General features: G+C 48.8%; 1 protein-coding gene across 1 annotated transcript; it reads left to right on the top strand.

Annotated features, from left to right (window-relative positions):
• The first annotated feature begins 15,132 nt into the window (after window positions 1-15,132).
• On the top strand, window positions 15,133-58,314 carry LOC139361426 (SH3 domain and tetratricopeptide repeat-containing protein 1-like). Its single transcript, XM_071090021.1, is given in 14 exon segments — window positions 15,133-15,137; window positions 15,437-15,462; window positions 42,041-42,082; window positions 43,815-45,127; window positions 45,129-45,471; window positions 48,990-49,117; window positions 49,119-49,171; window positions 50,371-50,429; window positions 50,432-50,517; window positions 52,630-52,752; window positions 53,459-53,471; window positions 53,474-53,614; window positions 54,578-54,774; window positions 57,901-58,314. Coding segments are annotated over 14 exon segments (2,787 nt in total). The 3' UTR covers window positions 58,159-58,314.
• Window positions 58,315-72,089: the final 13,775 nt, after the last annotated feature.

Consider the following 72,089-nt stretch of genomic DNA (forward strand, 5'->3'; position numbering starts at 1 on the left):
ATGCATGGAAAACTGCAGCACCTGGAGCTGGCACTGGTCAACATGAAGGGCCCAGTTCTCCACAACGCATGACCACATGTCATACAACCAGGACTTCAAAAGTTCAATAAACTGAGCTATGAAGTTTTGTCTCATCTGCCATATTCACCTGAATTCTCGCCAACCAACTACCACTTCTTTAAGCATCTTGACAACTTTTTGCAGGGAAAACACTTACACAACCATCAGGATGCAGAAAATGCTTTCCAAGAGTTCATCGAACCCTGAAAGCATGGAATAAACAAGTTTATTTCTCATTGGCAAAAATGTGTTCAAAGTAATGGTTTCTTTTTTTTTTTTTTTTTTTAAGACCTAGTCTCACTCTGTCGCCCAGGCCAGAGTGCAAAGGTGCAATCTTGGCTCACTGCAACCTCTGCCTCCTGGGTTCAAGAGATTCTTCTGCCTCAGCCTCTTGAGTAGCTGGGATTACAGGCACTTGCCACCACACTGGCTACTTTTTGTATTTTTAGTAGAGACGGGATTTCACCACATTGGTCAGGCTGGTCTCAAACTCCTGACCTCCTGATTCACCCGACTTAGTCTCCCAAAGTGCTGGGATTACAGGTGTAAGCCACTGTGCCCAGTCCATTGTAATGGGTTCTATTTTGATTAATAAACATGTGTTGCAGCCTAGTTATAAAAATTTAAAATTCACGGTCCAAAACCACAATTACTTTGGCACCAACCTAATAATAGAAGAATTAAAAGAGGCCTTTATATTAGAGAGCCCATGGATGATAAAATAATAAAGAATATTACAATCTCCATAACCCACAAACTTGGTAAATTAGACCAACTGGATGAATTAAAAGACACAATCTATTAATACTAAAACATAGGAGAAATAGGTAATCTAAAAATATTGATATCTACTTTAAAAATGGAATCAATACCTAATAACCTTACAGAAAACCTATGTATTCCAAAAACCTGACATTCTGTCATGTTATTCTAACTGGTGGGATTCGGGGATTTCCATTTTGATAAGAACATAGGTGAGTCGCACACACTTACTTTTACTGCTCATTGGTCAGGAAACCTATGTCCTCTATAGGATACTGCAGAGCGATGCGTTTTGGAGAATTTAGGCAAGATAATATGATTTTCAGAGTTAAAGGAAGACAACCTGTTTTATGTACAGTAATTCCTCATAATATCACAGGGGATACCATATTTAAACTTTGGGGTATCCCCAGGTATAATTCTTATTTGAGCCACATGTAAATTTCAGACACGGAGGCTTCCCAAATTTGGTGGCTTTCAACAGATGTGGAAGTTAATTCACAACCTACTTTGTGGAGGCATAAAATTCAATGAGCACTCATTTAGCATTTTATTTTAAATATTATTTTTGTAAACTTTGCATTTCCAATTAGGTGAAATTTTAAACCTGTTTCAGTTCTTATCCACTTTTTTTTTTTTTTCCCCCTGGGACAGAGTCTTGCCCTCTCACCCAGACTGGAGTGCAGTGGCATGGTCTTGATTCACTTCAACCTCCACCTCCCAGGTTCAAGCAATTCTCCTGCCTCAGCCTCCCAAGTAGCTGGGATTACAGGTGCCCACCACCACACCCGCCTAATTTTTGTATTTTTAGTAGAGACGTGGCTTCCCCATGTTGGTCAGGCTGGTCTTGAACCCCTCATCTTGTGATCTGCCCACCTCGGCCTCCCAAAGTGCTCGGATTACAGGCCTGAGCCACCGTGCCTGCCCTCTCTACTCCTTTTACGCAGAGGGGAGTAAGGTTTGCTTTAAGTTAGGAGGGATACCCGTGTACCCAACCCATTTGTGTAAATTTCTTCCTTCAGAGTTCTTCAAATCAGCATCACCATTGTTAAAGGCCTCCCACATGGTAATAATTGTGCTACAGGGTTTTAGGAACATGAAGTTTATGTTTGGCTGAATTAATCTCCTTGCTGAGGCACAAGGGGGGCATAGGTGTTTTCACTAATTATGAAGCGGGTTCACTGTGCAATGGCTACCAACTTTTCTGAGTACAATGAGACCAAACACATCCATACATAAATTCCATAAAGTGAATTTATTACTTACAAATAGCAAACAAAAGACAACAGAAGCCTAGGATTAAATATGAACCGCTACCACAAGATCAGGAAGGCTACCCAGAGCAGATGGATGGAGTTTTGACTGTAAACGCTTCACTTGCACTACAACTGAGGGACCCCAGAAAGCAGCCCACCTTGGGTTTTCTCCCACGATGTGGTTTGCTGGACACAAACGTTAAAGGCCACTCTGTTTCGAGCAGGGACTCTAACAGAGCCTGGGCTGTTCTGACCAATGTCACCTGATTATTAGGATATTGCATTCCCAGCATATCATACAGTTATCTTGAGAACTACCAGTAAGAAAGGGAGGAAAATGGCCCTGCACCCTTAAAACTGAAGGATCAGGATATTTGTTGTGACAGAGGCAGAGACAGTAGCGACAGAGTGTTCTTGTGAGCCATCTACTAGTTCTCTTGAACCATGAGGCACCATGGATGTACACCTCATCAGGAGGGTGTAGGGGACAGCGGCAAGGGGAGCAGCAGCACAAGAAACAAACAAGGCCACTACTTCTGCCTACATAATTACTATTGTCTTGGAGTGTACAGTAATTAATAATGTTCACATGGCTGCCCTAAACATACAGAGATGGTGACCAGAGTAGATGCAGGGACTACAGAGATACAGCCTGATTCTTGCTAATTAGGACTTAAGTGTCGGCTTATGTGCTGTGCTTCTGTGCATTAATAATCCAGGGCCTCAAAACTGCCTGTTAAGCACAGGTCAAATGTCATGCTGGGGTGCAATTAAACATTCATGTCTAGGAGATGAGAGCATTTTAGTGTGGGAGAAGATGACAACACCTGAAGACCACAAAACACTGTGCAGAACAAAGGGAAGGCCCATCGTCAGCTCAGGGTTCTGACTCAGGTGACTGCTGATGTGTTAAGGAACCATCAGCCGACAGCAGGTAGGTCAAGTTGAGCAGGTGTCCTGCATGAGGGCTGGTCCATTCCATTCGTGTTGCGTTGCCAATTGTTTCAATAGCGTCTCATGCACCCCACTGGTGAGGAAGAAATGAGCTAAGTTTACTGGCACCGTTAAACACATAATATCTATTACTAAACAGATAAGCCAGACATCAGTTATTAATTACATACAGGAAGATGGCGTAAGCTCCCACAGGCCCAAACAGGGATTAACTTGGGAGCAGGGAGTGGTATCACATTAAAAAAGTGAGGATGTTCCTTTTTTTTTTTCCTTTTTTTTGAGACAGAATCTCGCTCTATCACCCTTGCTGGAGTGCAGTGGTGTGATCTCGGCTCACTGCAAGCTCCGTCTCCCATGTTCATGCCATTCTCCCGCCTCAGCCTCCCTAGAAGCTGGGACTACAGGTGCCCACCACCATGCGTGGCTGATTTTTTGTAGTTTTAGTAGAGACGGGGTTTCACCGTGTTAGCCAGGATGGTCTCAATCTCCTGACCTCGTGATCCGCCCGCCTCGACCTCCCTAAGTGCTGGGATTACAGGCGTGAGTCACTGTGCCCGGCTGAGGATGTTCCTTTGTTCCTACAGGAGAACATGATTGGTTTGTCTGTTGGCTGGTAGGGAACTGAATCATATGACACTGACTGGTAAGACTGTAATACTCTAAAATACAATATATAAACTATCATACCTTAATGGTGTAATACGATCTACTACAATACCAAAGGGATCGATGAAAAGCCCAACGCTATCATATGTGACTGAGAGACTGAATGCTTCTTCCCTCAGATTGGTTACAACGTATCGTCCTATCACAGTCCTCTCTCCTTCATTCAAAGTGAACGATCCAAATAACAGACAGAAATAATAAAGAATAAAGGGCAACAGATGCAAAGAACTCACGAGATGATACTCTATGATAAACTTTATGTACTTAGGAATTAATACCAACTCAGTATTAGCAAAACAGAAACATCTTTACATCAAGAGTAATTTTACCTTTAATAAAGAAAGGTGGAATGTGTATAATGAACAAGGTATAATCAAAGTTTACCAAATGAGGCTAGTAAGACTATCTCAACAATTCACAATCATTATTCACTGGTCCATTAATCACAAGGCAATACATACAAATGAAACTTACCTGGCCGGGCACGGTGGCTCATGTCTGTAATCCCAGCACGTTGGGAGGCCGAGGCAGGCAAATCATGAGGTCAGGAGTTCAAGACCAGCCTAGCCAACATGGCGAAATCCTGTCTCTACTAAAAATACAAAGAATTAGCTGGATGTAGTGGCAGGCGCTTGTAGTCTCAAGTACTCAGGAGGCTGAGGCAGGAGAATCGCTTAAACCTAGGAGGTGGAGGTTGCAGTGAGCCGAGATCGCACCACTGCACTCCAGCCTGGGCAACAGAGTGAGACTCTATCTCAAAAAAAGATAATAATGAAATAAAAAAATTGAACTTACCTACATATTAGAAAAACATCAAAATTCAACCATGAATCCAGCAAATTATCAAATGAATAGACAAAAATTCTACCAACAAACTTAATATCATTATCTATGAAACTCAAGTACTACTGCTTAAAGAGCATTTACAGAACTCTCACCTCAAGGTTTCCCTGCAAAACAACGTGAAATGCATACTCAAGACTCTTTAAGAATGAGTCACTGATAAAAACAATATACTTGTAACTTGTGTAACATTTCATACACTTTTTTCAAACACTGCACGATAATTAATTTGCATCAGGCTTTCCAAATTAGAAAAGCTTCACTTATAGAGCTTCTTTCCCATGGGAGTTTTCACATGACTTTTCAAGTAAATGTGAAAACTGAAAATATTCTTGCAGTTTCTAAACTATTAGAGTCTTAATCCTGTGTACGTTCTTGTATTTACAAGGTCCAGCCAGCGACAGTGTGCATTTTCATATGTCCTTGAGTGAGTATGAGAGAAATGAAACATTCCCACATTCTGGACATTCATAGGGTTTTTCTCAGGACTGAGCTGATGTCTTCAAATGAAACTAACACAACTGAAGGCCTTAAATTCAAAAGGCTTTTCTCCAGTCTGAGGCCTCCCAAATCTTCAAAAACAGGAAAATCTGAAGGTTTGACCACATTTCCTACATTCTTAAGGTTTCTCTGCAGTGTGAGCCTTTTCATGTTTATGAGAGAATGGGAAAGAGTAAATGTTTTACCACATTTCTTACATTCAAGGGGCTTTATTTATTTATTTGTTTATTGATTTATTTATTTAGAAATGGAGTCTCACTCTGTCACCAAGCTGGAGTGCAGTGGCACAATCTCGGGTCACTGAAACCTCCGCCTCCTGGGTTCAAGTGATTCTACTGCCTCAGCCTCCTGAGTAGCTGGGATTACAACCATATGCTACCACACCAGCTAATTTTTGCATTTTTAGTAGAGACGAGGTTTCACCATGTTGGCCAGGATGGTCTCGATCTCCTGACCTCGTGATCTGCATGCACAGGGCTTTCCCCCAACCCCCCATTGCTTTTTATGTCCTTGAAAAAGAACTAAGACAACTGAAATGTGCCACCATACCCAGCTAATTATTTTTATTTATTTATTTGTTTTGAGACGGAGTCTCGCTGTGTCGCCCAGGCTGGCGTGCAGTGGTGCGATCTCGGCTCACTGCAAGCTCCGCCTCCTGGGTTCACGCCCTTCTCCTGCCTCAGCCTCCCGAGTAGCTGGCGTGAGCCACCGTGCCTGGCATTATTTTATTTTTTGTAGAGACAGGGTTTCACCATGATGCCCAGGTTGTTTCACATTGTTTTAATCCATGCTGGTTATAAACTCCTGGGCTCAAGCAATACACACTACTTGGCCTCCCAAAGTGCTGGGATTATAGGCTGAGTCACTACACCCAGCCTCTATATCATGTCTTCTTTCATGGCGAGTAAGGTGACTAGAACGAATGTAGGCTTTACCGCATCTCTGACATTCATAGAGTTTTTCTTCAGTATGAGTTCTTTCATGGAGGTGAAGGGAACTGAGGCGACTGAAGGCTTGGTCACATTGTTTACATTCATAGGCTTTCTCTCCAGTATGAGTACTTCTATGGTTACAAAGGGAACTCAAATGACTAAAGGCTTTCCACATTGTTTACATTCATAGGGTCTCTCTCCAGTATGAATGCCTCCATAGTAACCAAGGGAAGTGGAACAGCTGAAGGCTTTATCACATTTGGTACATTTATAGGGTCTTTCTCCCGTGTGAGTCCTTTCATGCGTCTTAAAGGAACAAGAAAATCTGAATGTTTTTCTACATTCCTTACATTCGTAGGGTTTCTCTCTAGTGTGAGTTTGTTCATATATTAGACAAGAACCGGAAACAGTGAACGCTTTACCACATTGTTTACATTTATAGGGTTTTTCTCCTGTGTGAGTTCTCTGATGTCTTTCAATTGAATTGAGAACATAAAAAGCTTTCCCACATATCGTACATTTATAACTGGAGTTCCGCTGTGCATTATCATGTGTCTTCTAACACCTGGAACAGAAACGAAGAGTTTCCCACACTGTTCACATTTATATTGCTTCTCTCCATATGGTTTGTATCCTGAGTGAGCTAGGATGTGACTATTAAGGAGGGAATGATGTACAAAGACTTTTCCACAAATACTTCATTCACATTGTTTTAATCCAGGAGAAATGTTCTCATTCAGATCAAGCTTTGGAATTTGGCTGACAACTGTCCATACTGACTACTGTCTTTGCTTTCACACAGTCTCTGTGTCATATGAATTCTGTAAAAAAAAAAAAAAAAAAAAAAAAAAAAAAAATGACAAGCACATTATTATTGGTTGGTTTAATAACTTTCTACTTATTAATAGGTCTTTGACTTACACTGCTACCAAGGAAAATGCTTTTTTTTTTTTTGCCATGACTGAATTATTTGAAAGTAAATGGGTTACTACTGAAAACACAGCTACCACCTGCATGGCTATGACCAAATTAGTAACATTCATGTACACAATTTTGTAGTACTATTTTCAAGTAAACTGTTTTCCAAACACTGACTGCTACACTGAAGCACATTACATTTTGGGTGAAATTTTTCTAAAAAGAAATAAATTTCAAGTGACTCTTATTTGTTTTGATCGCTTGTTTTTAAGTTCATGACGAGCTAAGATTCCTTCAGAGGACTTTATTTTCTCTTCTCAGTGCAAATTATCTTATCTCTTTCCCAGATTTTTCAAAGTGATCTTCAATATTCTGGCCTTTCCATTTGTTTCCTAAAATACAGACCCACAAAATTATCATAAATTATTACAAACTATAGAAATATTACTAGATTTCATGTTCATTGTACAGAGTGCCCATGCCTGATTTCTTCACCAAATCATTCCCTTGCCACATTCCAAATCACAAATAGCACTGATGATAGGGAAATACTTCTGTAATTAAGTGAAATGTGTTGTCATTCTCACCTACAGAAGCCAGGTTCCTGCAGGTTTCCTGCATCACTTCTCTGCAGAGAATCTTCTGAGAAGAATCTAGCAAAGCCCATTCCTCCTGGGTAAAGTTCACAGCCACATCCTCAAAAGCCACGGGGTCCTAGAACATCCCACACATGTGGATAGAAGGATGGGTGGGACTGACAGCACTGGGAATCTATACTCAATCCATACGCTGTTTACATGATTCTAAAATTTCAAGCATTTATTCTGTGACTTGATTGTCACAACTCTTACTCTGTTCACACATACTCCCTCCCACACAGCAGTACGAATGCTAGAATTGAACTATTCAAAAAGGCAACAGCAAAGTAGAAACTCCCATCTTATTAGAGAATCCAGGGAGTAAGATGTGCTGCTAGGAGTTACCATTTAACTTCACTTTGTACATTTCTAGTATCTGTCATAATAAAGTCCTACCTGATGTGCATAAGAGAGTTAATATTATCAGTCCTGAGACTACTTATTCTTAAAAACGCCTGCTCACAAAGTTCCATCTTTGTTTGTATTAGTAACTTACATTTTGAAAAGGATTCCACCAACCCAAGTAATAAGAATGACTCACTGCATCTAAGTGGCTTATATTTGCCAAAACTTTTTCTGCTGAAGGTCTATTATTTTGTGTCACTGCAGTGGTGCTTAGGGAACCAGACACCAAAACACAGTCTGAACACTAAGTGTTCAATGAGTTTCCCTGGTAGACAATATTTTACAAATGCTGTCACTTGTTAACTGAGGAGTTGAGCCCATGCCATGTGATTACACCAAGACAGAGTAGGCTCATTAGATTTAACTGAGTAGTAAATAAAACCAATAATTGATATTTGGTAATACTAATGCCACAATTTTAAAAATTTCTATTGCACAATATCAAGGTAGAAAGGAATAAGAGGAAATGCGACACATGTTTTTTAAAATGACATATATATCACCACTTCCAGATGTTATTCCTATGAAATCACAAAAATTCCCAACTCAGGTTGTTTTTGGGCAAGAAAAACTACTTTTTCTTACGTAGTAAAAATGACAAATGTCTAATGATTTTTAGTCATCTAAAAAAAGAGTAATGCCTTGTCTAACATACTTCTAAGATTTTCTTTTTTTTTTTTTTTTTTTTTTTTGAGACGGAGTCTCGCTCTGCCGCCCAGGCTGGAGTGCAGTGGCCGGATCTCAGCTCACTGCAAGCTCCGCCTCCCGGGTTCACGCCATTCTCCTGCCTCAGCCTCCCAAGTAGCTGGGACCACAGGCGCCCGCCACCGCACCCGGCTAGTTTTTTGCATCCTTTAGTAGAGACGGGGTTTCACCGTGTTAGCCAGGATGGTCTCGATCTCCCGACCTCGTGATCCGCCCGTCTCGGCCTCCCAAAGTGCTGGGATTACAGGCTTGAGCCACCGCGCCCGGCCTACTTCTAAGATTTTCAAACGAAAATATTCAGGACAGCACAGTATTAGCAGAGAGATGAGCAAGCAGATCAAAGGGAAAAAAAAGTGTTAATGACCCAGCATTTATATGGAAAGTTGATGAATGATAGAGTAGGCACTGTAGAATAGAAAAAGAAATCACATGCATTTTAAAATATGAGACAAACCAGGCTGGCATCTACTTGGGAAAATGCATTGTATTCTTCTCTATTCCATGAACCATAATCAACTTATTATATATTCAAATGTGAAAGATGAAACGAGAACACTTTCAGAAGTCACAGGAAGATTTTTTTTTTTAACGAAGGATTAGGCAGAATTTCTTTTATGTAAGAAAACAGTAACAAAGGAACAGACACACTCAAACATATTAAAATTTAGGGAACAAAAAGAAAATAGAGTGGGCAGGGCATGGTGGCTCACGCCTGTCATCCCAGCAGCTTGGGAGGTTGAGGAGGGCGATCACCTGTGGTCAGGAGTTTGAGACCAGCCTGACCAACATATCAAAACCCTGTCGTTTTGTTGTTTGTTTGTTTGTTTGTTTTTTGAGACGGAGTCTCACATTGTCGCTTGGGCTGGGGTGCAGTGGCAATATCTTGGCTCACTGCAACCTCCACCTCCCAGGTTCAAGCAATTCTCTTGCCTTAGCCTCCCGAGTAGCTGGGATTACAGGTGCCTGCCACGAGGCTCAGCTAATTTTTTTGTATTTTTAATAGAGACAGGTTTTCATCATGTTGGTCAGGCTGCTCTGGAACTCCTGACCTCATGATCTGCCCACCTTGGCCTCCCAAAGTGCTGGGATTACAGGCCTGAGCCACTGTGCCAGGCCTAATACCCCATGTTTACTAAAAACACAAAAATTAGCTGGGTGTGGTAGTGGGTGCCTATAATCCCAGTTACTCAGGAGGCTGACACAGGAGAATCACTTGAACCCGGGAGGCGGAGGTTGCAGTAAGCAGAGATGGCGCCACTGCACTCCAGTCGGGCTACAGAGCAAGACAGTGTCTCCAAAAAAAAAAAAAAAAAAAAAAAACCCTCAGGTATCCAGATAAGAGAATACAGATGTGTCCACTGTCATAAATTCTTCACCATGCTGCAAGAGGGAAACTGACATTTTGGTGAATCTTTGTAAATCATCAATTTATCTATCACACTTTTATTTCAGCGGTAGCATTGACAAAGCTAAGTCCTACAATTCCATTTGAAATTACCTTTGAAAAGAACAGACCTTTAAAACTTACTACACTCACTCTGGGGAAGAAATAAATACGAATTTTTAGCAAATAAAATACATCATTTTACCTTGCCTCTTTGGAAATAGTATGTTTATCTTTCAAGCTGTACAGATAAAATGTATCTTACAGTCAATGAAAAACTGAAACTCAAATAAGTGGAGAAGCCTTTTCAAGGTAACAAATTCAGGGAGAGACAGTGCAGACTCCAACACCTTTCTAAGTGTCACGGCAGGCCATTCTATCCCTCGGGACACCCATCCTGTTCAGTAAAGTGCTCAGTGACCACCTAGGAGGCACTGGCACTGCTCTTTGTCCTTCTGTGCGCCTTCAGTGCATTTTCATGTTCAGGTTGTTGCACATCCTCTCTGGGGTGGGTTTTCCTTGTCCTTTGGGACAGTTTTTCTCTCTTCACAAGTCTGTGACAATCTAGAGAGCAGAAACCATTTTTGCCTTTTCCTCTCAATATCAGCATCCCATTTGCAGACCATCAATGTGTCTCCGAGGAATCAAAACTCTGGCTGGAAGAACAGTTTTAATGACCTAGCTTTAATCACATTACGTTGTATTGTCCATTCATTTTAATGTCCTAAAATTTTAATAACCCTAAGGGGTCACCATTTTAGATGAAACTATACCAGGAGATTCCTCTAAGGCCAAGAGCATCCAGCTACTCCCCTGAGAGACTCTACCCCCTACCTCAGGCTGTCCTTGGCGATGAGGTGACCCCGGGGCTGATACTCACTAGACCCTCCAACAGACATGGCCACTGTGGGTATCCTGGGTCGTCCCCAGACAGTTCTAAAATACCAGGACTAGGAAAAGACAGGAGGGTGGTTGAGAACTCAACACCCTGTAAAGTTTTCACGTGGGGACCTCAACCTAAAGACATTTTGGCAATATGTACACTTAGGAAAGATGAAAAGAAGAGAGGCACAAAGATTTTTTTTTTACAGTAGAGTGTCAGATGATTTATTCTCCGCTTTCCTCTCATGTAAAGTGCTTGGAAACAGAAAAATATTTTGACCAGCACTGTATTCCCAGCACCTTACGAGGCCGAGGCGGGAGATAAATTAAAGTCAGGAGTTCGAAACCCACCTAGCCAACATGGCAAAACCCTGTCTCTACTAAAAATACAAAAATTAGTTGGACGTGGTGCTGGGAGCCTATAAGCCCAGCTACTTGGGAAGCTGAGGCAGGAGAATCGCTTGAACCCAGGAGTCAGAGGTTGCAGTGATCTGAGACTGCATCATTGCACTCCAGCCTGGCTACAGGGCGAGACTCTGTCTCAAAAAAAAAATATATATATATATATAAAAAAAAATACATTTAAAATTATTACATGTAGATAGTATTTGAAGTCATGGGACTGACTGTAGGTAGAAACAAGAGAAGGCAAGGAAAGTTTTTATATTTATATATAATTATATAAAATTAATATACATAATTATAATATATAAATATAACATATAGGCTGGGCACAGTGGCTTACACCTGTAATCCCAGCAATTTGGGAGTCCGAGGTGGGCAGATCACTTGAGGTCAGGAGTTCGAGACTAGCCTGACCAACATGGAGAAACTCTATCTCTACTAAGGATACAAAAATTAGCCAGGCATGGTGGTGCGTGCCTGTAATCGCAGCTACTCAGGAGACTGAGGCAGGAAAATCACTTGAACCCGGAAGGTGGAGGGTGTGGTGAGCCCAGATTGCGTCATTGCACTCCAGCCTGGGTGACAAGGGTTAAACTCCGTCTCAAAATAAATAAATAAATAAAACAAGAAATATATATTTACGTCTAAATATATAATTGTAATACATAAATGTATATATAAATATACATTTATTATAAATTTATTGATGTATGAAATGTGCTTATTTCTGAGATAGGGTCTGGCTCTGTCACCCAGGCTGGAGTGCAGTGGCACTATCATAGCTCATTGGAGCCTTGAACAGATGGCTCAAGCGATCCTCCCACCTCAGCCTCCTGAGTGGCTAGGATTGGATGCACACACCACCATGCCTAGCTAATTTTAAAATTTTTTGTGGAGACAGGGTCTTCCTTTATTGCCTAAGCTGGTCTTGAACTCCTGGGCTCAAATGATCTTCCTGCCTCAGGCTTCCAATGTGTTAGACGTGGGACACTGCATCTGGTCTAATGCATTTTTTAATTTGCGAGTTTATATTATTTAATATTTTGAAGTACTGAATGTGTTGAACAACCAACTTGCAGAATTCCCGAACAATGGATAGTCAGCTCTCATGTCCTGGTTGCAATCGCCCCAGCACACCAAGGCTAGAAATCTTTCAGCCAACTTCCACTTATATGTCCCGGGGCAGGACAATGTCACTTGGCCAATCCCCACTAAGAGGGACTCTGGAAAGGCAAGAAACTATTCTGTTCTCTATAATGGAACCTCACCAGGGAGAAGGCAGCTGAGAAGGCCAGCTGGGCCCTTCAACCAGAAGCTTCCACCATCGACCCACTGCCCTAGAACTACACCGTGCTGGGCATTTGGGGCACTGTTATGAGCAAGAGTTTCCATTTTTCTTCTCATGGGACCTTCAAGCTAGTGGCAAGAGACAATTTTTTTTTCTTTTTTTGACACGGAGTTTTGTTCTTGTCACTCAGGCTGGAGTGCAATGGTGTCATCTCGGCTCGCTGCAACCTCTGCCTTCTAGATTCAAGCAATTCTCCTGCCTCAGCCTTCCGAGTAGCTGGGATTACAGGATTGCACCACCACGTCTAGCTAATTTTTGTATTTTTAGTAGAAATGGGGTTTCACCATGTTGGCCAGGCTGGTCTGGAACTCCTGAGCCACTGCACCCAGTCAAGAGGGAGATTTTCAATCAATAACTATAATTGTGATGAATGCCAGAAAGAAGAATGTGTGTGATGGGGAAGGGACCTAAGTTATTGTCTCATATTTTAACACTTTCACAGGCGATAACTATAAACTTAGAAGCTTAAAACAACACACACTTTTAAGCCAATTTTGGCAAGCTAGGAGTTGAGCACATTTTAGCGGGTCCTGTGCTTGGAATCTCACGCTAAGCAGCTGGGCTGCATCCTCATCTGAGGCTCCACCAGGGCAGAATGCATTTCCACATCCGCTGAGGTTACTGGCAGAATTCATTTCCTCGGACCCGCTTGGCAAGGGCCCAGCTTTTTGCTTCCTTGCCTACGGGGCCCCTCCAAAGGTCTTTTCTCAGCACATCATCTCCCTCCGGCAGCCCCTGCAGGCGGAACCTTTCTCTCAAGTCTGCGAAGGTGATGCACTGTGACAGTGACATCCCATTGCTTTTGCCAGGCTCTATGGGTTAGAAGCCAGTCACCGGTTTTGCTCGTACCCAAGGTCAGGAAGACTATACAAGGACATAGGTTATTGGGGGGTCAGCCACTTTAGGGTGTGGCTGCCACCACTGAACTTGGTGAGAATTTAAGGGTTGGTAGGAGCTGGCCAGGTACGGGGTGAGGGTGTGTCAGGCAGGGGTGAGGGCATGCAGGGGGATGCAGAGGCCTGCACCCTGGAATGTCCTTTCACTCCCTGAGGGTTTGTTCTCCTGATCCCTGAGTACATCCCAGAACACGGTGGGGCCCTAGCAGGGGAGAGGTAGGGAAGCCTGTGTTGTTCATCTGGAGACCTTGTTAGGCAAATCAGATTAGGGGCCAGGCTTTCAGTGGTGGGTGTGAGCGTGGGAGTGATGAGTGTTCAGGTGTGTGTGGGAAGAGCGATGGGGATGAGGTCAGCCTCAGCCACCATGAAGACCTTAACTGTGCATCCACCCATCCCAGCAGTATCCCTGAGTGAGTGCCTTCAGGGTGCAGGTCCTGTTTTACACAGGTCCCAGTAGCTGGGACCACAAGTACGCGCCACCACGATCGGCTAAGTTTTTGTATTTTTAGCAGAGATGGGGTTTCATCTTGTTGGCCAGGCTGGTTTCGAACTCCTGGCCTCAAGTGACCCACCTGCCTCGGCCCCACAAAGTACTGGGATTACAGGCGCGAGCCACCGCGCCCGGCCCTACTTCACTCCTAAAGCCCACCATACGTGCTTTCAAATGTTTGGTGAATCACAAAGTGAACGAGTGAATGGGACTACGTGACTTCGGGCAGCAGGCAATCCTATTCCTTGGACCTCAGTTTCACTTTTTGTAAAGCAAGCCTGTCTCTCGCTCTCTGCCCTAAAAGCCTGAGTTCTGGGCTTGAGATGAGCGCGTCCTGTAGACCAGACTGCAGGTGGACGTAGAGCTGGGTCTTCTAGGAGGCCAGGATCCGGCCAGCTCTTGGGTACCGTCCTCCCGCGGAAACCTGTACGCCCAATCCCAGCACCGCCCCGCCCAGCCTCCATTTGTTCCCCTAGGCCCCGCCCTCTCCGCGCGGCTCGCTCCCCATTGGCCGGGGGGCGGGCCCTGGGCGCCCGGCTCCGCTGGGGGCGGGGCAGCGGGCGGCAGGCGGGGCCCTGTGCACCTGCATGGTGTGTTTTCCGGCCGCAGCCCCGCGCCAGCTGCAGCTCCTTGATCCGAGCCGGATCCTGAGCGTGGAACACGGGCTGAAGCGGCGGCAGCGGCTCCGCCCCGGGGCTCCGTGGTTGAGGCTGCCTCGGCTCTGTCGGCTGCTCAGCTGCGCTCCAGTCGGCCCAGGCGCCGCGGCGAGGAGCGAGCGCTCCGAGGCGGCGGCCTGAGGTGAGAACGGGCAACGAGGTCTCCGGACCGGGCGGGGGTCTCTGCCCCGGGCGAGGCGGCTCCGAGCTGGGTTCCGCAGGGTCCGAGGTCGGGATCCGGGGTCCTTGCGCCTGGGCTTTGTCTCGGCCTCGGGTGGTACCGGGGGCTTCGCGCCTGCTACGATACCGCGTGGGCCCGCGCGGGGGTCCCGGTCGTCCTGCCGGTAGGGGCCGGTCCCCACTGCTCCCCGGCTCCCCGCGTCTGCCACGGAGGGGGCTGCATGGACCCGGGCGCTGGCTTCTGAGCCGAGATGGCGTCACTGCACTCCAGCGTGGGCGACTGAGTGAAACTCCGTCTCGAAGAAAAAAACCTGGTCAAGTGTTTTACGCAGCCTAGGTACGTGTGGCAGAGCCGAATGAAAGCTTAGAAAAAGACGACTTGAGAACTAACCTAGCAAAGGAATCAGGCGGGATGTGTTGTTACTAGGTGAAATTTGCACTGTTTTCTCCCAGGCCTCGCTGAGTTGTGTACAACAGAGAGCTCAGGTGTTGGGGGCAGTTGACCGGTTGAAGAATGCATTACTATTATGTGAGAAATACTGGCCTTTGAAAAAGCAGAACTGGATCCACGTTCTTGCCTGGTAACTCTATCATCTAGTTTGTAAGTTCTCTGAAAAATTCTTATGACAGTGGGGAAAGGATTGGGGCGTCTGCATTGGTTTGTGTAATATAGGTCATATGAAAGAGCATTTAGGCTGGAGGGAGACTTTTCACCTCTCTAACTTTACTTTCACGGGACAATTCCATCATGATTTGAAGATTTTTGAGTGAAAACTACATTGTTCTGCTATGTGTTTCGGGGCAAATTTATACATACAATTTGCTTAAATATTTCAGATGATACAACAATATATGTGTGGGGTAAAAAGCTGAAATTTGCATTCCCCCTTCTCTAGAAGTAACCATTGTGAATAGTTAAGTCTGTATTCCAGCTATTTTGTATACTATAAATACACTGTGAACATTTGAGTGTATATAGACATGTATGTTACACACAGTTTTAGAGGTGGAATATTGCTCTGTTGCCCATGCTAGTCTCAAACTCCTGGGCTCAAGTGACCCTCTCGCCTCAACCTCCCAAAGTTTTGGAATTACAGGCGTAAGCCACCGCGCCTGGCCTGCATGAGTATATTTAGTAATTGCTAAGTTACTCTGTCCAGTACGTGTCTATTGAAGTCCCCCATGTGCCAAGCATTATTCTGAATACCTTATATGCACCAATTGACTTAATTTTTAGAGCAGCTCTCTTATTGTGGCCCTTTTACAGTGAGGAAACTGAACCACAGAGAGGCTGGGGACGTCGTCTAACATCACACAGCCAGTGCTGTTGGAATTGAGGTTTGAACCCAGACAGCTGGCTTCAGATCTCTTAGCTGTTATCGTAGATGGCACACCCAAACCTTAGGGCCGCCTCCCAAGCCTTGCCTGAGCTGTGCCTGAGCTCTGCGAGAGCCGTGTATGTGAGGTTTCTTTCCTCTTTAAGAACACAAGTCTTGGAATTGTCCCAGACCCTGGTAGGACCTCTTGAGGACCAAAAACAGGGATTCTTCAAGCCTGTCCCAAGGGCCAGATCTCTGATTTAGCTACTTGGAAGGTAGATGTAGAAGAGAGTAATTTTACCAGAACAAAAAGTCAGGATGGCTGGGCTGACTCGGCCAGACGCAGTGGCTCATGCCTGTAATCCCAGCACTTTGGGAGGCCGAGACAGGTGGATCACCTGAGGTCGGGAGTTCGAGAGCAGCCTGACCAACAAGTTGAAAGTATGTCTCTACTAAAAATATGAAAATTAGCTGGGCGTTTTGGCGGGTGCCTGTAATCCCAGGTACTTGGGAGGCTGAGGCAAGAGAATTGCTTGAACCCGGGATGCAGAGGTGGCAGTGAGCTAAGATTATGCCACTGCACTCCAGCTTGGGTGACAGAGCGAGACTTCATCTCAAAAAAACAGAAGGAAGGGGAAAGGGAATGCCTGGGCTGACTCACAGGGAAGAGGCCCTACAGCAGCCGTAGGACCTTGGCCACTTGGGTGGAAAAGAAGGAAGGAAGAGCTTCACCCATGGCGGTGACCTGGACTGCAGAAACCACACTAAACAGTCCACATCCTGGAGCCTGGCCACCCCATTTGCTTCTCTTCTCCTTGGGTAGAGGGTATGGGGAGCTTTCTACCCCGGAGGCTGAGCAGCGCAGCTTCTAACCAGGGTAGGCGTTTGTCTGTCCCTGGGAATACAGACAGCATTCTCATAAGCAGCCCAAATACTCCTGAACAGCTTTTTGTAGGGTGGGGCAGGGCGGGGCAGAGGATCATTTTGACTCCTAGGTACCTTTTCCACTTTCACTGCTGATAACTGTGTTACAGATTAAAGTTTTGTTTTTGATACTGAAGAGGGCTTAAGAGAGTGAGCTATTATGGCACATCTAAGTCTACTAAAATAGAACCACAGGGTAGTGTAGGAAAATCTCTTCTAAATTATGGATCATATATGGTGAACGTTAGAAGCCATGTGTACCTAAGTTGAAAAATCAAACCATGTCTTGTATTTGGGTGACCCCGGTAAGTCTGGATGTCACTGCGCCTTGTGTGAACACAGGATGCTGAGGTGCAGGGATCAACAGGCTTTTTCTGGACATCTTGCGCTTCTCCCTTGGGGTAAAGTGGGGCGGCAGTAGCAGCGCACAGCTGTAGGGCCCCTTATGTTATTGAAGATGAAGATAGAGGCTTAGAGAAGTTAAGAAAATTGTTCAAGGTCACATCATTTGTTTTGTTTCGTTTTGTTTTTGAGACAGTTTTGCTGTTCTTGCCCAGGCTGGAGTGCAATGGTGCGATCTCGGCTCACCACAACCTCTGCTTCCCAGGTTCAAGTGATTCTCCTGCCTCAGCCTCCCGAGTAGCTGGGATGACAGGCATGCGCCACCACGCCACGCTGATTTTGTATTTTTAGTAGGGATGGGGTTTTTCCGTGTTGGTTACGCTGGCCTTGAACTCCCAACTTTGGGTGATCCACCCAACTCAGCCTGCCCAAGTGCTGGGATTACAGATGCGAGCCACCACGCCTGGCCGAGGCCATGTAATTTCTTAAGTTGAAAGATGAAGTACTGGATGAACTCAGAAGTTTGACTTCAAGCCCCTTGATCTTTCCATAACACGTGGTTCCTTCCCTGGTTGGTGGGAGTGACTGAAGAACTCAAGGAAGCTGTGTTTTGTGGAAAGAGGACCTGAGGGGTGTATGGTCTTTCCAGGCTTGGAATCTGCCATGCTGGGCTTCTGAATTGTATAACTTGACCATATAGAAAGAAGCCCCTCATTTAAGACTTATTCTTTGGGGAAAATGAAGGAAGGCCGCCCACATGAGACAGGCAGAGGCGACTTTCTCAGAGTTGCTGTGGCAAGAGAGTCGGCACCGTCACTTGCGTGTGGCAGAGACTGACATGCAAGTGAGTGGCGGATGAGGAGTGAGGAAGCTTCAGGATGGAAAGAACGGCCCCCAGTGGAGGCTGTTGTGGGGGCTGGAGGCGGCTGTACAGAAGTGGGGTGTCCTATGTGATTGTGTAGGGGCATATTTGGCTTTCTTTGAAGTATCCTAACTGGAAACAGGGGCCAAAATTAGGGTGGCTGTCAGTTTTGAGTCAAGCCCTGGCCACGTGGGACAGAGTTGTGGTTTAGTTTCTGGGTTGTGGAGAGAGAGCAGTCTGGCTTCCTGTCTGATGTGCTAGCCTGGCTGGCCTCCTGGCTGTTGACTGTAGATAGGGGATTGGTTTCCTGGGTGGTCAGCTACAGGTTGTGGTCTGAGTTCTGTCTTTCTACATATGATCAGGCATGGTCTGTTTGTATATTCAGTCCCACATTTTTCTTGTCAGTAAAGATATCAAATGACAAATTGGATACATTGGGAATTCTTTACGTGTCTGTGTCCCCTGGAGGAAATTTTCACGTTCACATTTAATCAGAATGAATATAAACAATTGGGCCGTTTATCTTGAAAGTTGAAAATAGGAAATCGTCAACAATACTACCTCGGCGCCATTGCCTCTCTGTCCATCGTTAGGGAATGTGTTTTTATCCACGGCCGGCTCATCGTCCACCAGTCTGTGGTTGATCCACTTCTCTCTACGTCTTGTCTTGTGTGCATCTCATTGTTTGCTAGTGTTAGTTTTCCCCTTCGTCAGTGTAGTTTATTTGTGTAGCATCTGTTGGTAGGAAGTTATTTGTGGAATTTGTGAATGAAAGGGACTTTGGAGGTCTGCTGGGTCAGCCCAGTGATTTTAGAGATAAACGGAAATACAGGGAAATGTTCCAGCTTTTTTGGTGGCAAAACCAGGAATAGAAAGCAGTGTTCTTTGTGTCACAATGTCATTGGAAGACAGCTCAATGTGGGCCTAAAATGCAGAGTAACTAACTTTCATTTATCTCTGCTTCTGACTCTTGTTATCAGACATTTTAAATTGACCTTAATGTGTTAGCAGAAATATGAAAAGTCCTGACTTGTTTACATATAAGGTACTTTGTCGCCTACTCATTTGGTTGTTTTTTTCAACAGGATTGAAAAGACATTGTTATAAACTGATTGTTTATGTCTCCCCCAGATTCTTGTACTGGAGCCCTAACTGCCAGTGTGATGGTATTAGGGCGTAGGACCTTTGGGAGGTGATTAGGGTTAGATGAGGTCATGAGCGTGGGCCCTGGTCTGACAGGATTAGTGCCCTTAGAAGAAGAGAAACCAGGCCGGGTGTGGTGGCTCACACCTATAATCCTGTTTCCTGGTGACCTGGGCCGAGTGTCTCATCCGGCAGCCCTGTTTCCTGGTGATCTGGGCCGAGTGTCTCATCTGGCAGCCCTGTTTCCTGGTCATCTGGGCTGAGTGGCTCCATGAGAACTTGCACCCATCTTCTCCAGTAGTGCATCTTTTCACAGCAAGCAAAACATTTTCGCCGCGTTTCTAGTGGGACAGGCACTAGCTCTTTTCTGTGCATCAGGAGACCTGGCTTTGTTCTGGTTCAAGCAACAGCTGGTGAGTTACCAAAGATAGGTCGCATCTGGCCTCTGGTCCTTCACTTTATAAGTAGAATCACAGTCCGAGTGGACATCACTGCCCTGGTCTCTATGCGGGGCTGAGTGTTGTGGGGATGATGGCTAAGTGTCAGGGTGCATTTCCACCACTAGGGGATTACAGGCCAGCCAAAGACACAGGAGGAAAGCTAACAGCCCCGGGCAGGTACACAGAACCAGAGGAGTTTGGAAGGGTGGTTCCAAGCTCCTTGGTGTGATTGATGTGATCACAATAAACATTTTATCTCTAAGTCTTGGGCCACTGGACCAAGAGCAGAGAGAGCTGGTGTTGAGTTGTAGTGATAGTTGCATGGTTCATGTGCCTGCTGAGCCTGGCTTGGACTCAATTCCATTGAGTCCCATTCCATTTTACCTTCTGTTTCCACCTTTTTCATGCTCCTGCTTGTTTCTCCAGAAAAACATGCAATAAATTCCTTTCAAAAACTTTACAAAAGCCATAGATGCTTATTGAAAATAGTTCAAATGATATGGAAGACAGAAAGATAGGGAGTGTTTTTCTGTTGTGTGTTTGGATGAATGTGTCTTTGGGGTAGTCACTATTAACACTGGGTGTATTTCCTTCCAGATCTTTTCCAGTGTACCTACAAATATATATGTACACTTTGTAAAACACAAAATAGTACCTGATAAACACTGAGTCCCCCTACTCCCACTGCGCAGTCTACATGGACATCCTTTCATGGTGATACGATGAGACCTGATCGACTCCTTTTGTTTGCTGGAGTGCTAGGTACTAATAGCTACAGATAACTCACCTTCAGTGGGGATTTACCATGTGACAGGGTCTGTGCTCCAGGCAGACTACATGAAGTGGATCTTAAGGCTTTTTACAACAATGCTATGGGTGAACGCAGTAATTGTTAACATTTTGTAAATGATAGAATTGCAGTAGAGAGAAGCAAAGCTGCTTGCTCAAACTCATGGCGATTCCCCCAAAGAGAGAGAGAACACTTTTAAAACAATTGTTGTTACAGTCAGGTGATTTATGATCATTTGAAGAAATAGTGCATTCAGTGAATACATTTCAGGGTCTGGTACAGTCTGGGAACTGTTCCTGAAAATGCACTGGGCTAGTGGTAAGGGAGCTGTCCATTGGCCCTTTGCCCCTAGTGCAAGGAGGGAGGTCCTGAGGAGAGGGGGCATGGAGAGGAGATCTCTGAACAAACCTTGCAACATCCATTTCTGCTGAATCTGGGCCGAGGTCTGGTTCTTGACATGTACACTTTTCAGAGATACTTGGTTTTGATTTTTATCATGGTTCACCTGGGCAGCCATGGTTTCAAACTGGCTGGAGATGTGGTCTGGAAGGCCAGTGCTATGGCCATCCTTCCCACTCCTGCAGGAGGGGAGTCATCCTGGGACTAGAGGGCTTCGCCTGTAATCGGCTGTCTCATAATAAGTGGATTTGATGCTGGTTTCCCTAGGTTAGGAAATTTCTCATTTGGAAGGAAAACGGATACTTGTTTTTGGGTTTTGCTGAGAAGCCACAGGGTTTACAGCAGGGACTGGAAGTTTGTTGAGACACACGTGAGTGCACTCAAACATCTTCCATGAAACGTGGAAATAAACACAGTGTTCCAGAGAGGTCCCTGGCTTTGGGATATAAATATTTCTGTAACAGAATGGCACTGGATGTCTGCTGTATTTTTTTCTCTGCTATTTTGGCAAGTTTTTTTGGGTGTGTGTCTCCTGTACAGAAGGTATGACATCAGTTTTTGCCACCAAGTATTTACAGCCGTTGGTGCCTCCTATGTGGGTCACTTTTGTGCCGTAATTTCCTTGGGGGAAATTGTAGGTCTCCTACCCAAAGCACATTGCCCATTTCAAGGTGCTCCTGGTTTCTGAACATCTGTGGCAGTGCCTTCCATGTGGGTGAAGCCAGCCGAGAAAGTACCTCCCCCCCCAGGAGGTGGGGACTGATGATTGCCTGAGTGAGGAGGCCGGGGATGAGCCCTGGACTAGAACTTGTGACCGGCTGCTTTTCCTTCTCCTCCTCTCCTTCCTATTTTTCCACCACCCCCACTTTTTAAAAATTTCTTTTTTTTTTTTTTTTTTGAGATGGAGTCTCGCTCTGTCGCCCAGGCTGGAGTGCAGTGGCCGGATCTCAGCTCACTGCAAGCTCCGCCTCCCGGGTTTACACCATTCTTCTGCCTCAGCCTCCCGAGTAGCTCGGACTGCAGGCGCTCACCACCTCGCCCTGCTAGTTTTTTCTATTTTTGTTAGAGACAGGGTTTCACTGTGTTAGTCAGGATGGTCTTGATCTCCTGACCTCGTGATTCGCCCGTTACAGGCTTGAGCCACCGCGCCTGGCTTAAAAATTTCTTATTAAAAATTGAGCAGCATTTTGGTTTCCTTTATTCACTATTCCTTGCTAATCGTATGCAGAGTGAGCCTGGGACAGTGGAAAGGAAAGTTGTATTTAGCTTCAAATGATCCTACCAGCCCCGCATTGAGGGGCTTTCACCAGGCGGCATTGTCAAATGGCATTGTGGAGGTTCTCCTTTCAGTCCTCAGCGTTAACCAGCAGAGGCAGGTGGTACTTATTCCTGGTTAATGTTGAGAAAGTTGAGCTCAAATTGGCTAAGGGAACTTCCCAAAGTCACATAGGAAGTAGCAGAGTAGAACCAAACACAGGTTGTCTCTGAATCAGGCAGGTCATCAGATTCCAAAATGGGCTCTTAATTTTTGGAGGTCAAAAAGCTGAACAGACACAGATATTTCTTTTTTCTTCTTTTTTTTTTTTTTTTTTTTTTTTTTTTTTTTTTTTTTTGAGCTAGGGTTTCGCTATGCTGCCTAGGCTGGTCTAGGCTCAAGCTGTCCCCCTACCTTAGCGTTCTGAGTGCTGGGCTTACAGGTTTGTGTCACCATACCCAACAGAACAGACATTTCTTTAAAGAAGACATACAAATGGCCAAAAAAAATGTGAAAAAAATGCTCAGTATCACTTATAATCAGAGAAATGCAAATCAAAACCACAGTGAGGTATCATCTCACCTGTTAGGATGAGTATTATCAAAAAGACAAAAAATAACAAGTGCCGGTGAGGATATGGAGACAAGGGAGCTCTTACACACTCTAGGGGGGTGTACACTAGAGCAGCTGGCTGGGCGCGGGGCACACGCTGACATCCCAGCACTTTGGGAGGCCGAGGCGGGCAGATCACCTGAGGTCAGGAGTTTGAAACCAGCCTGGCCAACATGGTGAAACCCCGTCTCTATTAAAAACACAAAAATTAGCTGGGAGCGGTGGATCACACCTGTAATCCCAGCACTGTTGGGCAGCTGAGGTGGGTGGGTCACTTGAAGCCAGGAGTTCAAGACCAGCCTGGCCAACGTGGTGAAATCCCGTCTCTACTAAAAAATACAAAAATTTGCCAGGTGCAGTGGCGGGCGCCTGTAATCCCAGCTACTCAGGAGGCTGAGGCATGAGAACCACTGGAACCCGGGAGGCAGATGCTACAGTGAGCAAGCCGAGATTACATCACTGTATTCTAGCCTGGGCAACAGTGAGACTTTGTCTCAAAGAGAGAAAAGAAAAAGAGTAAGAGTAAGCTAGGGCACCCACTATGGCAAACAGTATGGAGGTTCCTCAGAAAACTGCAAATGAAATTACAGTGTGATCCAGCAGTCCCACTACAGAATAGATACCCAAAGAAAAGGAAATCAGTGTCGGAGGGGCATCCGCACCTCTATGTTTCCTACAGCACTGTTCACCATAGCCAAGATACGGAATCAGCCTCGGTGTCCAACAGCAGATGATGGATAGAGAAAATGTGGTGTTTATACACAATGGAGTACTATTCAGCCATAACACAGGATGAAGTCCTGTTATTCTCAGCAACGTAGATGGAACTGGAAGATATTATGAAATAAACCAGGGACAGAAAGTTACACAGCACATGTTCTCTTATGTGGAAGTCAAAAAAGAGTGGATCTCATGGAAGTTGAAAGTAGACAGAGGATCCTAGAGGGTGAGAAGGGTGGGGGAAGAGGGAGATAGGGAGAAATTTGTTAAAGGATACAAAATTATAGCTGGATAGGAATAAGTGCTAGTGTTCTATAACATAGGATGACTATAGTTAATAGGAATATATAGTTTCAGGCTGGGGGCGGTGGCTCATGCCTGTAATCCTAGCACTTTGAGAGGCTGAGGTGCGTGGATCACCTGAGGTCAGAAGTTTGAGACCAGCCTGGCCAACGTGTAGAGAAACCCCATCTCTACTAAAAATACAGAAATTAGCCGGGCATAGTGGTGGGTGCCTGTAACCCCAGCTACCAGGGAGGCCGAGGCAGGAGAATAGCTTGAACCTAGGAAGCAGATGTTGCAGTGAGCTGAGATCACACCACTGCACTCCAGCCTGGGCAACAGGCCAAGACTTTGTCTCAAAAAAAAGAAAGAATATATAGTTCCAGATAATTGGAGGAAGGGTATTGAACGTTACCAACACAAAGAAATGATAAATGTTTGAGATGGTGGATATGCTAATTACGCTGATCACATACATTACATGTATTATAACTTCACTATGTGTACTCCATACATATGTACAGTACACAATTATGTGTCAATTAAAAAAAGCTGAACTTAGATTGGAATGGCTATGAAGTGTAGGTAGCTTTTTCATATTTTTGATATAGACCTTAGGCATTTATTTTAAGTAAACTACCCTTGGCTTCAGGAAACGTTTAGTATTGGAATGTTAGCCTTGCATTTTACAATACAGAGAAGTAAAACTGTAGACTTGCTTTAGATACAGTCACAGGGGTTTGCCGTGATGACTTTTTTATGTAATAAGGGGGAAATATACCTTAATTAATAGGCATAAATGCTCATTTTTCTCCCCCGTACACATTTTTAGTTGTTGTCCAGACATTGTGATACTTATGCAAACAGTATGCGATATCTTAGGTAGGAATCAGAATTTTAAGGTAAGAATATTCAGAGTTATATATGTTTCAAACTTTCAAACTGGACATTTTACATGTCCATTATATAACCATAATTAAATTTTCAAAAAGACAATACCTGTCTTTAATATAAGTGATGCGCTAGCATTTTTTTTTTTTTTTTTTGAGACAGGGTCTCACTTTCTCCCAGGCTGGAGTGTAGTGGTGCGATCATGGCTCACTGCAGCCTCAGCCTCATAGGCACGAGAGATCCTCCCACCTCAGCCTCTCAAGTAGCTGGGACCACAGGTATACAACACCATGCCCAGCTAATGTTTAAAATTTTTTGCAGAGACAGGGCCTCCCTCTGTTGCTCAGGCTGGTCTGGAATTCCTGGGTTCAAGTGATTCTCCTGCTTCATCTACCCAAAGTGCTGTGATTACAGGCATGTGCCACTGCCTGGCCCCATATAAGTGGGATGATGACTTTAGCCTAGGAGTTCCACAGCAGCCTGGGTAACATGGTACAAGACCCTGTCTCTACAAAAACTAAAAAAATTAACTGGTCATGGTGGCACCTGCCTGTGGTCCCAGCTACTCCGGGAGGCTGAGGCAGGAGGACAACTTGAGCCTAGGAGTCAAGGCTGCAGTGAGCTCTGATCTTGTCATTGCATTCCAGCCTGGGTGACAGAGTGAGACCCTGTCTCTTAAAAAAAGTTACTGGCTACCTGATTTTTCATAGGAAAAAAACTTGAACTCTGCTCTAAACCTCATACGTCATACAAAAATTAACTCAAAGTGGATCGTGGGATAAAATGTAAAATGCAAAATAAAGATGAAAAGAGGAGCTAGAGACTGGGAGAAACTATTTGCAAACCACATGTCTGATAAAGGCCTCATATCTATAATATATAAAGAACTATCAAAATTCAGCAGTGAAACCAAATCGTCTACTTTGAAAATGAATAAAAGACCTGAAGAGACATTTCAGATAACATATAAGCACATGAAAAGATGTTCAACATCATGAACCATCAGAAAAATGCACACTAAAGCCACGTCACTCTACACCTATCAGAATGCCTAAAATAAAAAGTAGTAACAAGACCAATGCTGCTGAGGACGCAGGGAAACGGGATCACTCACACTTGGCTGGTGGGAAAGGAAGACGGTACAGCCATTCTGGAAAACAGCTTGACAGTTTCTTAAAAAACTCAATGTGCAATTGCCATAGGAGGCAGCACTCACATTCATAGGCAGTTATCCCAGAGAAATGAGGACTTATGTTGACACAAAAGCCTTTATGTATCTCTTCATAGCAGCATTATTTATGAAGGCTAGAAACTGGAAACAGCCCAGAGACTGCTCAGCAGGTGAATGGTTAAACAAACTGGTGCACCCAGGCCCCAGATACCACTCTGCAGTAGTTAATGACATCCTTGTTCATCAGTTTTTCAAACTAGAAACCACCATCATGCTTACTCCCCTTTTTTCCATCCTGGGTCTGAGTGGATTTCATTTTGCATTTCTTTCCAATGTATTTTCCCTCTGTCCTTTCTGCTTGCGCCTCATGCCTGATTTGAACTGTTTTAAGAGCCACCAAATTGTTTCTCTGCCTCATCATGGAATCCTTTCTACACTTCATGCCCCATATTGTCATTGGAGCAATCTTTCCAAAACATGAACAAACTAACTTAAAAGAAATATCCCAGGTAGCCTTCCAAATAAAAATAAGCTTTCTGTTAGAAGTTTGACTTCTTGTCTATAGGGAACCCCAGGACTGTAGAGAGACGGATTTGCTGTCTGCATTTTAAGATCAGGCAGAAATCCCTGGAGGGGCCCATGTGGAATAGTGGCACAAATACCAGTTCTAGAATCAGAAGCCCTCATATGCTGGTTCTAACACTAGCTGGATGTTCTTGAGAAAGTTTTGGTTTCAAACCTCAGTATGAGGAAGCATACTCAAGGGATCACACAAGGCTACTGGGAGGAGCAGATGAGGGGCATGGTGAACAGGCTGTGTAATCCGTGAAGCACGTCGTATGTGTGAGAAGTGGAGCTGTGTGAATAGTGGTTCCGGAATCATTGTGTGAAAATGATGGAAAGCACATTCGTAGTTCTGCCTGATGATGGCACTGGGCACCTGTGTTGTACATGCCTGCAACATGGGTGAGGCCCGGGTCAGTACAGCTCACAGTTTGGTTTTCATTCAGTTAGAAAGGCCCGAGAGGACCCTTCCCCCCTCCAGCTGTAGGAAGGAGGCGGCTGTCTCCTGCCTCTATTTGGTGGGATTGTCTGTGGCTCCTTAGGGACAGCAATGTAGGGAGTTGGGGAAGAAAGGCGGCCTGACTGCTAACTAGTCAGCCTTCCCCCAGGAAGGAGTGGAGGGGTCATTTCGTGGTAACTTGCCAAGTCTTTCTTAACCCATCTGCTCTTTGAAATGACCAGCATGACAAGTAAAAGACCCGTTAGAGACAGATGGGCTGTGTGTCCCGTGCCTTTATGGCTTTGTGGCCTCAGAGCTGCCAGAACTCGATAGCTTTCTGGGGAACGGTGGGTCAGCCAAGGGGCTGCAAATAGTGAGAGGAAGAAAATTCACCGTCGCTGCTCTGGTCTGGGAGTGATTACTGAGGAGAGCGGCATGGAGGGCCCAGCCGTGGGGTCCCTCTCAAACACACCCTGACCGCAGTGGGAATGCGGGTCTCAACCTCTCTAGGCCTCTGTGATTTTCGTCTGTCACATACTCATCTCCAGCAGGGACGTCTATGGTGATGAGATGAGGGAGCATCCTAGCACATGTGGCACTTAGTAGGCTTGTGGTGAGTGGACGCTGGCGTCAGTGTAACAGGAGACTGGGCGCTGCGTGTGGACGCACTCATGTGCTGGTGGCATGGGTGGACAGAGGAGAAAGGGACGCTCTGCCGTTCTCCTTTTGGTCTGTCACCCCCGCTGTTGTGAACAGAATCCGTGAGTGTATTCTGTTGCCCCAGTCAACTTGGTAGGCTGATTGTTCAATTTTCTGCTTCCACTTTTGATTTCCTAAGAATGGGAAAAGGAATACTTCAGTTACTTTTCTGGTTGATGGCATACATTCCTTGATATCACCTTAATGCTTTTTAATTTCGATGTACTTTGGATGCTGGAGCTTGCCTGACATCTGTGTTTTTATGCCTCACCCTCTCACATAACTGTTGGCCACACCAGGAGCAGAGAGAAGTGACCAGACCGATTGGTAGCAGGGCTAGGACTGGAACTTCCCAGCCTTTTGTTGCCCAGCAGGCTCTGTTTTCTGTATTGCACTGCTCTTCCCTATTTCGACCCCTGTTAGGACAGTGGATGTGAAATGTAGCTGGGCGCTTTTGGGGGTGTGCTAGGAGTGTGGCAGATGCCTGAGATTGGCATTTTCTGAATTCTGATTTCTCATGGCTCAGAGTCAGTCTCTAGGCTACTGACCGGGAAGATACAGGAAGTTGTTTTGTATGACAAACTATGCCAGGGCATTTTTTTCACCCGGCAATTTTTGGTTTGGACTGGAATAAATCTCTGCTATTGGTTTCTTTGCCAATATTATTAGGGAGTGGAGCCTGACTTGTTAACTTAGCCCGATTCGTAGTGCTTAGAATCTCAGTGAGTGTGTGTTGAACGGAGCGGAAGTGTGAGAGCATCTTGGACAGTGGTTTGCAAACCTAGCTGCATCTGGGGGGCTGTGAAAAAAGCATGCGTGCTTACTCCCGACCAGTTGAAATAGAATCTGCAGGAATGGAGCCTGGGCAGCTGTAGTGCTGTTAAAAAACCCCCAGGTGGTTCTGATATACCGTACAGGTTGAGATCCACTGATCCACAGTGAATTGGAGTCCTGGATCATAGACATGCCTTACGCTTTCACCAGCTTAGAATGGCTCTTATGCTTTAGAACTGTGAAAAAGTGTTATGCAACAAATGTGGAAATAGCCTAAATGCCACATCCTGTTACTACCTGTCATGAAGTATATTTACCAGTTATTCACTCTGTTCTGATCTCTACCCATTCCACGTTTTCTTCATGGAACAATAATTTGACAGTTGGTTATGCAGAACCAGAGTAAGTCTAGTTTGATTGGCAGGAAACGATTTTGGGTATGAAGTACTCTTTAGACATTTATTGAACTCTTGTTTGTACCACCGCTGTGCTGGACAGTTTATAAATCTTACTTCTTTAAACAAGGCCTGTGGAGTCAGGCTGCCTGGGTTTTGCTAACTAGCTGTGCCATTTGGGACAAGTTTTTAAGCTTATATAAACCTGACCTTCATCTATGAAATGGGATGACAAGGGGTCATTATCATCTTACAGGATCGTGCAAATGTGTGTGTAAAGTGCTTAGTTTGGTGCCTAACACATAGTAACTACTCAGTAAAGTTATTATTACACCATCATCATCATATTTAAATGTAAATATTAAGAGCTAATAAATTTGTAAAAGGTACTATACCTTTACCCCTTGAACCAAAGACTACTTTAGTTTTAAGTGGTTGGGTTAATTTATGCCTTAAATATTGGCCTCTTGAATACCTTGAATTTCAATTGAACGTGGCCAGAGGATTTCATAATTGGACCATTGCCTCTGGAAGTTGGAGTTTTGTTTGTTTGTTTGGTTTCACTTCCTACACTAAGCATGCGGCTGTGCACACCTTTATGATGACTTCTGGTACTGGAGAATCAAAGCTTCATTAACCTCTTTGGAGGAGATGATCTTATGCTATATGAAGCATTCAGACTTTGTTAACTGTGTACCATCCAGACAAGAGCAGGTGCTTCCCATGGCAGCCTGTCCTTTTCTTAGCTCTCTCATCAATCTAGCCTGTTCCTTCTATTCCTCTTTATACTAGAACTTCTCTTTGAACAAGGAATGTTGTTTTGTCACTGCTAGGTCCCTAGCAATTAGTAATGCCTAGCATATACTAGGTGCTTCCTGAATGTTAATAGGTGATAATCTAGCAGAACACAAGATAAATCCACAGGTTGAGATTTAAGCTGTGTGGTATGAATGCTGCATTGGCAAACTTATTCAATCAATTTTGTTAATGCAAGTTTAACATATCTTAGTAACTGACTTAGTTCAGGAATCATTTACTGAATGTCTTCTAGGCCAGACATTGGGGACAGAAAGGTAATAATATATGATCCCTGCCTCATGCACAGGAAGTCTAGTGCGATGGACAGACACGTGCCAATGGCTGCCATGGAATATGGTGAGCATTAAGATAAAGGGGCACCCTGTGTGCCCTTGGAGCATAGAGCAGGGCTTGTGTTCTGGGAACAGGGACTCCATGTGAAAGCACAATTTAAATTTTCTTTTTTCTTTCTTTTTTTTTTTTTTTTTTTGAGACAGAGTCTTGCTCTGTGGTCCAGGCTGGAGTACAGTGGTGTGATCTCGGCTCACTGCAACGTGCTCCCCCGAGGTTCAAGCGATTCTCGTGCCTCAGCCTCCCGAGTAGCTGGGATAACAGGTGTGCACCACCACGCCCGGCTAATTTTTGCATTTATAGTAGAGATGGAGTTTCACCGTGCTGGCTGGGCTGGTCTTGGACTCCTGACATCAGGTGATCCTCCCACCTCGGCCTTCCAAAGTTCTGGGATTATAGGCATGTATGTATTCATCCTTTTAAATATCTGCGGGTAGCACTTAACTTTAAATGGGTACTAATTAAACTATTGAATGACTTTAGTATGGATTGAATGACTTTGCTCAGGCCTCGTTTTTAATTTCCTTCATTAGAGGAAAAAAAAAAAATGCAGGTTGAAAATCCCTCATCCAAACTGTTTGGAACCAGAAGTGTCTCAGATTTTTTTGCATTTTTGGATTTTTGAATATTTGTATTATACTTGCTGGTTGAGCATCCTGAATTCAAAAATCCAGAGTCTGAGCTCTTCCAATGAACATTTCGTTGAGCGTCACATCGGCACTCAGAAGTTGTGGATTTCGGAGTTTCTGGTTAGGGAGACTCATCCTGTATGGGCGCTGGGTTGTTGCAGGAGTTCCGGACCAGAGGTTGGGTGACTAGGGTTTGGTTTTCGCTTTGTTACTAAACAGGCTGTTTTCTCCCATAAGCTCAGCTTTAGGTCCCCCGGTTGTCAAAGAAGGGAATGGGCCGTCTGATGTTGAAGGCCTCTGTTAGTTTTGACTTGGAGACACCTGGCTTAAGTTCATCTTCCTTAGGAGTGGACAAAGAATATGGGAATTTTGAAATTGTTAGTCAACATCTACAGGGTTGTTGCAGCCTGGTTTTGGGTAAAGGTCATCTTTAGTGAGCCCAGGGAGAAACAGTGGTTTAGCTGTCCGCTGAGAGGGGTAAGCGGTTCTATTAATTTTCCTCTGTGGTAGTAGAAGCATTGTTAAGGGTGACAGCGTTAGTGGAGCAGGCTGGAAAGAGGAGGGGAACTCACTGTTACAGGTTATATTGAATGTGTTTTCAGTCACTAAATGCTTTTTATGATATGTTTTTCAGGATGTCAGTGTTGTGTGATTTCTCTGTGTTAAGCACAGGAAATTTAACATCAGCAAAAAAGAATGCTGTTTCTTTTTTTTTTTTTTCCTTTGAGATGGAGTTTCGTTCTTGTCACCCAGGCTGGAGTGCAGTGGCGTGATCTCAGCTCACTGCTACCTCGGCCTCTTGAGTTCAAGCGATTTTCCTGCCTCAGCCTCCCGAGTAGCTGGGATTACAGGTGCTCACCAGCATGCCCGGCTAATTTTTATATTTTTAGTACAGATGGGGCTTTGCCATATTGACCAGGCTGTTCTTGAACTTCTGACCTCAGGTGATCCTCCTGCCTCGGCTTCCCAAATTGCTGGGATTACAGGCATGCGCCGCCACACCTGGCCTTGAATGTTCTTTCTATGGGAATCTACAAAAGCCAGGTTTTGAGTCTAGTGGCAGAAAACCTCTTCTTCATTGTTGAGCTGTGCTGTGAGCTTGGAGGGCTTCAAGGCCAGCTGGAAAAGCTGTAGTATTTTATGTCAGTTGGCTGTCTTGGAGAACTTAATGAGCACTGGGCTGGAGTGATACTGTCAGAGTTCATGAGCGGTTTGAGGCTCTCAAAGCCTAGATACTGGGGTCGCCCAAATATATTGGCTGGACTCACTATTTCTCTCGGGAGTCGGGGGTTGGAAAATGCTGTGGTCTTAACTCTGCTCTTAATTTGATGGTGCTGTTATGAATGGTAAGAATGATTTCATACGTTTGCATTTTGCTTTGTAATTCACAGAGAATTTAAAAATCCGTTATCTGATTTTATTCCCTCAGCAGTTCTGTGAAAAAGGCAGAGCAGTTTTCCTATCTTCTGTTTTCCCGTGATTCTCTTGTGGCTCACAGAAGCTAAGAGCCTTCACCAAGGTCATAGGGTGAATGAGTCGCAGAGCTGGGAGTAGAGGCTCAGGCTTCTAGGGACCCTGTTTCTTCCTCGAATAGCTCGCTCCCGTGGCGCTATGCTCAGGTAACGGCACATGCTCGGTTTGGTCTTTTGTAAATCCCTGCCCCATTTCGGGGGAGGTTCTTGGGAGGCTTCTATTCATTTTGGAGCATGTAAGTATCTTGTCCTCTCTCCCTCTTCCCAGATGCATGGGCATTTCTGCAGGCCCCCAGGCTGGCCCTTGTCCATGGGGGCGTCTCCTGCCTCCACATTGTTTGCATGCTCCCTTCTGAAGGTGCTCTTCCCGGCATGGAACCCCCTCGTGCTGCCTCCACACTGCAGGCTGTTTGGTAAATGTTCCTGACTCAGCATCGTTGCTTTCTAGAAATGGGACGGGGTATGGATGCCAAGTTCTTTTCTGTGTGAAGTCTGCGATTGTATCATCTTGCCTTCCCCGTGTGTCTTTCTTGAGGTTGTCGCTGTGTGGCGGTCATCTGTGTTCCCTAGGGTGCCTCCCTTGGAGTCCCGGCCGTAGCAGACATGCAGTCAGTGTTCATGGCCTAAATGAGAGGAAGGCCAACAGAGCCATTAAATCTGGGAAATGGCAAGTGAAGGAAAGGAATTTTTATTGAAGGCATGTGAAAAAGAAATCTTTTTAGAAAAGTTGACCTGTTTCTCAACTAGAGTTGAATTTCAGCTCAGAAAAGCAGCTGTGTGCCCAGAGGGCTTTGGGATTTCAGTTTGTGACAGATGAATTGAATTTGTTGTTGTATGAATGTGCTATGCATTTGTGGTTTTATTAGGCCTTTCTCCCAAATGGAATCGATTTTTCTATAAAAGTCACACTTCCTTTTTGAGAAGTGTAACACTAATTGTATGGGATGGTCTCCCAAAAGATGACCTGCCAGGAACCAAACACTGCCTGAGACTCACGGCCTCTGGTTTCTGCCTGTGCAGCTGCAGGGCAGAGAGGCACGCTCGAGCTGAAATCAAGACGCATGTCTGCATCTTCCCTTTCTTGACTGCTGTTTCGTCTCTGAGCTGGCCTGCCTTCAACGTCTAGGAGCTTGGTGGGTGTAGACACATTACGGTACGGAGGAGGGATATGGTGTTACAACAGCCAGGAGACTCGCTGAAGTCTCTGTTCTCTTCCTGTCACTGCTCTGACTTTGTATAAGTCACATGTGTAGGGCTGTGCCCAGTGGCTTACACCTGTAATCCCAGCACTTTGGGAGGCCGACCTGGGAGGATCTCTTGAGCCCAGAGTTTGGAACCAGTCTGGGCAACATGGTGAAAGCCCATCCCTACAAAAAATAAAAATTAAAAAATTAGCCAGGTGTGGTGGCTCATGCCTGTAATCCCAGCTACTGGAGAGGCTGAGGTGCGAGAATCACTTGAGCCCGGGAAGTCGAGGCTGCAGTGAACCATCATCATGCCACTGCACTCCAGCCTGGTCAGAGCAAGACCTTTTCCCAAAAATCCAAAAACAAACAAACAAAAACCCATGTGTAATAGTGGCAGTAGCTAACTTTTGAAAGTTTGGAGAACAGTTCCGAAATACCTGTGACCATGGACAACTTACTTAGCCTTTCTCTGCCTTAGTTTCCTCATCTATGAAAAATGAGAGAATATGGTACTGATCTTGCAGGATTTCAATGAGAACTAAACGAGATCAAACTCAGAGCCTGGCACCTCGTGAGCCCACACTCAATGTTGTTATTTCAACATTTTAGAGGAAAATGAATGCTAATGGGTCATTATGGCTAAACATAGTCTATCACTGGTGTTACTCATGGTATTGGAAGGAACTTGAATTCCATATAGATAGTGTGATGGAGAAAGTATTTGGGGCATTGGCAGTATTGATTCAAAGAACAAAGGACGTGTCTGTCCTGTGTGGAGAGCCGTTTCCGCTTGTTTCTTTAAATGCTATGGGAAAAGCCGTGGACCCTGTGCTCTCTGCCCGACAGCTTCAGTCTCCGCATATTGATTTGGCCAATTGTCGCTCGCTGTCATCATGGTAGCAGCAACGGAAGGGACAGTTTGTCTTGATTTGCATTTTTGTGTGTTTGTGCTATTTATAGACAATTAAGACATGGAAGCCTGTTTATGGCAAGCTGGCAAATTCAGCAAAACATGGAAAAACCCGTTAGCACAGTTTGCACGTGTGCGGGCACAGAGCAGCCAAATAAACACACACATTTTCCTGTATTTTAAAACTCTCTGGAAAAAAAAAAAAAAAGACATTAAACCATTGCCCAGATGGCTTCTAGAGCTAGAGCTTTTTCCTTGAAGTACATGAGTATGGCTGTCAGACATCTGAAACCCGAAGCCATCTTAAAACATCATTTTGATGCTACCCACTACCCGCCCTTTTTTTCCATTTGTAAGGGACAAGGATCCAGGAAGGGAAGTATCAGCTTACAAAGGCTTTTGTTACAATTAATCGTTCATGTTCTTTTTTTTTGGTATCTTATTCTCTGTTTACATTTTATTTTTATTTTCTTATTTTTTTTTTTTGAGACAGATCCTTGCTCTGTCACCCAGGCCGGAGTGCAGTGGTGTGATCTCGGCTCACTCCAACCTCTGCCTCCCAGGTTTAAGTGATTTTTGTGCCTCAGCTTCCTGAGTAACTGGGATTACAGGCGTGTGCCACCACGTCCAGCTAATTTTTATGTTTTTAGTAGAGACAGGGTTTCTCCGTGTTGGTCAGGCTGATCTTGAACTCCTGAACTCAGGTGATCTGCCTGTCTCAGTCTCCCAAAGAGCTGAGAGTACAGGTGTGAGCCACTGCGCCCGGCCGCTGTTTCCATTTTGTAACGCTAGCGTCACCCCAGTGTAGGGTGGCTAGGCGTATTCTTCTTTCCTGTTTCCTGGTGTATTTTCCTCTAGAGTATTGATCTCTCTTTAACATACTTTTTGGTTGTCTGTTTCTACCTACAAAAATATATGTTCCCTGTTATATCACCAGTGCCTGGCACATAGATAGTTAGTCAATATTTGTTGAATGAATGAATGAATGAATGAATGGGCTGAAAGAACCTTATTCTTCTTTCTTCTGTCACTTCCCACCAAATGCTTTTGGAAAACGCTATGTGAACAGGGATCATAAGCAGGAGAGGTTACACACATGGCTGTGGGATAGCCCATCATCCTCAGATACTTGTCTGGAAGGAGGTGGAGTACTTGAGTAGAAATGATACAAGATAACTTCTTCAGAAAATCAGCCAAGTGTCACAGCTTTTCACACAGGCGTGTGATGTTTGCGTATGTGTGTATGAAGAGCTGTCGTGGCCTAGAATCACGAGCCTTTAGATCCCCTGTACAGATAGAAAAATAAAGGCCAAGGCCCAGGAGTGCTGCAGACCACCGAGGTAGAGTCCCTGTCTGCCCTTCTCAGTGTCCGGGCACTTCTCACTGCACTCCCCTCTTTACTGCTAAAGCCACCTTCCCTGACTCTGAATGTGTAACCACGAGGGAGAAAATGTACTCCAGGCTCACAACTTGTGGAGAAAAAGCCCAGCAGCTGAAAATAATGTTCACAAAGTTTGTACCTAGAAAAAGTGGCCATTTCTATCATGTCTTTAAATTTCCCTGTTTCTCATACATTTTATAAACAAGACATTAGAAGGAGATTCGGGAACAGCAACTTTAGAACAAAGGGTAAAAAATCAAACCTAGAGCATTCCAGTTTCTGTTTTCTTCTCAGTTTAGGGCTGAGGTACTTTAGCTTCCTGTCTAAGGGACTACTCAAATCTGATTAGAAGCCATTGTGGGCTGGTAATTATCCATAATTTTAGGAAGACAGATGCAGCACCAACTCTGTTCTCTAACAGCAGGCTTATTAATTTTAAATTTGCATGGCAGGAGAATCAGATGGCGAGGCGGGATAAGTGTTCAGATGCTTGGTCATTGATAGCTTTTTACTTCCACGTATCACATGGGGATTTGGGACTCGGGGAGCCCACTGAGAACTGATGATTCTCTGTCCCCTAACCAGCTGGGTTCTTTTTCCTCCTGAGCTCAGAAAGATTGTTCCTACTGCAGCCAGGGAAGACAGGTTGTTGACTGGTTAGAAATCATGGCAGGTTATTTTCTTCACCCGCAGTTCGCAGTTGGAAAGCAGAGCTATCAAAAGTTATCTTCTCTATTGTATTTCAAATCTGGGTGTTTAAAAAATTATATAAGCAAATTAAGCATTTATTTAATGGTAGTTGTGTGTGTTCTTGATGTGAATGAGAGGTGCATTCCCTGGTAAAATCCCTGGGACTTTATAGGAGGCTGTGAGCCTTAGAAGAGAAGTTGCTTTTCTAGATGATCACGTAGACATGATGCTGAGCACTAGACAAAAATGTTGATTGAAGTGATTTAAAAAAATTTTGTCTGAGTTCAGATTTTACACCAATATTTAGAAAATCAGCAAAAGAACTTGGAGGAATGTTCTCAGGCATCCAGTTCAGCCCCCTGCGCACATTGTCATAAAATCCGAGTGTGCGTACAGGGAGACACATTCTTTTCTGTTCTCATCGCAGGTCCTTCCCTGGCTCTGCAGCTGTCTGTCATGCACGTCCGTGTGAGGAGACCACCAAACAGGCTTTGTTTGAACAATAAAGTTTTTTAATCACCTGGGTGCAGGCAGGCTGTGTCCGAAAAAGAGAGTCAGCGAAGGGAGATAAGGGTGGGGCCGTTTTATAGGTTTTGGGTAGGTAAAGGAAGATTACAGCTAAAGGGGGGTTGTTCTCTGGTGGGCAGGAGTGGGGGTCACAAGGTGCTCAGTGTGGGAGCTTTTTGAGCCAGGATGAGCCAGGAAAAGGAATTTCACAAGCTAATATAATCGCTTAGGGCAAGGACCGGTCATTTTCACTTCTTTTGTGGTAGAATGTCATCAGTTAAGGCGGGACAGGGCATTTGCACTTCTTTTGTGATTCTTCAGTTACTTCAGGCCATCTGGGTGTATACCTGCAAGTCACAGGGGATGCGATGGCTTGGCTTGGGCTCAGAAGCATGACATTGCCCTCTTCCCGACCTTCCCTACCTTTTCCCTCCTGTGCGGTTCTCTCACAAAGTGAATGGCCTCAGCCACAGCTTCTCTGCAGCTGCATCAGACTGTGGAGACAGGAGTGGTGGCTCCTGCAGGGCCTGCTGTTCCCACGGAGCCCAGTCTTGCTTGCCGCTGCAACCTGGTCACCATTTTGCACCGAAAGTATGTAATTCTACGGAATGAGAGCCAACATGCTGGGAATGAAGGTGTCTTTACCACGGTGCTCTGCATATTTTAATCTTGGGTGGAAAGTATGGAAAAGTATGTGAAACCTGTGGTTTGATGTCAGAAGGACGTTGTGAACTTGATGTGGACTGAGGATGTTCAGGTGCAACAGGCACCCCGGCTTCATTAAATGAGACTTCTCCATCTCCCTGCCAGGCACGCACAGGTGTATGGCCACATCTTATGTGTTATCCTTATCTAGAGTGTGCCTTGGCATCATGCTTAAAGTTACATGATGATATTCTGCCTCATAGAGTAGGTCCCAAGCCGCATTCAACACAGAAATGTACTCTTGCTGTTCTACATCGAAAGTGCTTTCATATACCAAGTGGGAGAGCAGTCCTAAAATCCTAAAATCTGGGCTGGAATCACAGAAGGAAGGCTTTGGGAAGCAACAGATTCCCTAGTCCAAAGCTGGGTTTTGATGAACCTAGAAACAGGACCAAGAGAAGTGAATTTGCCTAAGGCCCAGACAGTGTCTCACGGTAGCATTTGAACGTAGCAGTTTCTTGACCTATTTCTTTAAATGATTAGTCATTCTTCCTCTGATTCCTATATAAACGTATTCCTCATTCATTCCTTTGTTTCAGTGAATTATCGCAGTGCTACCACGTAACAGTATTTGAGTCAAAATGTGGCAGTGTTTATCCCTTTCCAACGTTTTTAGTTGCACAGTTTGTCAAAGTTGTGCTTACAGTTTCTTGTTGGTTGCAAGGTGTCCTTTCAGAAGCCAATTGTGTGGTGTATTTACATTGCTTGTTGGAGGTAGTTTGGTTAGAACCTACTTCGAGTGGCTGGCGTGGGCCTGAGGGACAATGACAGCTGCCTGCTTCATGGGCAGAGATGAAGTAATTGCTTCCTAGGAAGTACCATCCTCCTGGCCACACTCTCCAGCCCATTTCCTTTGTGGTGGTTTCTTCGCATCTGCACGTTTCTGGCTTCATGTGAGTCTCATTTATTTTAGCATATGACTTCAGGCTGTGGGGAAGAATGGCCATGTTAGCACAGAGATGCACACAAAGGAACAACTGGCTAAATGTGAGGGAAGACATTCTTACAGGGGGTTTCATTTCTTTTATTCTTTAACAGGCAGTCTGGGAAGCATTCTGGACACTTGGCCTGCACTGTCACAGCTCCTCCCTGCAGGATCGCAGATGTTTGGAGATTGTAGTGATAACTGTTGTCATTGAGAATGCCATTCTCACAGGCTCTAATAAGTCAGGATTTATTCAGTGTTAATTTGTTAAAGACAACTGTGTTTCTACCAAATCCATGGGAGACGTTTCTCCCGGCAGTGTTGCTGGGGGTATTCCCGTGGCTTAGTCTTAGGGAAACACACGCCTTTGAATACTGCTGCAGCTGTGAGTACCCAAAGCGCACCACAGTACTTTTGCCATACGGGGTGTTAGTCACTGATACACGTCTCAGTCAGACCTGATGGATTCTTGACCTCTTCCTTTTTTAATTTTTTTAATTTTTATTTTATTATTATTTTTTTAAGAGCACAACCCCTCAGGTGGCCACCATGAATCTCTGGTGTTTTCAGTTGGCTGCAGCCTATTTGCCGTCTCTGGTTCAAACATACTCGAAGCCTGATGATGCTTGCCTCGGTTGTTCTTCTGCTGTGTGACCTCCGCGCCCGCAGGTTTCAAGACTGTCAGAGCTGGGAGCCACCTTCACAACTACCAGGGTTTCCGGAACCTCCTTTATCTAGCCCTGGGGATGGAAGAGATGTCATCAGAGGCGGAGGCTTATTAGGTTTACATGCCATTGATAACGAATGAGGAGGTTTTCTTTTATATAAGGGGAGCTTCTTAGAACGTGCTTTAGTAGGGTAAAGAAGCTTTTGAGGTTTGCTTTCTCTGGAAAGATAATTTGTGATCCTGCTGTTGCTTTCAACAAAAATATAATTTGCATACCAGTGCATGTTGTATTACTGAGCACTGGCTGACAAGTGGTTCTTAACTCGTCATTCACTCCGCCACTGTTTCTTGAATGGCATATGTTTGCCAGCTGTAGTAGGAACTTGCTAGGCTCTAGGACTAACCGTTATGAAACCAGGGTCCTGGGGGAAGCAAATGCATATAACTATAAAGGTTTGAGGGGATATCAGAGGGGGTGCCTATAGGTGGAAAACTTCGTTCATCATTGTCCCATCTAGGAGGTTTTGTGTCTTAGCAACGTGTTCCATAGCAACACATCCCTCTATCAAAATATTCATCATATTAAATTGAAATTCTCTGCTTAGGTATGTATTTTTCCGACTAAGTTTAGAACTGGTTAAGGACAGGCTATGGGGTATGTATTATATATATCTACACACACACATATATTTATATATATACACACATTACCGTTGTAAATATACAATATATATTTATATATATACACACATATATATTTCTCCCTCTCTATATGTACATACAACCCACACATATATATGCACACACACATATATATGAAACACACACACACACACACACACACTTCTACTGCCAAGCACAGAAAGTCAAAGCTAGGCAACATTTCTTTTAGTGTTCATGAAAAAATAGATGTGTTAGTTGAGAGCGTCCTTAAGTTGCCAGGGGAAAGACAGGATGGATTCACAAAGGGAGATAGTGTTTTTTTTTTTTTTCTTTGTTTAATTCTTCAATTCGAAATAATCCAGACTTATGGAAAAGTTGCAAAAATAGTACGGAGAATTCCCATATACTGTTCCCTCAGATTCCCCAAACATTTCACCCCATTTGTACTTTCTCTCTCTGTGGATATAATTTTTTTTCTCTTCTGAAATGTTTGGAGAGGAAGGTAGAATGCAGGGCAGGGTGAAAGGTGGAAGGAGAGAGGTGGGTTGGGAGACTTTTTTTTTTTTTTAACCTCCTGAGATGGAGTTTTGCTCTTGTCACCCAGGCTGGAGTGCAACGGCACGATCTCGGCTCACTGTAAACTCTGTCTTCTGAGTTCAAGTGATTCTCTTGCTTCAGCCTCCCGAATAGCTGGGAGTACAGGCACCCATCACCATGCTTGGTTAATGTTTTGTATTTTTAGTAGAGGGGATTCACCATGTTGGCCAGGCTGGTCTTGAGCTCCTGACCTCTGATGATCCACCTGCCTTGGCCTACCAAAGTGCTTGGGATTACAGGCATGAGCCACTGTGCCTGGCGATTGGGAGGCTTTTGCAGTAACTCAAAGTGCTATGATGAGGGCTGGACCTGGTTGGAAATGATGAGGAAGGTGAGAAGTGGTTAGGTCTGGCATATATATTGAAAGGAGAGTTTAAATGGGTTGGATGACAAGAGAGAGAAAAAGAAGTTTTCAGGATGATGTCAAGGATTTTGGCCTGAGTAACTGGAAGACTAGAGATGCTGTTATTGGGATCGGGAAGACTATGGGAGGAGTGGGTTATAGCAGGGGGAATCAAATGTGTTTTTGGCATGCTAAATTTGAGGTCCAAAAAGAGATGTCAAGAAGTGTTGGCTGGTCGCGGTGGCTCACGCCTGTAATTACAGCACTTTGGGTGGCTGAGGTAGGCAGATCACCTGAGGTCAAGAGTTCGAGATCAGCCTGATAATTATTAAAATCGATCATTGATGTTTACTAATTAATCATATTATTGCTCCTAATACTGCAGGGGGTGTACACCTACCTGTGGTGTTGTTCCTAATATCCAGAGACAGAGAACATGATCTTAGTTTTAATATCGCAGTAGGTGTAAACTCACCCTGTGATACTGATCCTAATATCCAGGGGGTAGAGTATGACATGACTCCCAACATAGCAATGAATGGACAGCCACCCGGTGACATTGCTCCTAATATTCATGGAAGAAGCACATGATATTACTCCCAATATCGCAGGGAGGGTACAGCTCTTCTGTGATATGGTTCCCAGTATCCGGATGGGGAGAGGATGATAATAGTTCCAGTATCGCAGGCTGTGTTCACCCGCCCTGTGATATTGTTATGAGTATCCTGGAAGGGATATGACTCCCCATAGAGCAGGAGGCGTACATCCAGCCTGGGATATTGTTCATAATATCCATGGAGAGGAGAGGCTGATATTACTCCCAATATGGTAGGGGGTGTACATCCACCCTGTGATATTCTTCTTAATATTCCAAGGCTGAGAGGATGATATTACTCCCAGTATCGCAGACACCGTACACCCCCGTGTGATACTCTTCCTGATATCCAGAAGGGGAGAAGATGGTATTAATCCCCATATCGCAGGAGGTGAACACCCACTCTGATATCTTTCCTAGTATGCATGGGGAGAGGGGATAATATTATTCCCAATATTGCAGAAGATGTACACGCCCCCCCGTGATATTGTCCTTAATATTCCAAGGCACAGAAGACGATGTTACTCCCAATATCGCAGAAAGTGTACACGCCCCAGTGATGTTGTTCCCATGATCCAGGAGGGAAGAGGATGATATGACTTTCAACCCTTGCACCCTGTAATGCTCTCACCCTGCAACACCGACACCAGCTCAACCTGACATGGGAGCAGAGGTGCTGGCTGGGGGTGCTCATTGCTTCTCTTTTCTCCCTTGCCAGACTCAGTAGAGGAAGCTGAGACCGAACAGCCACAGGAACAAGGTGGGTTTTGCCAGTGGCTCAGGCTTCCTCTGGTTATGAGTTGGGCCTTGGGGTAATGCCGGGGGAGGGGACAGAGCTGAGTACAGTGGGCATTGGATGCGACAGTCACCCCTCTGTGGTGCGGGCTGGGGGCTTGGGGGACGTCGCCTGAGGTGGGCCTGAACCTCCCGTCTACTCTGGCACTGGAGGCTGTGGGGTCCCACACTTCTTCCAATGAACATGCTGACCCCCGCCTGGTCCCCGACCGAGGTGGGGCATCCTTTCCACTGCTGGGGCCCACACGTAGCTGTGGGTTCCTTTTTCATGACCTGGAGAAGCTGCAGCTTGCCCTGTGCTCTGCCTCAGAGATGGGAGGCCACACAGCCCTCAGCGGGGAGCAGAATTCAGAGCCTTAGGTTGCAGGGGCCTCGACTGAGGTCCCTGAAGGGTTTGCTCCTTCCTGAGGGGCTGATTCAGGGAGGCCCTCCCGTCTCCCCTGTGCGACTCTGTCGCTTCCCCTCACACAGGGCCCGCATGTGGACAGCCTGGTGATGTGGATGCACCAAGGGCCCTTGGAAGTTCCCTGGGAATGGGATCCATCCCAGTACATTTGGGATGCAGGCACAAGGTCCCAGAGGAGGCCCGGGAAGCCAGTGGGGAAGGGAAGGCTGTTGTAGGTTTGCCTCGGGGAGGGGGTGGTTCCACTCTCTGCCAAAGTCTCTGGAGCAAAGACACGTGGCTCTCCAGCTGCCCCGGAGGCCAGGGTAGTGGCTGGGAGGGGCTGTGTGCCTTTGCCGGGTGGGGGAGATTTCTTAGCTCATCTAGTGTAGTCAAGTCACATTTGCCTCTAAATCATATTTATTTATTTTTTTTAATTCCAAGGCTTTACAGATGAATAAGGAGGCAGTTTGTATTGAAAATAGTTTTTACATGTGAGCTTGAAACAGAGAGTCTGTTTAAATCTAGTTTTTTCCTTCCCAGTAATGCCTCCTTTCATCCCAGGTTTTCCAACAGGAAATGCGCTTGTTTGCTCACCTCTGGGAGGGGGCTTTGGCTAGGAATCCACCAAAGCCAGCAGACACCAGTGGGCTGCTGGAGCAGTCTGGCCTTGGTTAACCCTTTAGGAACTGTGGGCTTCAGGTTTTCAGACCATCCAAGGTGAAAGTGGCCACAGGGGCCTGGAAGCTTTCCCATCCTTCCTGCAGGGATGGTCCGTTTCCCTGCAAGGAGCTGGGTACATGGGTACAACACCCCTGTCCTGTGCCGTCGGTGACTTTACCAATTTTGCATAGCAGCTTTTGAGCTGATCCATAGCTCTGATTGGCTGTTGAGGATTTCATGGATTCCTGTACCCCACCGGGGGGCCCCAATATGCTGACAAAAGTTACATTTGTAGTTGTTGTGCTGCATATACATGGGTCCAGTTAGAAGGCTTTGATTTTTTCTAAAGGGAAAGGCATCTCTGAGGGATCACTGAGCTGACATAGTCTCCTAAAACCATGCTGTGAGGTGGCGACAAAGCAGGACAGAAGGGTGATTTTGTAGGAGAGTCGGGCCACGGGCCTGCGTGTTCTGTGTGTCCCCGGAGTTCGTACGTGCTCCAGACCCCGGGTTTGCATTGCGCATAATTCTCAAGGGCTCATGGCAAGCTGCGCCAGGGACACAGAGGACGGGGATGCGGGGATCCTGCCCCAAGTGGACCAAGGACTCACTGTTGGACTCTAATCTGTCTAGGTGTTTTTGTGACTTGCAGAAATACCTCCACCTTGCCTGGGCCTGGAGCCACAGGAGACCCTGCCGAAGGTGAAGAATGTTCTGGAACAATGCAAGACCTGCCCAGGCTGCCCCCAGGAGCCAGCGTCCTGGGGTCTCTGTGTAGCATCCAGCAACGTGAGCTTGCAGGACCCCGAGGAGCCCTCCTTCTGCTTGGAAGCTGAGGACAACTGGGAGGATCCAGAGGCCCTGAGATCACTGCTGCTGTTCCTGAACACCTCTGGATTCAAGGCCAGCTTCTGTGGCCTGTACAACGTGGCGCTGCCATGGCTGAGCAGCATGTTCAGCAGCTTTAGCGACGAGGAGGAGCTGACTGGGCGCCTGGCACAGGCCCCAGGGGCGGCCAAGAAAGGTGGCCTCCTCATGGCCCTGGCCAGGTTCTGCTTCCTCCTGGGGCGGCTGTGCAGCAGGAAGCTCAAGCTGTCCCAGGCCCGGGTGTACTTGGAGGAAACACTGGGGGTCCTGGAGGGCAGCTTTGGGGACCTGTTCCTGGTGGTGGCTGTGTACGCCAACCTGGCCGGCATTTACTGGAAGCAGAACCGGGAGAAGTGTACACAGGTGGTTCCCAAAGCCATGGCCCTGCTCCTGGGGACGCCCGGCCACATCTGCAGCACCGAGGCAGACGGGGAGCTCCTGCAGCTGGTGCTGCAGTGGGCGGTGGGTGGCCAGAGCCAGCAGGCCTAGGCCCGGGCCTGCTTCCTGCTGGCCAGGCACCACGTGCACCTCAAGCAGCCTGAGGAGGCCCTGCCCTTCCTAGAGCAGCTGTTGTTTTTGCACAGGGACTCGGGAGCCCCAGACGCTGCGTGGCTCTCAGACTGCTGCCTACTCCTGGCTGACATCTACAGCCGCGAGTGCCTGCCCCACCTGGTGCTGACCTGTGTCAAGGTGGCCTCATTGAGGACACAGGACTCGCTGGCTGGTTCGCTGAGGAACGTGAACCTGGTGCTCCAGAACGCCCTCCAGCCCCACAGCCTCCCCACCCAGACTTCCCACTACCTCAGGCGAGAGCTGGCCTCCCTAACCCCAGGCACAGGCCAGGCACTGCGCGGCCTTCTCCACGCCAGCCTGGCCCAGCCGTACAGCCACCATGGCTACCATGGCCCAGCCATCACCTTCATGACACAGTCGGTGGAAACCAGTGCTGTTGCCGGAGTCCGTGCCATCGTGGACCCCCTGGTGGCCCTGGCCTGGCTGCATGTGCTTCATGGGTAGAGCCTGGTGGCCCTGAACATCCTGCAGTCTGTCCAGGATGCAGTGGTAGTCAGCGAGGACCAGGAGGGTGTGATTGCCAACATTGGTGGCCGTGGCTCTGAAGAGGACGGGACGGACGAGGCAGGCAGCCGAGGGCTACTACCACGCCCTATGGGTGGCTTGGGACCTGGGCCAGCGGAGGAACCAGGCAGTGTTGCTGGCCAACTTTGGCACCTTGTGCCTGCACGCGGGTGCCAGCAGGCTGGCCCAGCACTACCTCCTGGAGGCTGGACGTCTGTTCTCGAGGCTTCCCTGTGGGGAGTGTGGCCGGGACTTCACCCACATACTCCTGGGCTACCTCTTCACCCTCCAGGGCCTGGCCCAGCAGTGCAAGGGCTACTACGAGTGGGCCCTTCTGGTCGCCGTGGAGATGGACCACGTGGAGAGTGAGTGCCCTAGTTCCTCCTGTGCGCCTTCTGGGACCACTTGGGTCAGGGCACACCTAGGGTTTGTGATTCGGAAACAAGTGGTGGTTTTTCCACCATCGAAAGTGCTGAGTCATGGCCAGCAGCAGATGTTGGCAAACGCCCTGGAGACAGGCCGTTCCCATGCAGGGCCAGGCCCTCTGTGCCCTACTGAAGCAGCCAGTTCTTCCTGGTTTGCCCAGGGACCATCCTGCCTTGAGCATGGAAAGTCCTACATGCTGGGAATCCCTAGACATAACCCTGGGATCAAGGCATGTTGTGCTGAGCTGGGACTTGGGGCCCCTCCATGAGCCAGGCCCTGAACGCCAGTTCTTGTGCCTGTGTTGGCTTGGAATCTCGGCAGCCCTGTGTACCGGTCATCCCACTTCACAGAGGACACGGGGCGGGTGATTGCCCAAAGCCACAGAGCAGTTCACGCAAAAGCAGCTTGTGCTGAGTGTGCCAGGCCACACCCACAAATGGGGCTTGTGGGGTCCTCGGGAGGGAGGTGCTGAGCGTGGGAATGTGAGCTTCAGGCCAGAGAAGCCACAAAAGGGTGAGTGGCGTGATGGCGGGGCAGCACTTGGCCCCGGATGAGGGAAGCCTCTTTAGTCTGGGACCAGAGGGTTGAGAGGATTTAGTCAAGTAATAGGTGTGGATGAGGGGCTGGTGGTGTAGCCTGTGTGAAGGCCCAGGGGTGAGAGAGTGGGGGTGAGTCAGCGAGGATGGGTGGGGTTTGAGTGGTGGTGAGTGAGCGGGAATGTGAGTGGGGATGAGTGGGGTGTGAGTGGGGGTGAGTGAGCGGGAGTGTGAGTGGGGATGAGTGGGGTGTGAGTGGGGGTGAGTGAGCAGGGCTTATGCAGGGAGGTGCAGAGTTGGGAGTAGGTGGGCTGGGTGCTGGATAGTGAGAAGCTCTTCTGGAGAGCTAAGCAGGGTCTGGGGCCTCAGGCTGTGGCTTGGCCTTTTCCCCAAGAGCACTGGGGAGCCATGGAGTGCTATCGAACAGTCAGTGCAGACCGAGCAGTGAACGGACAGTAGGTGGGCAGGGCTGTCCGAAATGTAGGCCGCAGAGAATAGATGAGGAAGTTGAGTGCAGGGAAATGGCTGAGACAAGGGATACTGTTGACTCCCCTCTGCCTTGCAGGGCTTTGTCATGGCATAGTGAGACTACTCAGAGGTGCCTCCTGTGGCCTGGACCAGAGCTCCAGGGGCTGTGCCCAAATCTGAATGTGCTCATTTCCCAGCACAGGCCTGGCACCCACTCTTGGCCCTAGGAGGGATGAGATTTTGGAAAGGACCGTGTGAAGGGGCCCCGGTCCCACACATCTGCCCAAGGAGGGTTGGGGGGTTCAGACCCAGGCTTCTTCCCCAGGGGCATTCTGTGACTGGAAGGAGACCCTCCAGGAACCCAGCACCCCAGCCCCCGCTGCAGCCTCCGGTGGCTCCTGGCACAATAGCCTGTGGCACCTCCTCCTACGAGGCCCTCCCCTGGGTGCTGGGGGATTCAGACTTGGAAATGCAGGCCAGGGAATGGGGATCATGCTTCCCTGTCTCCCCATCCTGCGCTGAACGGTCGAGGAGACCGAGGGCGGGGCTGACACCGCACATGCTTCCTTGGGGTCATTTTTGAGTCACTTTCGGTAGTTTGTGTCCTTCTAAGAGTTTGGCTGTTGTGTCTAGATGGTCTGGTTTCTTGGTGTACAATTGTTCGTAGTGTTTTTATGGAATCCTTTTATTTCTGTCAGGTCGGCAATAATGTTTCCTCTTTCATTTCTGATTTTAGAAACTTGGGTTTGTAATTGTTTATTTATTTTTATTAGAGATGGGGTCTTATCATGTTCTCCCAGGGGGGTCTTGAATGCTGGCCTCAGCGATCCTTCCCCCTCGGTCTCACAAAGTGCTGGGATGACAGGCGTGAGCCATGGTGCTCAGTCTCTGATTTTAGTCCTTTGTGCCCCATCTTTCTTTTCTTGGTCAGTCTGGTGAAAGATTTGTCAATTTTGTTATTATTTTCAAAAAACCCACTTTTGGTTCTGTTGATTATCTCTTTTGTTTTTCCATTCTCTGTATTTTTACTTCCCATTTCCACTCTCACGTTTATTATTTTCTTCCTTTTATTCACTTTGGGTTTAGTTCATTTTCTAGTTTCTCAAGGTGGAAAGTTAGGCTTTTGATTTGAGATTTTTCTTCTTTCTTTGAATGTAGACATTTACAGTTATAAATTTCCCTTTCAGCACTGCCTTAGCTACATCTTGGTGTTTTTGATACACTGTGCTATTTTTTTTCTTTTTAAAGTTTTGCTCTATTGCCCAGGCTGGGTTGCAGTGGTGCAATCTTGGCTCACTGCAACTTCTACCCAGGTTCAAGTCATTCTCATGCCTCAGCCTCCTGAGTAGCTGGAATTACAGATGTACACCACCACACCCGGCTAATTTTTGTATTTTTTTTTATAGAGACAGAGTTTCACCATGTTTCCCAGGCTGATCTCAAACTCCTGGACTCAAGCGATCCTCCCGCCTCGGCCTCCCACAGTGCTGGGATGAGAGGCGTGAGCCACCGTGCTGGCCCGGGCTGTGCATTTGTTTGTATTCTTTTCAAATTAATTTTCAGTTTCCCTGATGGTCTCTTCTTTGACTCACTGGTTGTTTAGGAGTGTGTAGTTTCCACATATTTTTGAATTTCCCACGTTTCCTTCACTGTCGATTTCCAGTTTCGTGCCAGTACAGCTGAAGAACACCTCTGCTTTGGTCTCGGTCCTTCTCCCTTCACCGAGGCTCATTTTGTGGCCTGGCACATGGTCTGTCATGGGGAATGTCCCATGGGCGCTCAAGAGGACTGTGTATTCAGCTGTTGTTGGGGGGCGTGTGTGACAGATGTCCATTTGGCGTACCTGGTTTCCAGTGTTAATGTTCGGAATGTTTCTGACACTAGAAAATCAGAAGCTTTCCACCGTTCCCAGCGCCCTGGCTTTGGGAGAGGCCAGCGAGCCTGTGGGTTTGGAGCCTGGTTGCATGAGAGAAGCATGTGTGGAAATGCCAGGGGCCGGCTTTGAACCCCATTCCCCCAACATGATGCCATGTGTGGCAGACATGACGCTTGGCTTTGCTCTCTCAGGGTTCCATCTGAGACAGGGGCTACTTGTGCCCCTGGTCTCATCATCTCAGGCTGAAGACGGCCCTGGTCCTGGCCAGAGGGGCTTTGTGAAGCAGAAATAGATGGCCTGGTGCAGGGGCCGAGCCTGGCCAGGACCTTGGCCCTGGGAGTTGTAAAGAAGGCCAGCCTGTACCATGAACATGTGCACCAAGCTGTGCCCATGTCACGGTGTGCTCGGCGCCTGCCCTTGCACAGGTGCATGGCCTGTCTGAGCCCAGGCTCCCCGCCTATGGGGCCCAGGTTCACAGAGGTGTGAAAGAGACAAGCACAGAGCAGGGGCCTCCGAACCCAGCCAGCCTCGCTTCTATGCTGGGAGGCTGACGTCTTCCATTTTGTCTTCTGCCCAGGCCAGCTGCGGGCCGTCCAGCGGCTGTGCTACTTCTACAGCGTCGTCATGCCCAGCGAGACCCAGTGTGTCATCTACCACGAGTTCCAGCTCTCCCTTGCCCGCAAGGTGGCCGACAAGGTGCTGGAGGGGGCAGCTCCTGGAGACCACCAGTCAGCTCTACCGGTCCCTGGGCACCGAGCGGTGAGGGCTGGCTTTGCAGTGGTGGGGGTGTGGAGGGGGGCAAGGGGGTTGGGGGGGCTGGGAGGGGGGCACAGGGAAGCTGGCCCAGGGCCTCCTCAGCCCCTTTCCTTTGGATCATTTGGTTCCTTGGCATCAGATGCTTTGAGCTGGTGGGTCTGGGGTCGTCCCAGGGCTGCTGCTGGCTTGTGAGTCCCAGCTTGAGTCTCCCTTGTTGGGTCAAAGGTCATCTCAACCCCAGCAGAGACAGTACATGCACACGGGGCTGTTCTTCCTACTATGGTGGCCTTTGTCATCTGACCTCTGCCTGCCCTGAGTCTTCACTCCTGGCCTTCATCTGTCCCCTTAAATGTGACCACAGCAGCCACCTGTGGCTTCTCTCCCACAGAAGACAGAGCCAATTGTGTCACCTGCTTCCCTGGGGCAGGGTTTCAAGGTCTCACGTCCCATATGTGGCCCACTGGGCTTCCCCCGAGCATGCTGACCTGGTGGGGTAACCATGGCCCTGGCCACCCCACCCACAGGGCCTGGTGACATTGCTGCAGTCACAGCCCCTCAAGTGTTGGACTTACTGAGAGAGCAGGGAAGGGGCCAGATTCCATGGGGACCCGGGAGACTGGCTCCAGTCTTGGCCTCAGGTTCACAGAAGGAAAATGGGCCAGTGTGCTAGAGCCATGCTTCTCAAAGTGTAGTCCCTGGACCAGCAGAGCAGCATCCATGTCACCTAGGAGCTTGTGGCAAGTGGGAGTTCTAGGGCCTGCCCCAGGCCTGTGGAGCCGGAAGCTCTGGGGGCAGGGCCAGCAAGCTATAAGGACAGTCCTCCGGGTGACTGTGATGCCTGCACACCTTGAGAACCATCGGCCTAGATAGCCTCTGAACACTAACGGCTCCTGGTGCGTCTGGAGAAGACACAGGCCATGTCTGGGAGGCAGGGGAGATGGACTAGCATACTCCTCCTGCCACAGGGCAGCATGATGCTCGATTCCCTCAGAAGGATGTCCTTCATCTTTCCCATGCCGTGTGTGTTCACCCTGGCCCTCCCAGCAGCCTGGGAAGGGCAGAACACTGCACACACAAGAGGGCCGTTCCCAGTCCCCACATGCCAGATTCATCTGTCACCAGACCCACGGGAGGAGGCAGACTGGTTCCAGGAGGATGAGAGCCCTTGTTCTGACACCTGTGTCTGATTCCAGTGATTCCAGGGCCTACAAATCCGCTCTGGACTACACCAAACGAAGTCTGGGAATTTTCATTGACCTCCAGAAGAGAAGGAGGCGCATGCCTGGCTGCAAGCAGGGAAGATCTATTACCTCCTGCGGCAGAGCGAGCTGGTAGACCCTTACATCCAGGTGAGTGGCAAGGGATGCAGGAGGGCCCCTGTGCTGTTCACTCTCTGTCCATCCACCCATCCACTCATCCTTCCATCATCTATTTACCTGTTCATCCTTCCATCCATCCATCCTTCCCTCATCCGTCCATTTACCTGTTCATTCTTCCATCATCCATCCTTCCACCATCCATCCTTCCATCATCTATCCACTCGCCTGCTCATCCTTCCATCCATCCATCCACCCATCCATCATCCATCCATTCACCTGTTCATCCTTCCATTCATCCATCCATCATCCACTCATCCATCCATCATTCATCCATTCTTTTATCGTTCATCCATTCAGCAACCATCCATCCACCTGTTCGTCCGTCTATCCTTTCATCCATCCATCCTTCCATCATCCATCCATTCACCTGTTTGTCCTTCCATCCATCCATCATTCATCCATCCATCATTCATCCATCCATTTATCCATTCGTCCATATATCCATCAATCTATCATCCATCCATCCTTCCCTCATCCATCTACTCACCTCCTGTTCATCCTTCCATCATTCATCCATTCATCTATTCATCCTTCCATCGATCCATCCGTCCATTTATCCATCCATCCATTTATCCAACCATTCATCCATCATCCATCCCAGTGTCCATTCATCCATCCATCATTCATCCATCCTTTTATCATCCATCCATTCACCCGTGTATCCATCCATTCACTTTTTCATGTGTACATCCATCCATCCATTCATCCTTCCATCATCCATCCATCCATCCTTCCATCATCCATCCACTCACCTCCTGTTCATCCTTCCATCCATCCATCCATCCATCCTTCCATCATCCATCCATTCATCTGTTCATGCTTCCATCCATCCATCCATCCATCCATCATCCATCCATCTGTTCATTCATCCATCCATTTATCCATCCATTCACCCGTCTATCCATCCATTCATCTCTTCATCCATCCATCCGTCCATTCATCCTTCCATCATCCATCCATTCACCTGTTCATCCTTCCATCCATCCATCATCCATCCTTTCACCCATCCATCCAGCTGTTCGTCCATTCATCCATCCATCATTCATCCATCTACCCACCAATCTACCTATTAATCCATCCCTGCATTCATCTATCTCTCCATTTGTTTATCCATACATTCGTCTATCCACCATCTATCCATCCACATGTACATACATCATCTACCCTCCACCCATCCATACATTGTCTATCCACGCATACATACATACATATACACATCATTCCACCCACCCATCGATCCATCCATCCAAGCATTAATCTATCCACACACCCATTCATCCATCCATGTGTCTACATCTCCTCATCCATTCATCCATCCACCCACTCATTCCTAAGCCACTGCTGAGCACCTGTTGTGTGCCTTTTCCCTTCCTCCAACTGGTTCCCTCACATCCTCCCCCGGTGGCCAGCATCTTCTCCCTGAGGGCAGAGGCGCGGCCCCTCACAGTGCACAGCACCTGCTGGTATACAGCACATGCTCAAATAATGTGACCACTCAATTAACACACAGAAGAACTTGCTCCAAGCGACATGTGGCACATCTGCTTACAAAATGAATCTATCATAGTGGCTGTTTTCAGAGGCTTTCCCAAACACAGTGTGATCTGGAACAAATTGTGAAGCCCACGAGACTGATGAAGCTTTCATTATTGAGCACCTGCTGTATACCTCCTTGAGCTGAGGAGAGGGATGAAGAGCTTATGGCCAAGAGGGGACCAGGCCCACCCACAAACACTGCTGATGTGGCAAGGATGTGGCAACGCAGAAAGGAGCCAGGGGCTGGGCTCCCAGCAATCTGGGGGCCACGGAGACTGGTTTGAGTGCAGGGGGAGTGGGCTAGGGCTAGCCCTGATGGTAGGATTCACAGGTGTCGGGCTCCTGGGCTGCAGCTGCTCAGTCACTTCCTAGCACTCAGGAGCATCAGTTCATTGTCCTCATGCCAGTGGTGGGGGCAGCCCTCATGCACAGGTTCTGAAAAATGCTCAAGTGTACCTGTACTGTGTGAGAGGAAGGAGCCTGGCAAAGATGCGCATAGCCACCTCGCCAGGTGTGGGTCTTGAGGGAACTTTTGTCTCCTCTCAGGTGGCTCAGAATGTGGACCTGTACACAGGCGACCCCAACCTGGGGCTGGAGCTGTTTGAGGCAGCTGGAGACATCTTCTTCAATGGGGCCTGGGAGCGGGAGGAAGGCATGTCCTTCTACCGGGTGAGCTGGCCTGTGGGCTGATGTGGGTGGGCCTCAGTGGGGCACCTGGAGGGCTGAGGCACAGGTGTGGCAGGGTAGAGGCCTCCCAAATGGAGGCAGGGCCACCCATGCACATGATGAGTTTCCAAGTGGTCTGACCGGGAATGATATTGACCATGCCACTGCCTGGGACAAACTCTCGGGGCCTGGACGTGACAATGGCTCTACTCTTGTACCTGATGACCTCAAGCAACCATGAGTGGGAAGTCCTGTCCCCATCTTCCAGATGAGGAAACTGAGGCTCAGAGAGGCACAGGGACATGTCAAAGGACACACAGCATATCAGTGGGAGGCCCAGGTCTGCACGCACCCCGAAGTGGGACGGCTTCTCCCTTCCTCTGAGCTCACGGTGTGGCTCAGCCCTGGGCACAGATCAATGTGGTGTTTTTAGAGCAGAGAGGAGTGCTGGCTCCCCCCAGTCAGACCTCCGGTGCCCAGGTGGGAGAGGCTGGTCTGCGGCTATCGGGTGTAGCTGGATGGGCCTCAGGTGACTCTTCAGCCCCCAACTTGGATGTCTGAACTGTGTGTTATCCCAGAGCACAGAGCTGTGTCGAGGTGCAGGGGTAGCTGGGGTGTGGGAAGCTCCAAGCACGTGTTTGAGCTCTGAGGAGGGCGCTGGGCAAGGTGGGTGCTGCGGGAAACCTGACCCCACCTGCCTGTGTGGTAGGACCGGGCCCTGCCCCGGCAGTGACTACGGGCAACCGCAAGGTGGAGCTGCAGCTACAGCTGTGCAACAAGCTGGTGTCACTGCTGGCCACACTGGAGGAGCCCCAGGAGGACTTGGAGTTTGCTTACATGGCCCTAGCACTCAGGATCACTCTGGGTAAGTCCCCTGAGCCCCCGCCCTGCCAGGACCCACACTTTGCCAGAGCCCAGCCTCCAGGTCTGCAGGCCAGGAGCTGAAACAGCTGCTGGATTTTCCTGGTCTCCTGTCCAGGCAGGCAGATCTGCCCAACTGGCTTCCCCGTCCGGCTGTGGGGCACAGCCCGAGGTCTCTCACGCAGTGCAGAGCTCCCTGCCTGACTGAGCTCTACTTCCTCTGCCTGTTCCCGCTGCTGACCACAAGGGCCGTCCAGTGTGCCCTCTGCCTTCCAGACATGCCAGGCATCTCGTTGGTCCCTGTATGTGCCAGACTGAGTGGCACATTCCCTTTCTCTTGTGCCCTTCCCACCCTCATCAACCACACGGTTCTCTGGCTGATAAAATCCCAGTTCCCCTTCCAGCAGTCTGCCCCTTATGGCCGTGCACCCCTTGGTGCTGTGCCAGGGTTGTCTGTCCCCCTCCAGAGACAGGGAACCCTAGGCAGGCCACATGCCCCAGCACCTTGTGCCCCGTGGCCCAGTACACACTAGGTATGCAGCTGACTCCCCAAGGTAGGGGGATCTGATCATGACACACCCAGGAGGAGTCGGATGTCACGTCTGTGGGTTGCCTGGAGCCGGGGAGCCCGGGAGCACCTGCACTGCATGGCTTTTGGGCTCCCCTGGTTAAAACCAGTGAGCAAAGGCAGGTGGCTATGTGTAGGCACAGAACTGGGCCATCCAAGTCCGACTTTGCCAAAGCCTCTCAGTAGACAGGGGCAGGCCTTATTAGTTCTGCTTTGCAGATGGGAAAGTGAGTCTGGGAACCTGGAAGGGAATGGCCAGAGCTGCCCGGGTGACCACAGGTGCCTGGAGACAAGCCAGGTGTGCTGCCTGGGATCTGTATACCTGCTCCTGAGGGGCCTGTGCCCTCCCTGCCCCAGGGAGCCACATCCTCACACCTGCCCCTTTGGCCTGCTCCCCAGGGGACCGGCTGAACGAACGCGTGGCCTACCACCGGCTGGCCGCCCTGCACCACCGGCTGGACCATGGCAAGCTGGCGGAGCACTTCTACCTCAAGGCCGTTTAGCTCTGCAACTCGCCGCTGGAGTTCGACGAGGAGACCCTCTACTACGTGAAGGTGTACCTGGTGCTCGGTGACATCATCTTCTACGACCTGAAGGTGGGTGGGGAGGAGCAGGGCTCGGGGTGTTCCTGGCCCCCTTGGAGTGGGATCTCCACCCGGACCCCAGAGGCCTGGGTTCCAGCCTTTCTTAGGAATGGCCCAGTGGCCTCCCTCGAGCTCTACACCCAGCTGGAGGAGCCGGCAAGGTTAGCAGGTAAAATCCAGCTCCCCAGATGGCCAGGCCCCACCCTCAACTCAGTCTCAGCCAGGGAGGCTGACACATGAGTGGGCAATGGTGGCCTCTGGGTAAAGAAGGGGGATTGTAGTCAGGGGGCCCTCCTGGAGGAGGTGACACCAAAGCTGAGTCTTGACAGTCAAGTGTCAAGGTGCATTTAACAAAACAGGGTCGGGAGAGTGACATTTCAGAGGACGGCATCATCCTCACATTGAATCTACGTTGCAAGATCCAATCCAAATCCTGGCGCCTCCTCTAGGAAGCCTGCCCAGGGTGCCAGCCTGCACTGAGCAACTCCTTCCTGGAGTCCCGAGACACCTTGAATCTTCACATCACCCAGGAAGGGTGGGGTGGGACCAATGTCTTACCATTGGGTTCACAGACAGGGAAACCTCAGCTCAGGGCAGGTGCAGTGGGGCGGGGCCCCAGCCAGCCAGGCTGAGGCCTTGTTCGGTCGGGTGTGTCTCGAGGGGAGGTGCTGTGCTCCCTCTGCCCCCAGCCCTGCAGGGGTGGAGAGCTGAGATTGGCAGACTGAGACCTGTGGTGTCTCCACCCATCTGCCCAGCAGGCACCGCCCCTCCTTAGCATCACACCAGCCTCGTGTCAGTGCTCCTTACGGGCTGAGGGGCCAGGGCACTCCAGTCCAGGGGCCGAGATCTTGGGGGCCTTAGAACAACATGAGGAGCTGGGGCAGCCCTAAGACCCTGCCCCGTATACCCCACCGCAGGCCTGGGGCTGCCCGGGAGGCCCCCGCCCAGTACTGGCGACACCTGGTGGTCAGACGTGGTTTCTGTGGCCTCCCAAGTCCCAGCCAGACAGGGAGGTGCCAAGTATCAGGCCCAGGGGGACGCTGCTCACCGCTCAGGGGCTCGCCAGGGACCCAGGGGGACGGACCTCCCAGAAGAGGCCTTTATCTCTCTTGGTCAAGCCTGCCGCCCACTCCGCCCGTCCAGGAGAAAGGAAAGCGCCAAGTAGTACCTGAGAGACCAAAGTCCACGGTTGGGGTCGAGGGACAGAGGCCTCCTTCACCTCCTTCCCATGCACAGCCCTCCTTCCCATGCGCAGTCCTCCTTCCCATACACAGTCCTCCTTCCCATGCACAGCCCTCCTTCCCATACACAGTCCTCCTTCCCATGCACAGCCCTCCTTCCCATGCGCAGCCCTCCTTCCCATACACAGTCCTCCTTCCCATGCACAGCCCTCCTTCCCATACACAGTCCTCCTTCCCATGCACAGCCCTCCTTCCCATGCACAGTCCTCCTTCCCAAGCACAGTCCTCCTTCCCACGCACAGCCCTCCTTCCCATGCACAGCCCTCCTTCCCATGCACAACCCTCCTTCCCATGCACAGTCCTCCTTCCCATGCACAGTCCTCCTTCCCATGCACAGTCCTCCTTCCCATGCACAGCCCTCCTTCCCATGCACAGCCCTCTGGGCCTCATCGTGACTATGCTGTCAGCACAGGCCAGCTTCCCAGAGGGAGGCCCCCTTGGAATTCCCCAAGGGCGGCTGTCTTTCCAAGGCTACACCCTCTTCCTTGTATAGGAGGCTCTGGACCCAGGGCCCAGAGGAGTGGGAGAAAAAGCCAGGCTTGATGGGACCTGGAAGGCTGGCAGAGAAGCAGGGGTAAATGAGCATCTTTGCCAGTTGCCTCTAAAATGGGGTCCCCTGTAGTCTACACATGAGAGTGAGCCCTGGAATAGGGTGGATTAAGTGTTCACTGGCTCACGCTGTCACTCACTAGCTGCAGCACACACTACAGGCACATGGAAATGCACACGCAAATGCACACAGGCACACGCACACACACAGGCGCGCACACACAGACATGTACACACAGACACACACACAGGGACATGCACGCACAGGAACACAAACACGCACATTCACATGCACAGGTACACGCAGAGACATATGTATTGCCTGGCTCCTTCCTGTTTAGTTGGGAAACCCCCACCCCTTCAGGAAGCCTTTGCCTTCCACCCCCGGCTGAGTCTGGGGCCTCCTGGGCTTCCCTCTGCCACAGCCCGGGCCACCCTGTGTGGTCAGTGTTCACTCCCAGGTCCCTCAGACTGGAAGCAAGGACGTTAGGCTCAACCATGCACCCAGCACAGAGTCCAGTGTTCGGCTGGGCCAGGGGGCATTGGATGAGCAGTGGCGGTGACTCGGGGCCTTCTCACGCCCCTGCTCCGTGTGTGGGGCGGGGCAGTGAGGGAATGGACTGCTGCATCTTGGACTTTGTCATTGGCCCTGGGAGCCATCTTGAGATGGTAAAGAGGGACAGGCCAGGCATGGGTCTCAGAGAGGTCCCTTGGGTGACCGCCATGTGGAGGAGGTGCCTGGGGAGAAGCCGGGTGGGGGATGGGAGGGTGAAGGAGGAGGTCTGGGAGGCGGCATCCCAACCCAGGGATGGTGAGTTTGAGCCAAAGACGCATTGACAATGGGAGTGGATGTCTGGGGAGTCACGCTCCGTGAATATTTCAGGGAACATTGCCAGAGAGGACACCTGTGAGATGGTTTTGTACCTGGCCTGGCCCGTGGAGGGCCTGGAAATGGTCAGCATGGACAGGGGCCAGAGGGGAGCCTGGGTCACTCAACACCGTGCCCCTGCTGTGGCTTGGAGCCACGGGTCCTGCATGGAACTCTCAGAGCAGGCAGGATCTGCCCTGACCTCAGCCCATGGGGAAAGCAGCCACTGCCTGCAGAGAGGGTGGCACTGGGGCAGGAGGCTTGGGGTGAGTGGGGCGTAGGGACAGTCAGGAAGGCTTCCAGGGGTGTCAGGGTCATCCCCACCTCCTGCAGCTGAGACCACAGCAGTGTCACAGGCTTCGGGGCTCCTGGGGCGAGCCAGCATCGGAAGGACATGTGGAATGACCTGGAGACAGGAACGGCCTCTGGGAAGACGGGTTCCGAGTCCCCCTTTTGCTGACCATGACCTGTCCCCTTCAGGACCCGTTTGATGCAGCCGGGTACTACCAGCTGGCACTGGCAGCCGCCGTGGACCTGGGCAACAAGAAGGCACAGCTGAAGATCTACACGCAGCCAGCCACCATCTCCCACAACTTCCTCCTGGACTGCGAGAAGTGGCTCTTCTTCTACCAGAAGGCCAGGACCTTCGCCACAGAGCTCAGCGTCCACAGGGTCAACCTACCTCCTCTGCCACTCTGCGGGTGGGCCCCCTGGTTGGCCTCCAGCCACCCTCGCTGAGGACAGTATCCGAGGGAGTGGGTTTTGTGCAAGGAGGATGATCTCCTGCCTCTCCTGGTGTCTCCCGTAGCTCATTTTCTGGGTAATGGAAGCATAAAAGCAGGGTTCAAATAGCAATAAATGTTTTTTTTTTTTTTTTTTGCAAAAACATACCGAAGTCCCCATGGCATCCTTCCCTGTGTGCTTCCTGGGCTGTGTCTAGGGGCCAGCTCCTTCCCTGGTGGCAGCCCTCTGATCTTGGGGATGAGAAGGACCGTGAGTCCAACAGACCTGGGCCAGGTCACCATTAGCCTCGGTTTCCTCGGCAGCCAGAGGGGAGATGGTGATTGAACTCTGGGCAGCTCCCTGCTCTCCCTGCTCAGAGTTCTTGCTGTAGGTCTCGTGCCACCCTTGCCTTTAACCTTCAGGCCACTGTGCCCAGATGTGGGAGCTGCTAGTGTCCCTGTTCGCCATTGAAGAAATAGAGGCACAGAGAGGTTAGGTGTCTGGCCCACCGTCACACAGCAGGTAGAGGCGGACACGCAGAGCCCAGTACACTGACCACCACACCACCCTGCCAGCCTGCAGCCAGGAAGGTGTCCCCCATTAGGACCCAAGGTCAGCTCCTGGACCTCTCTCGTGGTGTCAGGAGAGCCGCAGGCCAGTGAGGGTGGCCCCGGGGATCCCTCACTCAATGTCCTTTGCTCCCAGACTCGGTTGGTCCGAGCCTGGCCAGTCCCACCTCTGGCCACTGGTCAGCCCTGCGGGAAGTGAGATGCAGGGATCTCCGCCTGTGTAGACGCTGCTACCCAGTATTGAAAGCCTTATCTAGGCTGTCCCCCAGCTGTCCCCACCCACCCACTCCACTTCCGGACCCCGGCCCTCATCCCAGTCCCAGGAATCCCAGGTTTTCCTTCTTGGAATCTCTTGGCCCCAGGGAATACAGTTCACACGGTCTCTTTGCCAGTTTATGCAAGGAAACTGACGTTCAGAGACTGTGGGTGTCCCACGTGATTCTCACATACACTGCACTCTCCCAGACCCCTCTTTTAAACACTTTAAATGAGGTGATTTTCACATCGCATGCAATTAACTATTTCCACGCAAATAATGTGGTGGCATTTATACATTCACAGTCCTGTGCAACCACCCACGCCATCTAGTTTCAAAATGTATTCATCTCCCCAGAAGAAACCTCCCATCCTCACTAAGCAGTTACCACTCCTTGGTATCCCCCAAGCCCCTCGTTTAATGGAAGGAGAAGCTGAGGCCCGGAGAGAGACTTGCCAGTGGGCAGCGCTCTGATAATAAGGAATCAGGCACCCATCTGCTGCTTCAGCCCTGGGTTGGTTTTCCACCCAGCAGAGGTGACAGAGCCAGGAAGTTCTGGGAGCGCCACAGGTGTCACTGGTTCAGTCCTGGGTTGGTTTTCACCCAGCAGAAGTGACAGAGCCAGGAGCTTCTGGGACCCCATGCTTGCAGCCAGAGCCCTACCCCAAGCCTCCCCACCAGGGGGCAGCAGAGAGCTTTCCAGAACCGGCCACGGGGCTGGCGGGAAGCAGCGGGTCAGAGCTGCTGACAAACCTCACGTAGACCCCAGATCGCTGTCTCTGTGGGTTGGGTTTGGGAATTGGAGGGGAGGCCGCATGATTGGAAACGTGAAGACAGCACGGCCTGGCTGGAGCAGCCGGAAGCGCCGTCACGTTGACTGAGGACACAGACCTCCTGCCCGCTGGGCCGGGCCTGCAGCCATTCTTCTCGGGGTGGGGCCCGTAGGTCCGGGTTGCTCTTGGTCCCTGACCTGCTTCAGAGTCCGGGGGGCTTTGGAACTCTGCCTCCCCATCTACGCCCACCCTGGCTGGTGCCATGAGGGGCCTGGATCCTGGGATCCTGTTCCTCTTGGGCAGCGGAGACTGGGGGACCAGAGGAGATGATGGGTCTTCAAGCCCCACATTCAAACCCCAGCCCACCACTGACAGTCTGGGGGTTCGGGATGAGGGAGTTGATGTCTCTGAGCCCCAGTTTTGTCACCACTAAAATGAGGCCGATATAATGGGGCAGAGTGCCAGCCCCCGGGCTAACAGAGGCCTGTTTCCTACTGACAATACCTCTTACTCCTAGGAACAGCTCCAACAACCACACACTAGGGAACACTCAACCCAGGCCAACTTGTCAGAGGCACGTGAACCAGAGCGACACCATCTTGAATGGGGGCTGGGTAAAGGGAGGCTGAGACCTGCTGGGCCGCATTCCCAGGAGGCTGAGCATTCTTAGTCACAGGATGAGATAGGAGGTCGGTACAAGATACAGGTCATAAAGACCTTACTGATAAAGCCGGTTGCAGTAAAGTCGGCCAAAGCCCACCAAGCCCAAGATGACCACGAGAGTGACCTCTGATTGTCCTCACGGCTCATTATGTGCTAATTATAACGCATTAGCTACTACAAGACACTCCCACCAGCACCGCGACAGTTTACAGATGCCATGGCAACATCTGGAGGTTTCCCTACATGGTCTCAGAAGGGAGGGCAGAAACTCTCATTTCTGGGAATTGTCCACCCCTTTCCTAGAACACTCATGAATAGTCCAACCCTTGTTTAGCGTATGATCAAGAAATAACCATGAAAATGGGCAACCAGCGACCTTTGGTGCCTCTCTGCCTATGGAGCAGCCATTCTTTATTTTCTTTTTTCTTTTTCTTTTTTTTTTTTTTGAGATGGAGTCTCGCTCTGTTGGCCGAACTGGAATGCAGTGGCGTGATCTTGGCTCATTACAACCTCCACCTCCTGGGTTCAAGCGATTCTCCTGCCTCAGCCTTCCTAGTAGCTGGGATTGCAGACACCTGCCACCACGCCCAGTTAATCTTTTGTATTTTAGTGGCGACAGGGTTTTGCCATGTTGGACCAGGCTGGTCTCGAACTTCTCACATCAGGTGATCCACGTGCCTCGGCATCCCAAAGTTATAGGATTCCAGGAGTGAGCCGCTGCGCCCGGCCAGAGTAGCCATGCTTTTATTCCTTTTCTTTCCTAATAAACTTGCGTTCACTTTATGGACTCGCCCCGAATTCTTTCTTCTGTGAGATCCGAGAAACCTCTCTTGGGGTCTGGATCGGAACCACTTTCCAGTAACAAACTTGCTTAACCTCTCAGACCCTTCGTCTCTTCATCTGTAACCAAAGACAAAGCCTTCCCCGAGGTTCCAAAAGTGTGGAGAGAACGCATGGGAAATGAGGGGCACAGAGTTGGTGTGCAGAACCAATATCACAGACTGGGTGTCAAGCCACTGTCATACTGGAAGTAATATCATGTTCTCCCCCAAGGTATGAGGAACAATATCACAGGGGGGTGTGTACCTTCTCTGGTGGTGGGAGTAGTATCATCATCTCTACCTTTAGATGACAGAAACGATGTCACAGGGTGGGTGTACACCCCGTGTTTTTGGAAGCAATGTCATTCTCTCTTCTTCTAGGTTTTACGATTCACATCACAGGCGGGATGTACACCCCTTGTTATATTGGATGGAGTCTCATCCTCTTTCAACCTGTATCTTTAGAACAATATCCCATGGGGGTTGTATATCTCTTCAATATTGGTAGTAATACCATCTTCTCCTTTCCTGGATATAAGAAACAATATCACAGGAGGGTGTACACCCCTTGCAATGTTGGTAGTAATCTCACCTCTCCCCTGTGGTTATTAAGGACAAAATCCCAGGGTGGCTGTACGGTTCCTACGTTATTGGGAGTAATAACATCCATTCACCCCCTGGATATCAGGAACCATATCACAGAAGAGTTGTCCACCCCCTTCGATATTGTCAGTCATGTCATCTACTTCCCGCCTGGATATTAGGAACGATACCCCGGGGCAGGGGGCGGTGTACACCCACTGCGATATCGAAAGTAAAATCAGCCTCTTTCCCGCTGGATATTAGGAACTATATCACAGGTGCGTGTGCACCTTCTGGGATATTGAGAGTACTATCAGCCTCCACCCCGCTGCATATTAGGAACAACATACAAGGGGCAGGGTGGTTACAACCCCTGCGATATTGAGAGCAATATTCTTCTCTTTCCCCTGTACATTAGGAACTACATCACAGGGGTCTGTACACCGTCAGAGATACTGGGATTCATGTTATCCTCTCGCCAACTGAATGCCAAAAATGACATCACAGAAGGGTGTACACCCCCTGCAATATGGCCAGTAACATCATCGTCTCTACCTTTAGATACTAGGAACAACATCACAGAGGATGTGTACACTCCCCTCAATATTGAGCATAATGTTATCCTCTCTTCCCCTGGATATTAGAAACGATATCCCTGGTGGAGGGAGGTGGAGTACATGAAGAACAACATCACTGGGTGGGTGTACTCCCCCTGCGATATTGGGTATAGTATCATCCTCTATTGCCTAAGATATTAAGAATAATATCACAGGAGGGGTGTACAGCCAAAGTCCCTGCGTTATTGAGAGTAATAGCGTCTTCTCCCACTCTAGATATAAGGAACAATATTCCAGGGATTGTGTACATCCCTTGCTATATTGGGCATATTGTCATCGTCACCCAACGTGGATATTGGGTGCAGTGTCTTAGGGGGGTGTACACATTCTTCGATATTGGGAGTAATATCATCCTCTTCCCTCAGGTTCGTAGGCTAAATATCGAAGGAGTTTTACAACTCGTGCGATATGGGCAGTAATATCCTCCTATCCCCACCTGGATGTTAGGAACTATATCACAGGCAGCTGTACACTTCTTGGCATGTGGGAATCTTATCATCCTCTCCCATCTTGGATAGTATGAAAAATATTAGAAACGAGGTGTACACCCGCTGAGATATTGAGAGAAATATTATGCTCTCCTCTTCGGATATTAGGAACAGTATCGCAGGAGGTGTGTACAACCCCTGCGATATTGGGGGTAATATTCTCTCCCCTTGAATATAAAAAACAATATCACAGGAGGGTGTACCCCCCCTGTGATACTAAGAGTCATATCATGTTATTCGGAACAAAAGCACAGTGGGTGTGTAAAAGCCCTGCGATATTGCCACTAGTATTATCTTGTCCATCCCAGGATATAAGGAACAATATCAAAAGGGGATGTACATCCCTGTGATATTGGGGATGATATCTACCTCTCCCCGGCTGGCTATTAATAATATCTTCCTCACCCCGGCTGGATGAGAGGGAAAATATCAAAATGGAGGTCCACGCCGCTTGCGATATTGGGAGTAATATCATCCTCTCGCACCCTGGATAGAAGGAATAAAATGACCGAAACGATGTAAAAACACTGCGGTAGATTCAATTATATCATCCTCTACACCCTGGTTATTAGGAACAACATCATAGAGGAATGTACACTTTCTGCGATATTGGGAGTAAAATCATCTTCTCCACATCGATATCAGGAAATGGTCCATTAATTATTAATATTAATGAATGTAATAAAATTAATACTAATCATTGACATTAACAATGACAATAAAGATACAAAATATTAATAGGGATTAAAAATTTTAATATTAGTATTAATAATTAATATTAACACAATTAATAATAAAATAATGATATCAATAATTAATGTTACTTAAATCAAAAGTAAGTGATACTGCAAAAAAATAATTAATATAACGAATTAATATTAATAAATGACATAATTATTAAAATTAATTTTTGACATCCATCATTTAATTAATATCATCAATATTAACAGTAAAATATTAATTGATAGTATTACTGAAAATTATTACAATTGATTATTGATATTTAATAAATAATTATATCGTTTTCTGAGCAATACACTAAAGATGCACACACGTCAGTGAAATAGTTCATTATTTGCAGAGGACGAGACGTTACTACTCATAATATTCTAAACAGGCTGTGGGAACACCATGGCTCCCATTAGCCAAGGGGGGGAGACGGGGTGGCTATTGGTCCCCACCTCGCGGGGGGTGGCTCACCCCCCTGCGAGGTGGCTCCCAATAGCCAAGGGGGGGAGAGGGGGTGGCTATTGGTCCCCACCTCGCGGGGGGTGGCTCACCCCCCTGCGAGGTGGCTCCCAATAGCCAAGGGGGGGAGAGGGGGTGGCTATTGGTCCCCACCTCGCGGGGGGTGGCTCACCCCCCTGCGAGGTGGCTCCCAATAGCCAAGGGGGGGAGAGGGGGTGGCTATTGGTCCCGACCTCGCGGGGGGTGGCGCACCCCCCTGCGAGGTGGCTCCCAATAGCCAAGGGGGGGAGAGGGGGTGGCTATTGGTCCCCACCTCGCAGGGGGGTGGCGCACCCCCCTGCGAGGTGGCTCCCAATAGCCAAGGGGGGGAGAGGGGGTGGCTATTGGTCCCCACCTCGCAGGGGGGTGGCGCACCCCCCTGCGAGGTGGCTCCCAATAGCCAAGGGGGGGAGAGGGGGTGGCTATTGGTCCCCACCTCGCAGGGGGGTGGCGCACCCCCCTGCGAGGTGGCTCCCAATAGCCAAGGGGGGGAGAGGGGGTGGCTATTGGTCCCCACCTCGCAGGGGGGTGGCGCACCCCCCTGCGAGGTGGCTCCCAATAGCCAAGGGGGGGAGAGGGGGTGGCTATTGGTCCCCACCTCGCAGGGGGGTGGCGCACCCCCCTGCGAGGTGGCTCCCAATAGCCAAGGGGGGGAGAGGGGGTGGCTATTGGTCCCCACCTCGCAGGGGGGTGGCGCACCCCCCTGCGAGGTGGCTCCCAATAGCCAAGGGGGGGAGAGGGGGTGGCTATTGGTCCCCACCTCGCAGGGGGGTGGCGCACCCCCCTGCGAGGTGGCTCCCAATAGCCAAGGGGGGGAGAGGGGGTGGCTATTGGTCCCCACCTCGCAGGGGGGTGGCGCACCCCCCTGCGAGGTGGCTCCCAATAGCCAAGGGGGGGAGAGGGGGTGGCTATTGGTCCCCACCTCGCAGGGGGGTGGCGCACCCCCCCTGCGAGGTGGCTCCCAATAGCCAAGGGGGGGAGAGGGGGTGGCTATTGGTCCCCACCTCGCAGGGGGGTGGCGCACCCCCCTGCGAGGTGGCTCCCAATAGCCAAGGGGGGGAGAGGGGGTGGCTATTGGTCCCCACCTCGCAGGGGGGTGGCGCACCCCCCTGCGAGGTGGCTCCCAATAGCCAAGGGGGGGAGAGGGGGTGGCTATTGGTCCCCACCTCGCAGGGGGGTGGCGCACCCCCCTGCGAGGTGGCTCCCAATAGCCAAGGGGGGGAGAGGGGGTGGCTATTGGTCCCCACCTCGCAGGGGGGTGGCGCACCCCCCTGCGAGGTGGCTCCCAATAGCCAAGGGGGGGAGAGGGGGTGGCTATTGGTCCCCACCTCGCAGGGGGGTGGCGCACCCCCCTGCGAGGTGGCTCCCAATAGCCAAGGGGGGGAGAGGGGGTGGCTATTGGTCCCCACCTCGCAGGGGGGTGGCGCACCCCCCTGCGAGGTGGCTCCCAATAGCCAAGGGGGGGAGAGGGGGTGGCTATTGGTCCCCACCTCGCAGGGGGGTGGCGCACCCCCCTGCGAGGTGGCTCCCAATAGCCAAGGGGGGGAGAGGGGGTGGCTATTGGTCCCCACCTCGCAGGGGGGTGGCGCACCCCCCTGCGAGGTGGCTCCCAATAGCCAAGGGGGGGAGAGGGGGTGGCTATTGGTCCCCACCTCGCAGGGGGGTGGCGCACCCCCCTGCGAGGTGGCTCCCAATAGCCAAGGGGGGGAGAGGGGGTGGCTATTGGTCCCCACCTCGCAGGGGGGTGGCGCACCCCCCTGCGAGGTGGCTCCCAATAGCCAAGGGGGGGGAGAGGGGGTGGCTATTGGTCCCCACCTCGCAGGGGGGTGGCGCACCCCCCTGCGAGGTGGCTCCCAATAGCCAAGGGGGGGAGAGGGGGTGGCTATTGGTCCCCACCTCGCAGGGGGGTGGCGCACCCCCCTGCCATAGTTGGAGTAATGTCAGCCTCTCCTGTCCATGAATATTAGCAACACTATCCCAGGCTGGGTGTACGCCTCCTGGTCTATCGAGGGTCATATCATCCTCTCTCTTCCACGGTATTAATAACAATATCACAGGTCGGGTGTACACAGTCTGTGACACTGGAATTATTATCATCCTCTCCCCCTCCGGATACTAGGAACCATTTCACAGAAGAGTTGTACTCTCCCTGGGCTATTTCGAGCAATATCATACGCTTCTTCCGTTATTATTGGGATGAATATCAGGTGGCTGTTGTTCGTTGTTATGTTTGGTGTCATGTCATACTCTTTCCCCATAGATATTTGGATTATTATCACAGCTTTAGTGTACACCTACTGCGTTATTAAAACTAATATCATAATCTCCGTCCCTTGATATTGGGAACGACATCACAGGTAGGTGTACACCCCTTGTGGTATTAGGAGTAATAATATGGTTAATTATTAAACATCAATGATCGATTTTAATAATTATCAATGACACTATTAATTAATAAGATACCATTATTAATTTTGGATAACTATTTTATGTGTATGATTATACACGCTTAAAATTAATTATTAATATTAATGTCATTTAACAATATTATTAATTGTTAATAAAAATCATTATTTTATTACCAACATCTCTTAGTAATGATTTCAGTGACATTAATTGCTGATATCATTATTTTATTAATAATTATATTAGTATTAATTATTAATATTAATAATTAATGTATGTAACGAGTATAAATTTTTACTATCTTTATTATGATTATTAATATCCACAATTATTATTTATTTTTATATTTATTAATATTAATAATTAATAAACTTGTTCCTGATATCCGTCGGGAAGAAGATGATATTACTCCCAACATTGAAGAAAGTGTACACCCCTCTATGATGTTATTTCCAATAGCCAGGAGGTATAGGATAACATTTTTCAAACTATCACAGTGGGTGTCTATCCCATCAGTGGTCTTGTTTCTTATATTCTGGGTGGGAGAGGATGATATGACTCCCAATATCCCAGTGGTTGTAGACCTCCCCCGTGATCTTCTCCCTAACATCCAAAGGTGGAGAGGATGATATTTCTTCCCCTTTCGCAGTGGGTGTACACCACCCCTGTGATATGATTCCTAACATCCAGCGAGAGAAAGAGTCTCAATATTGCAGGAGGTGTACACTGCTGGGTGATATTGTTCATAATATTCAGGGATGGAGAGGATATCACCCCCTATAGAGCAGGGGGTGTTCACTCCTTCTGTGACATTGTTCCTGATAGCCAGCGGGGGAGAGGAAGACATTACTCCCAATATTGTAGGGGGTGTACACCACCTTGTGATATTATTTCCTATATCCTGGGAGGGAGACGATGATGCCAGTGGTAATATCGCAGGGGGTGTACACACCCACTGTGATATTGTTCCGAATATCCAGAGGGAAAGAAATTGATATGACTCCAAATATCACAGGGGGTGTACATCTTCCTGTGATATTGTTTCTTACAATCAGGGGGAGAGGATGATATGACTGCCAATATGGCAGGGGTTGCACACACCTCCTGCGATATTGTTCCTAATGTCCAGAAGGGGAGAGCATAATATTTCTCTCAATATCGTAGGGGGTGTACACCTACTTTGTAATATTGTTCTTAATATCCACGATGGGAGAGGATGATATGACTCCCAATATCGCAAGAAGTTTACAGCCACCTGTGATATAGTTCCTAACATCTGGGTGGGGAGAGGATGATATTACTACTCATACCGCTCGGGTTGTAAAACCCCTTTGATATTTTGCCTGTAATCCTGAGGGGAGAAGATGATATTGCTCCCAATATCGAAGAAGGCATACACCCCCCATGACACTATGCCAAATATCCACTTTGGGAGACGATGGCACTACGCCCAATATCTCAGGGGATGTACACCCACACTGGGATATCGTTCCTTATATAGAGAGGGGGAGAAGATGCTATTGCTCCCAATAGCGCAGAGACTGTGGCTGTACACCCCTCCTGTGATACTGTTCCTAATATGCTAGGGACGAGAGGATGATACTACACCCAATATTGCAGGGGGAGTACACCCACCCAGTGATATTGTTCTTAATGTACTCCACCTCCCACCACCAGGTATATCGTTCCTAATATCCAGAGGAAGAGAGGATAACATTATGCCCAATACCGCGGGGCAGTGTCACACCCTCTGTGATGTTGTTCCTAGTATCCAAAGGTAGAGACGATGATGTTACTGGCCATATTGCAGGGGGTGAACACCCTTCTGTGATATCGTTTTTGACATTCAGTTGGGGAGAGGATAACCTGAATCCCAATATCACTGAAGGTGTACAGACCCCTGTGATGTAGTTCCTAATGTACAGGGGAAAGAGAAGAATATTGCTCTCAATATCGCAGGGGGTGTAACCACCCTGCCCCCTGTATGTTGTTCCTCATATGCAGCGGGGTAGAGGCTGATAGTACTCCCAATATCCCAGAAGGTGCACACACACCTGTGATATAGTTCCTAATATCCAGCGGGAAAGAGGCCGATTTTACTTTCGATATCGCAGTGGGTGTACACCGCCCCCAACCCCGGGGTATCGTTCCTAATATCCAAGCGGGAAGAAGATGACATGGCTGACAATATCGAAGGGGGTGGACACTTCTTCCATGATATGCTTCCTGATATCCAGGGGGTGAATGGATATTACTCTCAAAAAAGTAGGAACCGTACACCCACCCTGGGATTTTGTCCTTAATAACCACAGGGGAGAGGTGATATTACTACCAACATTGGAAGGGGTGTACACCCCTCCTGTGATATAGTTTTTTATATCCAGGAGAGGAGAAGATGGTATTACTACCAATATTGAAGGGATGGACAGCCCCCAAGGGATATTGTTCTAAAGATACAGGTTGAAGGAGGATGAGATTCCATCCAATATAACAAGGGGTGTACACCCCGCCTGTGATATGCATCGTAAAACCTAGAAGAAGAGAGAATGACATTGCTTCCAAACACTCACGGGGTGTACACCCACCTTGTGATATTGTTCCTGTCATCTAAAGGAAGAGATGATGATACTACTCCCACTACCGGAGGAGGTACATACCCCCCTGTAATATTGTTCCTCATAACCTGTGGAGGAGAGCATGATATTACTTCCAGTATGACAGTGGCTTGACGCCCAGTCTGTGATATTGCTCCTAATTTCCAGTAGGTAAAGTACAATGTTCCTGCCAAGAGAGTAGTGGGTGTACAGCCGCCCTGTGATATGTCTCCGAATATTCAGGGAAACACAGGAGGACATATACCCCAAATCTCCCAAAAAGCGTACACCCGTTGTGTGATATGGTTGCTAATATCCGGAGGTGCAGAGGATGGTATTCGTTCTCCTGTCGCAGGCTGTGTACACACAACCTGTGAAATTCTTCCTAATATCCTGAACAAAAGAAACTGCTAGTAATGGACACACATTGCAGGGGGGAGTAATTGGCTATTACGATCCACATCGCAAGGGGTGAGGAACTCCCCACTATATGGGGAGTAATATCAACCCCCTCTCCCCGCTGGCTCTTACGATCCACATCGCAGGGCAATTCAGGACACCAGCCCTGCCCCAAACTTGACCCAGACAGTGGGTGTCATGGGACCACCTCAGGGTGGGTGGCAGCTCAGCTCAAAGGTATCCTTGCTGCCAAAGACCAACTGCTCCTGCTAGTTTGAATCTGGATACAGGGTCTCTGTTGGTGAGACAGATGACCATGAGGCAGACACCCTGAAATCTAGTACGACAGAGCTCAACGCCCCACGAGAGGCACCATAGCACGCAGACTTTGCAGACATACTAGCAAAGGCCACAGCAGGCCCTGAGAGAGGAACAATCTGACCAAGATCCTGGGGTCCTGCCACACAGCCCTTAAACCAGGGACTGGAAACTGTTTCCCTAAAGAGCCAGGAGTCAGTATTTTCAGCTTTGCCAACTGATCTTTGCCTCCAGGATGCAACTCTGCAATAGCTGCACGACAGCTGCCTTCTGCAGGTGGCCTGTGAAGAGATGGGCATGACTGCACCCCCATCAAATTTTACTTATGGACATGGAAATTTCTCAGTGTCATGAAGTGTTAGTTTTTTATTTGTTCAACCATTTGGAAATGTAAAATCTGTTCTTGATTCATGGGCCACAAGATCAGGCAGGGACAGGCTGCCCCTTGCCGACCTCTGGAATGAGCTTAGAGAAGGAACGGACAGGCTGGGCCAACGCAGCCTACTCACAGGGGATTCGCTGCAGGAGGGTCCTTCGTAGCAACCACTTCTCATCCTTCGTCTTGGCTTCAAGTGCAGTTCAGGTGGAGAAAGAGAACAGAACCGGCCTCAGCAACAAGAAGGAAGCAGATGCAGGGTCAAGCAGCCGTGTGGATCCATCACACTCAACATTCACACCAAGCAGAGCACAGGCAGGACCAGCCCGGGGGACCAAAGTGGAGGCTCTCTGGTGGGGGACCTCTGGGTGGGCAAGATTCTCTACCTAAAAGTCAAATAGAAGATCTACACAGCAGTAGTTCCAGAAAACGCACGCTAAGAAAAAGGCCAAAATAAAAATAGGACACCAAGTTTGGCCAACCGGGTCTCACAAGCCAGTAGGTAAGAAAGCCCAGGAGGGCCCACCAGAGGCGTTGGGGGTGGGTTCCTGCCTGCAGGGGGCCTGGGACACCCCATTCCCACAGAGGAGGACCCAAGCTTTGGGGAGGAAGCTGTCAGAGTCACCCAGTGAGCTGCTCAGAGCTGGAGCCACAGAGCAGGGGAGGAGCCCTGGCTACGTCCCCGTGTGCGCTGAGAAGCTGGGGTGGGGGCACACCCCCAGGGGCCAATGCAAACAGTGGACCGCTGGCCCTCCTCCTGCCCAGAGGATACTCAGCTCCCAAGGGACCACCAAAGCCTGGAACCCAGGGACACACCACCTGACCCTTATGCCCAGGCCTCCTGGACCAGGCAATGTCCAGTACAGGCAGGCAGTCTGGGCTTGGGGCCAGGATAGGGGTGGGTGGTCCTGCTAGCCAGGCCTCCTTCTCCCTACCAGCTGGGCTGGTGGCACTGTAGTTTTGGTTCTGGCAACATATTGCTGCCCTCTTTGGCCACACCAGTCCCCGGCTCCCTGGATAGACCCAGTGCTGTCCAACCCACCTACACAGGTCCCACACACCCAGTGCCCAGCAGGCTCCTGTCAGCCAGGAGGACCCGTGCTCATCCCCTGAACTATCTGTGGGAGCCTGCATCCCACAGGGACCCACAGCTCGGGGCCAACCTCCATGGGGTTTTCTTGGTTGTGGTGGCAGGGGTGGGGGGGTGTTGACCTCCAGCCCTCCCATCCTGGCCACTGTGTTTTATGGGAATCATTCAGTCCTGGGAGCCTCCTGGGGACCCCAAAAGGAAGAGAACAGGGTGGCCATGGCAGCCTCAGCCCCAGGCTCTGCGCCCAAGCGCAACAGAAGGAAGAGAGCAGAGTGATCATGGCAGTCTCAGCCCCAGACTCTGGGCCCAAGTGCAACAGTCTTCCGGTTCTGGTTTGATCTGGGCGGTAACAACAGGTGAAGTCATTCACACGAGGATTGGCTTCAATATAATGCATCAAGGGACTGTGGAGGACACAGATCAGCCTCCAGACCAGTTATACCTGGTGACTTACCCAGTGCAGGCTGGGGAGTGGAAAAGCTGACCCCCGACCTCCCCACCTATCCTACCCACCAGATGCCAGTAGCGGCCAGGGATCCCTGACGTCAGGCGGAGGCAAACAGCACAGTTGCTGCCTTCTTTGATCCCATCCCAGGGCCCACAGGGCCTGGAGAAACCTGGCAGGGGCTGAGTTGGGAGAATCAGGCAGGGAGATGCCAAGTGAAGAATGTGAGGGACTGGCTATGAGGGGCACTAGGGCACAGGGTCTGCTTCCCCTGGGGAGGTGGCAGTGAGACATATAGTAGCCAAACCTCCACAGGCACCAC

The sequence above is a fragment of the Macaca nemestrina genome, unplaced genomic scaffold (genome assembly GCF_043159975.1).
Source record: "Macaca nemestrina isolate mMacNem1 unplaced genomic scaffold, mMacNem.hap1 Scaffold_49, whole genome shotgun sequence".
Lineage (NCBI taxonomy): Eukaryota > Metazoa > Chordata > Mammalia > Primates > Cercopithecidae > Macaca > Macaca nemestrina.